Source organism: Spermophilus citellus (genome assembly GCF_964194105.1).
Source record: "Spermophilus citellus genome assembly, chromosome: 10".
NCBI classification, from domain to species: Eukaryota; Metazoa; Chordata; class Mammalia; order Rodentia; family Sciuridae; genus Spermophilus; species Spermophilus citellus.
In genome coordinates this window covers 20,671,027-20,743,115 of record NC_138197.1, presented here as the reverse complement: position 1 = coordinate 20,743,115, position 72,089 = coordinate 20,671,027, and positions in this window count along the sequence as shown.

The following is a 72,089-nucleotide window of genomic DNA, read 5'->3' as shown; positions in this document are numbered from 1 at the left end:
CTGTTACTGCCAACGAACGGTTTAACCTAGAAGAACAAAATTTGGAGAGCCAAGTGGGATTGGGGTAGTGATCATTACCTGAAAGTGTCATCAAGATTGGTTGAAAGAATGTGTTCTGAGATTTCAGGAAACTCGTAGTTCTTTGGAATCTTGGCATCCCCTTTCCATGAAAGTGATTTGTGCCAGTCTGTGCTTAGGGCTACATCAATAGGAAACAAACCATAGAGATAGAACTTGGAACTACTTTATTGTGTCAAGTTTCAAAGAGCTAGCAAAAACCGTGTTTGATTTAGAGTTCCAACTACGTGTATGCCTATAGGAGAAAACAGAGTTAAACCTAAAAATTAAAGCTGTTACTGGCAACGAACGGTTTATCCTAGAAGAACGAAATTTGGTGAGCCAAGTGGGATTGGGGTGCTGATCATTACCTGAAAGTGTCATCAAGATTGGGTGAAAAAATGTGTTCTGAGATTTCAGGAAACTCATAGTTTTTTGGAAGCTTGGCAACCCCTTTCCATGAAAGTGATTTGCGCCAGTCTCTGCTTAGGGCTACATCAATAGGAAACAAACCATAGAGAGAGAACTTGGAACTACTTTATTGTGTCAAGTTTCAAAGAGCTAGCACAAACCGTGTTTGATTTAGAGTTCCAACTACATGTATCCGTATAGGAGAAAACAGAGTGAACCCGAAAATTTAAAACAGTTACTGCCAACGAACGGTTTAACTTAGAAGAAATAAATTTGGTGATCCAAGTGGGATTGGTTACTGATAATTACCTGAAAGTGTCATCAAGATTGGGTAAAAAAATGTGTGTTGAGATTTCAGGAAAATCGTAGTTTTGGAAGCTTGGCAACCCCTTTTTATGAAAATGATTTGTGCCAGAATCTGCTTAGGGCTACATCAATAGGAAACAAACCATAGAGATAGGACTTGGAACTACTTTATTGTGTCAAGTTTCAAAGAGCTAGCACAAACCGTGTTTGATTTAGAGTTCCAACTACATTTATCCCTATAGGAGAAAACAGAGTGTAACCTAAAAATTAAAACTGTTACTGCCAATGAATGGTTTAACCTAGAAGAACGAAATTTGGAGAGCCAAGTGGGATTGGGTACTGATCATTACCTGAAAGTGTCATCAAGATTGGGTGAAAAAATGTGTGCTGAGATTTCAGGAAAATTTTAGTTTTTGGAAGCTTGGCAACCCCTTTCCATGAAAGTGATTTGCGCCAGTCTCTGCTTAGGGCTACATCAATAGGAAACAAACCATAGAGATAGGACTTGGAACTACTTTATTGTGTCAAGTTTCAAAGAGCTAGTGCAAACCATGTTTGATTTAGAGTTCCAACTACATGTATCCATATAGGAGAAAACAGAGTGAAACCTAAAAATTAAAACTGTTACTGCCAACGAACGGTTTAACCTAGAAGAACAAAATTTGGAGAGCCAAGTGTGATTGGGGTACTGATCATTACCTGAAAGTGTCATCAAGATTGGTTGAAAAAATGTGTTCTGAGATTTCAGGAAACTCGTAGTTCTTTGGAATCTTGGCAACCCCTTTCCATGAAAGTGATTTGTGCCAGTCTGTGCTTAGTGCTACATCAATAGGAAACAAACCATAGAGATAGAACTTGGAACTACTTTATTGTGTCAAGTTTCAAAGAGCTAGCACAAACCGTGTTTGATTTAGAGTTCCAAATACATGTATCCATATAGGAGAAAACAGAGTGAAAGCTAAAAATTAAAACAATTACTGCCAATGAACCATTTAACCTACAGGAACGAAATTTGGAGAGACAAGTGGGATTGGGGTACTGATCATTACCTGAAAGTGTTATCATGATTGGGTGAAAAAATGTGTGCTGAGATTTCAGGAAACTCGTAGTTTTTGGAAGCTTGGCAACCCCTTTCCATGAAAGTGATTTGTGCCAGTCTCTGCTTAGGGCTACATAAATAGAAAACAAACCAGAGAGATAGTACTTGGAACTACTGTATTGTGTCCAGTTTCAAAGAGCTAGCACAAACCGTGTTTGATTTAGAGTTCCAACTGCATGTATCCGTATAGGAGAAAACAGATTGAAACCAAAAAATTAAAACTGTTACTGCCAACGAACGGTTTAACCTAGAAGAACGAAATTTGGTGATCCAAGTGGGATTGGGTTACTGATAATTACCTGAAAGTGTCATCAAGATTGGGTGAAAAAATGTGTGCTGAGATTTCAGGAATCTCGTAGTTTTTTGGAAGCTTGGCAACCCCTTTCCATGTAAGTGATTTGCGCCAGTCTCTGCTTACTGCTACATCAATAGGAAACAAACCATAGATATAGAACTTGGAACTACTTTATTGTGTCAAGTTTCAAAGAGCTAGCACAAACCGTGTTTGATTTAGAGTTCCAACTACATGTACCCAAATAGGAGAAAACAGTGTGAAAGCTAAAAATTAAAACTGTTACTGCAAACGAACGGTTTAACCTAGAAGAACGAAATTTGGTGATCCAAGTGGGATTGGGGTACTGATCATTCATTACCTGAAAGTGTCATCAAGATTGGGTGTAAAAATGTGTGCTGAGATTTCAGGAAACTCGTAGTTTTTGGAAGCTTGGCAACCCCTTTCCATGAAAATGATTTGTGCCAGACTCTGCTTAGGGCTACATCAATAGGAAACAAACCATAGAGATAGGACTTGGAACTACTTTATTGTGTCAATTTCAAAGAGCTAGCACAAACCGTGTTTGATTTAGAGTTCCAACTACATTTATCCCTATAGGAGAAAACAGAGTGTAACCTAAAAATTAAAACTGTTACGGCCAAAGAACAGTTTAACCTAGAAGAACGAAATTTGGAGAGCCAAGTGGGATTGGGTACTGATCATTACCTGAAAGTGTCATCAAGATTGGGTGAAAAAATGTGTGCTGAGATTTCAGGAAAATTGTAGATTTTGGAAGCTTGGCAACCCCTTTCCATGAAAGTGATTTGCGACAGCCTCTGCTTAGGGCTACATCAATAGGAAACAAACCATAGATTTAGAACATGGAACTACTTTATTGTGTCAAGTTTCAAAGAGCTAGCGCAAACCGTGTTTGATTTAGAGTTCCAACTACATGTATCCATATAGGAGAAAAGAGAGTGAAACCTAAAAATTAAAACTGTTACTGCCAACGAACGGTTTAACCTAGAAGAACAAAATTTGGAGAGCCAAGTGGGATTGAGGTACTGATCATTATCTTAAATTGTCATCAAGATTGGTTGAAAAAATGTGTTCTGAGATTTCAGGAAAATCGCAGTTCTTTGGAATCTTGGCAACCCATTTCCATGAATGTGATTTGTGCCAGTCTGTGCTTAGGGCTACATCAATAGGAAACAAACCATAGAGATAGAACTTGGAACTATTTTATTGTGTCGAGTTTCAAAGAGCTAGCAGAAACCGTGTTTGATTTAGAGTTCCAAATACATGTATCCATATAGGAGAAAACAGAGTGAAAGCTAAAAATTAAAACAGTTACTGCCAACGAACGGTTTAACATAGAAGAACAAAATTTGGAGAGCCAAGTGTGATTGGGGTACTGATCATTACCTGAAAGTGTCATCAAGATTGGTTGAAAAAATGTGTTCTGAGATTTCAGGAAACTCGTAGTTCTTTGGAATCTTGGCAACCCCTTTCCATGAAAGTGATTTGTGCCAGTCTGTGCTTAGTGCTACATCAATAGGAAACAAACCATAGAGATAGAACTTGGAACTACTTTATTGTGTCAAGTTTCAAAGAGCTAGCACAAACCGTGTTTGATTTAGAGTTCCAAATACATGTATCCATATAGGAGAAAACAGAGTGAAAGCTAAAAATTAAAACAATTACTGCCAATGAACCGTTTAACCTACAGGAACGAAATTTGGAGAGACAAGTGGGATTGGGGTACTGATCATTACCTGAAAGTGTTATCATGATTGGGTGAAAAAATGTGTGCTGAGATTTCAGGAAACTCGTAGTTTTTGGAAGCTTGGCAACCCCTTTCCATGAAAGTGATTTGTGCCAGTCTCTGCTTAGGGCTACATAAATAGAAAACAAACCAGAGAGATAGTACTTGGAACTACTGTATTGTGTCCAGTTTCAAAGAGCTAGCACAAACCCTGTTTGATTTAGAGTTCCAACTGCATGTATCCGTATAGGAGAAAACAGATTGAAACCAAAAAATTAAAACTGTTACTGCCAACGAACGGTTTAACCTAGAAGAACGAAATTTGGTGATCCAAGTGGGATTGGGTTACTGATAATTACCTGAAAGTGTCATCAAGATTGGGTGAAAAAATGTGTGCTGAGATTTCAGGAATCTCGTAGTTTTTTGGAAGCTTGGCAACCCCTTTCCATGTAAGTGATTTGCGCCAGTCTCTGCTTACTGCTACATCAATAGGAAACAAACCATAGATATAGAACTTGGAACTACTTTATTGTGTCAAGTTTCAAAGAGCTAGCACAAACCGTGTTTGATTTAGAGTTCCAACTACATGTATCCAAATAGGAGAAAACAGTGTGAAAGCTAAAAATTAAAACTGTTACTGCAAACGAACGGTTTAACCTAGAAGAACGAAATTTGGTGATCCAAGTGGGATTGGGGTACTGATCATTCATTACCTGAAAGTGTCATCAAGATTGGGTGTAAAAATGTGTGCTGAGATTTCAGGAAACTCGTAGTTTTTGGAAGCTTGGCAACCCCTTTCCATGAAAATGATTTGTGCCAGACTCTGCTTAGGGCTACATCAATAGGAAACAAACCATAGAGATAGGACTTGGGACTACTTTATTGTGTCAATTTCAAAGAGCTAGCACAAACCGTGTTTGATTTAGAGTTCCAAATACATGTATCCATATAGGAGAAAACAGAGTGAAAGCTAAAAATTAAAACAGTTACTGCCAATGAACCGTTTAACCTACAGGAACGAAATTTGGAGAGACAAGTGGGATTGGGGTACTGATCATTACCTGAAAGTGTTATCATGATTGGGTGAAAAAATGTGTGCTGAGATTTCAGGAAACTCGTAGTTTTTGGAAGCTTGGCAACCCCTTTCCATGAAAGTGATTTGTGCCAGTCTCTGCTTCGGGCTACATAAATAGAAAACAAACCAGAGAGATAGTACTTGGAACTACTGTATTGTGTCCAGTTTCAAAGAGCTAGCACAAACCGTGTTTGATTTAGAGTTCCAACTGCATGTATCCGTATAGGAGAAAACAGATTGAAACCAAAAAATTAAAACTGTTACTGCCAACGAACGGTTTAACCTAGAAGAACGAAATTTGGTGATCCAAGTGGGATTGGGTTACTGATAATTACCTGAAAGTGTCATCAAGATTGGGTGAAAAAATGTGTGCTGAGATTTCAGGAATCTCGTAGTTTTTTGGAAGCTTGGCAACCCCTTTCCATGTAAGTGATTTGCGCCAGTCTCTGCTTACTGCTACATCAATAGGAAACAAACCATAGATATAGAACTTGGAACTACTTTATTGTGTCAAGTTTCAAAGAGCTAGCACAAACCGTGTTTGATTTAGAGTTCCAACTACATGTACCCAAATAGGAGAAAACAGTGTGAAAGCTAAAAATTAAAACTGTTACTGCAAACGAACGGTTTAACCTAGAAGAACGAAATTTGGTGATCCAAGTGGGATTGGGGTACTGATCATTCATTACCTGAAAGTGTCATCAAGATTGGGTGTAAAAATGTGTGCTGAGATTTCAGGAAACTCGTAGTTTTTGGAAGCTTGGCAACCCCTTTCCATGAAAATGATTTGTGCCAGACTCTGCTTAGGGCTACATCAATAGGAAACAAACCATAGCGATAGGACTTGGAACTACTTTATTGTGTCAATTTCAAAGAGCTAGCACAAACCGTGTTTGATTTAGAGTTCCAACTACATTTATCCCTATAGGAGAAAACAGAGTGTAACCTAAAAATTAAAACTGTTACGGCCAAAGAACAGTTTAACCTAGAAGAACGAAATTTGGAGAGCCAAGTGGGATTGGGTACTGATCATTACCTGAAAGTGTCATCAAGATTGGGTGAAAAAATGTGTGCTGAGATTTCAGGAAAATTGTAGATTTTGGAAGCTTGGCAACCCCTTTCCATGAAAGTGATTTGCGACAGCCTCTGCTTAGGGCTACATCAATAGGAAACAAACCATAGATTTAGAACATGGAACTACTTTATTGTGTCAAGTTTCAAAGAGCTAGCGCAAACCGTGTTTGATTTAGAGTTCCAACTACATGTATCCATATAGGAGAAAAGAGAGTGAAACCTAAAAATTAAAACTGTTACTGCCAACGAACGGTTTAACCTAGAAGAACAAAATTTGGAGAGCCAAGTGGGATTGGGGTACTGATCATTATCTTAAATTGTCATCAAGATTGGTTGAAAAAATGTGTTCTGAGATTTCAGGAAACTCGCAGTTCTTTGGAATCTTGGCAACCCATTTCCATGAATGTGATTTGTGCCAGTCTGTGCTTAGGGCTACATCAATAGGAAACAAACCATAGAGATAGAACTTGGAACTATTTTATTGTGTCGAGTTTCAAAGAGCTAGCAGAAACCGTGTTTGATTTAGAGTTCCAAATACATGTATCCATATAGGAGAAAACAGAGTGAAAGCTAAAAATTAAAACAATTACTGCCAATGAACCGTTTAACCTACAGGAACGAAATTTGGAGAGACAAGTGGGATTGGGGTACTGATCATTACCTGAAAGTGTTATCATGATTGGGTGAAAAAATGTGTGCTGAGATTTCAGGAAACTCGTAGTTTTTGGAAGCTTGACAACCCCTTTCCATGAAAGTGATTTGTGCCAGTCTCTGCTTAGGGCTACATAAATAGAAAACAAACCAGAGAGATAGTACTTGGAACTACTGTATTGTGTCCAGTTTCAAAGAGCTAGCACAAACCCTGTTTGATTTAGAGTTCCAACTGCATGTATCCGTATAGGAGAAAACAGATTGAAACCAAAAAATTAAAACTGTTACTGCCAACGAACGGTTTAACCTAGAAGAACGAAATTTGGTGATCCAAGTGGGATTGGGTTACTGATAATTACCTGAAAGTGTCATCAAGATTGGGTGAAAAAATGTGTGCTGAGATTTCAGGAATCTCGTAGTTTTTTGGAAGCTTGGCAACCCCTTTCCATGTAAGTGATTTGCGCCAGTCTCTGCTTACTGCTACATCAATAGGAAACAAACCATAGATATAGAACTTGGAACTACTTTATTGTGTCAAGTTTCAAAGAGCTAGCACAAACCGTGTTTGATTTAGAGTTCCAACTACATGTATCCAAATAGGAGAAAACAGTGTGAAAGCTAAAAATTAAAACTGTTACTGCAAACGAACGGTTTAACCTAGAAGAACGAAATTTGGTGATCCAAGTGGGATTGGGGTACTGATCATTCATTACCTGAAAGTGTCATCAAGATTGGGTGTAAAAATGTGTGCTGAGATTTCAGGAAACTCGTAGTTTTTGGAAGCTTGGCAACCCCTTTCCATGAAAATGATTTGTGCCAGACTCTGCTTAGGGCTACATCAATAGGAAACAAACCATAGAGATAGGACTTGGAACTACTTTATTGTGTCAATTTCAAAGAGCTAGCACAAACCGTGTTTGATTTAGAGTTCCAAATACATGTATCCATATAGGAGAAAACAGAGTGAAAGCTAAAAATTAAAACAGTTACTGCCAATGAACCGTTTAACCTACAGGAACGAAATTTGGAGAGACAAGTGGGATTGGGGTACTGATCATTACCTGAAAGTGTTATCATGATTGGGTGAAAAAATGTGTGCTGAGATTTCAGGAAACTCGTAGTTTTTGGAAGCTTGGCAACCCCTTTCCATGAAAGTGATTTGTGCCAGTCTCTGCTTCGGGCTACATAAATAGAAAACAAACCAGAGAGATAGTACTTGGAACTACTGTATTGTGTCCAGTTTCAAAGAGCTAGCACAAACCGTGTTTGATTTAGAGTTCCAACTGCATGTATCCGTATAGGAGAAAACAGATTGAAACCAAAAAATTAAAACTGTTACTGCCAACGAACGGTTTAACCTAGAAGAACGAAATTTGGTGATCCAAGTGGGATTGGGTTACTGATAATTACCTGAAAGTGTCATCAAGATTGGGTGAAAAAATGTGTGCTGAGATTTCAGGAATCTCGTAGTTTTTTGGAAGCTTGGCAACCCCTTTCCATGTAAGTGATTTGCGCCAGTCTCTGCTTACTGCTACATCAATAGGAAACAAACCATAGATATAGAACTTGGAACTACTTTATTGTGTCAAGTTTCAAAGAGCTAGCACAAACCGTGTTTGATTTAGAGTTCCAACTACATGTATCCAAATAGGAGAAAACAGTGTGAAAGCTAAAAATTAAAACTGTTACTGCAAACGAACGGTTTAACCTAGAAGAACGAAATTTGGTGATCCAAGTGGGATTGGGGTACTGATCATTCATTACCTGAAAGTGTCATCAAGATTGGGTGTAAAAATGTGTGCTGAGATTTCAGGAAACTCGTAGTTTTTGGAAGCTTGGCAACCCCTTTCCATGAAAATGATTTGTGCCAGACTCTGCTTAGGGCTACATCAATAGGAAACAAACCATAGAGATAGGACTTGGAACTACTTTATTGTGTCAATTTCAAAGAGCTAGCACAAACCGTGTTTGATTTAGAGTTCCAAATACATGTATCCCTATAGGAGAAAACAGAGTGTAACCTAAAAATTAAAACTGTTACGGCCAAAGAACAGTTTAACCTAGAAGAACGAAATTTGGAGAGCCAAGTGGGATTGGGTACTGATCATTACCTGAAAGTGTCATCAAGATTGGGTGAAAAAATGTGTGCTGAGATTTCAGGAAAATTGTAGATTTTGGAAGCTTGGCAACCCCTTTCCATGAAAGTGATTTGCGACAGTCTCTGCTTAGGGCTACATCAATAGGAAACAAACCATAGATTTAGAACATGGAACTACTTTATTGTGTCAAGTTTCAAAGAGCTAGCGCAAACCGTGTTTGATTTAGAGTTCCAACTACATGTATCCATATAGGAGAAAAGAGAGTGAAACCTAAAAATTAAAACTGTTACTGCCAACGAACGGTTTAACCTAGAAGAACAAAATTTGGAGAGCCAAGTGGGATTGGGGTACTGATCATTATCTTAAATTGTCATCAAGATTGGTTGAAAAAATGTGTTCTGAGATTTCAGGAAACTCGCAGTTCTTTGGAATCTTGGCAACCCATTTCCATGAATGTGATTTGTGCCAGTCTGTGCTTAGGGCTACATCAATAGGAAACAAACCATAGAGATAGAACTTGGAACTATTTTATTGTGTCGAGTTTCAAAGAGCTAGCAGAAACCGTGTTTGATTTAGAGTTCCAAATACATGTATCCATATAGGAGAAAACAGAGTGAAAGCTAAAAATTAAAACAGTTACTGCCAACGAACGGTTTAACCTAGAAGAACGAAATTTGGTGAGCCAAGTGGGATTGAGGTACTGATCATTACCTGAAAGTGTCATCACAATTGGGTGAAAAATGTGTGCTGAGATTTCAGGAAACTCGTAGTTTTCGGAAGCTTGGCAACCCCTTTCCATGAAAGTAATTTGCTCCAGTCTCTGCTTAGGGCTACATCAATAGGAAACAAACCATAGAGATGGAACGTGGAACTACTTTATTGTGTCAAGTTTCAAAGAGCTAGCAAAACCGTGTTTGATTTAGAGTTCAAACTACATGTATCCATATAGGAGAAAACGAGTGAAACCTAAAAATTAAAACTGTTACTGCCAACGAACGGTTTAACCTAGAAGAACGAAATTTGGTGAGCCAAGCGGGATTGGGTTACTGATCATTACCTGAAAGTGTCATCAAGATTTGGTGAAAAAATGTGTGCTGAGATTTCAGAAAACTCGTAGTTTTTTGGAAGCTTGGCAACCCCTTTCCAGGAAAGTGATTTGTGACAGTCTCTGCTTAGGGCTACATCAATAGGAAACAAAGCATAGAGATAGAACTGGGAACTACTTTATTGTGTCAAGTTTCAAAGAGCTAGCACAAACCGTGTTTGATTTAGAGTTCCAACTACATGTATCCATAGGGAGAAAACAGAGTGAAACCTAAAAATTAAAAGTGTTACTGCCAACAACGGTGTAAACTAGAAGAAGGAAATTAGGTGACCCAAGTGGGATTGTGGTACTGATCATTACCTGAATGTGTCATCAATATTGGCTGAAAAAATGTGTGCTGAGATTTCAGGAAACTCGTAGTGTTTTGGAAGCCTGGCAACACCATTCCATGAAAGTGATTTGCGCCAGTCTCTGCTTAGGGCTACAACAATAGGAAACAAACCATAGAGATAGAACTTGGAACTACTTTATTGTGTCAAGTTTCAAAGAGCTAGCACAAACCGTGTTTGATTTAGAGTTCCAACTACGTGTATCCATATAGGCGACAACAGAGGGAAATCTAAAAATTAAAACATTTACTGCCAACGAACGGTTTAACCTAGAAGAACGAACTTTGGTGAGCCAAGTGGGATTGGGGTACTGATCATTACCTGAAAGTGTCATCAAGATTGGGTGAAAAAATATGTGCTGAGAATCAGGAAACTCGTAGTTTTTTGGAAGCTTGGCAACCCCTTTCCATGAAAGTGATTTGCGCCAGTCTCTGCTTAGGGCTACATCAATAGGAATCAAACCATAGAGATAGAACTTGGAACTACTTTATGGTGTCAACTTTCAAAGAGCTAGCACAAACCGTGTTTGATTTAGAGTTCCAACTACATGTATCCATATAGGAGAAAACAGAGTGAAACCTAAAAATTTAAACAGTTACTGCCAATGAATGGTTAAACCTAGAAGAACGAAGTTTGGTGAGCCAAGTGGGATCGGGGTACTGATTCTTATCTGAAAGTGTCATCAAGATTGGGTGATAAAATGTGTGCTGAAATTTCAGGAAACTCGTAGTTTTTTGGAAGCTTGGCAACCCCTTTCCATGAAAGTGATTTGCGCCAGTCTCTGCTTAGGGCTACATCAATAGGAAACAAACAATAGAGATAGAACTTGGAACTACTTTATTGTGTCAAGTTTCAAAGAGCTAGCACAATCCGTGTTTTATTTAGAGTTCCAACTACATGTATCCCTATAGGAGAAAACAGAGTGTAACCTAAAAATTAAAGCTGTACTGCTAACGAACGGTTTAACCTAGAAGAACGAAATTTGGTGAGACAAGTGGGATTGGGGTACTGATCATTATCTGAAAGTGTAAGCAAGATTGGGTGAAAAAATGTGTGCTGAGATTGCAGGAAACTCATAGTTTTTTGGAAGCTTGGCAACCCCTTTCCAGTAAAGTGATTTACGCCAGTCTCTGCTTATGGCTACATCAATAGGAAACACACCATAGATCCAGGACTTGGAACTACTATTGTGTCAAGTTTCAAAGAGCTAGCACAAACCGTGTTTGATTTAGAGTTCCAAATACATATATACCTATAGGAGAAAACAGAGTGAAACCTAAAATTTAAAACACTTACTGCCAACGAACGGTTTAACCTAGAAGAACAAAATTTGTTGAGACAAGTGGGATTGGGGTACTGATCATTATCTGAAAGTGTCATCAATATTGGGTGAAAAAATGTGTGCTGAGATTTCAGGAAACTTGCAGTTTTTTGGATGCTTGGCAACCCCTTTCCATGAAAGTGATTTGCGCCAGTCTTTGTTATGGCTACATCAATAGGAAACAACCATAGAGGTAGAACTTGGAAACACTTTATTGTGTGAAGTTTCAAAGAGCTAGCGCAAACCGTGTTTGATTTCGAGTTCCAAATACATGTATCCCTATAGGAGAAAACAGAGTGAAACCTAAAAATTTAAACTGTTACTTCCAACGAACGGTTTAACCTAGAAGAACGTAATTTGGTGAGCCAAGTGGGTTTGGGGTACTGATCATTACCTGAAAGTGTCATCAAGATTGGGTGAAAAAATGTGTGCTGAGATTTCAGGAAACTCGTAGTTTTTTGGAAGCTTGGCAACCCCTTTCGATTAAAGTGATTTGTGCCAGTCTCTGCTTAGGGCTACATCAATTGGAACAAACCATAGAGACAGAACTTGGAACTATTTTATTGTGTCAAGTTTCAAAGAGCTAGCACAAACCGTGTTTGATTTAGAGTTCCAACTACATGTATCCATATAGGAGAAAACAGAGTGAAACCTAAACATTTAAACAGTTACTGCCAATGAATGGTTAAACCTAGAAGAACGAAGTTTGGTGAGCCAAGTGGGATCGGGGTACTGATTCTTATCTGAAAGTGTCATCAAGATTGGGTGATAAAATGTGTGCGGAAATTTCAGGAAACTCGTAGTTTTTTGGAAGCTTGACAACCCCTTTCCATTAAAGTGATTTGCGCCAGTCTTTGCTTAGGGCTACATCAATAGGAAATAAACCGTAGAGATAGAACTTGGAAGTACTTTATTGTGTCAAGTATCAAAGAGCTAGCACAAACAGTGTTTGATTTCGAGTTCCAACTACATGTATTTCTATAGGAGAAAACAGAGTGAAACCTAAAAATTAAAACTGTTACTTCCAACGAATGGTTTAACCTAGAAGAACGTAATTTGGTGAGCCAAGTGGGATTGGGGTACTGATCATTACCTGAAAGTGTCATCAAGATTGGGTGAAAAAATGTGGGCTGACATTTCAGGAAACTCGTAGTTTTTTGGAAGCTTGGCAACCCCTTTCCATTTAAGTGATTTACGCCAGTCTCTGCTTACGGCTACATCAATAGGAATCACAGCATAGATACAGGACTTGGGAGTACTTTATTGTGTCAAGTTTCAAAGAGCTAGCACAAACCGTGTTTTATTTAGAGTTCCAACTACATGTATCCCTATAGGAGAATACAGAGTGTAACCTAAAAATTAAAGCTGTTACTGCTAACGAACGGATTAACCTAGAAGAACAAAATTTGGTGAGCCAAGTGGGATTGGGGTACTGATCATTATCTGAAAGTGTCATCAAGATTGGGTGAAAAAATGTGTGCTGAGATTTCAGGAAACTCGTAGTTTTTTGGAAGCTTGGCAACCCCTTTCCATTTAAGTGATTTACGCCAGTCTCTGCTTACAGCTACATCAATAGGAAACACACCATAGATACAGGATTTGGAACTACATTATTGTGTCATGTTTCAAAGAGCTAGCACAAACCGTGTTTGATTTAGAGTTCCAACTACATGTATCCATATAGGAGAAAACAGAGTGAAACCTAAAAATTAAAACAGTTACTGCCAACGAACGGTTTAACCTAGAAGAACGAAGTTTGGTGAGCCAAGTGGGATTGGGGTACTGATCATTATCTGAAAGTGTCATCATGATTGGCTGAAAACATGTGTGCTGAGATTTCAGGAAACTCGTAGTTTTTTGGAAGCTTGGCAACCCCTTACAATTAAAGTGATTTGCGCCAGTCTCTGCTTACGGCTACATCAATAGCATCACACCATAGATACAGGACTTTGGACTACTTTATTGTGTCAAGCTTCAAAGAGCTAGCACATACCGTGTTTTATTTAGAGTTCCAACTACATGTATCCATATAGGAGAAAACAGAGTGAAACCTAAAAATTAAAACTGTTAGAGCCAACAAACGTTTAACCTAGAAGAACGAAATTTGGTGAGCCAAGTGGGATTGGGTACTGATCATTACCTGAAAGTGTCATCAAGATTGGGTGAAAAAATGTGTGCTGAGATTTCAGGAAAATTGTAGTTTTTGGAAGCTTGGCAACCCCTTTCCATGAAAGTGATTTGCGCCAGTCTCTGCTTAGGGCTACATCAATAGGAAACAAACCATAGTTTTAGAACTTGGAACTACTTTATTGTGTCAAGTTTCAAAGAGCTAGCACAAACCGTGTTTGATTTAGAGTTCCAACTACATGTATCCAAATAGGAGAAAACAGTGTGAAAGCTAAAAATTAAAACTGTTACTGCAAACGAACGGTTTAACCTAGAAGAACGAAATTTGGTGATCCAAGTGGGATTGGCGTACTGATCATTCATTACCTGAAAGTGTCATCAAGATTGGGTGTAAAAATGTGTGCTGAGATTTCAGGAAACTCCTAGTTTTTGGAAGCTTGGCAACCCCTTTCCATGAAAATGATTTGTGCCAGACTCTGCTTAGGGCTACATCAATAGGAAACAAACCATAGAGATAGGACTTGGAACTACTTTATTGTGTCAATTTCAAAGAGCTAGCACAAACCGTGTTTGATTTAGAGTTCCAACTACATTTATCCCTATAGGAGAAAACAGAGTGTAACCTAAAAATTAAAACTGTTACGGCCAAAGAACGGTTTAACCTAGAAGAACGAAATTTGGAGAGCCAAGTGGAATTGGGTACTGATCATTACCTGAAAGTGTCATCAAGATTGGGTGATAAAATGTGTGCTGAGATTTCAGGAAAATTGTAGGTTTTGGAAGCTTGGCAACCCCTTTCCATGAAAGTGATTTGCGCCAGTCTCTGATTAGGGCTACATCTTAGGAAAAAAACCATAGAGATAAGACTTGGAACTACTTTATTGTGTCAAGTTTCAAGGAGCTAGCACAAACCGCGTTTGATTTAGAGTTCCAACTATATGTTTCCATATAGGAGAAAACAGAGTGAAACCTAAAAATTAAAACTGTTACTGCCAACGAACCGTTTAAACTAGAAGAACAAAATTTGGTGAGCCAGGTGGATTTGGGGTACTGATCATTACCTGAACGTGTCATCAAGATTGGTTGAAAAAATGTGTTCTGAGATTTCAGGAAACTCGCAGTTCTTTGGAATCTTGGCAACCCCTTTCAATGAAAGTGATTTGTGCCAGTCTGTGCTTAGGGCTACATCAATAGGAAACAAACCATAGAGATAGAACTTGGAACTATTTTATTGTGTCAAGTTTCAAAGAGCTAGCACAAACCATGTTTGATTTAGAGTTCCAAATACATGTATCCATATAGGAGAAAACAGAGTGAAAGCTAAAAATTAAAACAGTTACTGCCAACGAACGGTTTAACCTAGAAGAACGAAATTTGGTGAGCCAAGTGGGATTGAGGTACTGATCATTACCTGAAAGTGTCATCACAATTGGGTGAAAAATGTGTGCTGAGATTTCATGAAACTCGTAGTTTTCGGAAGCTTGGCAACCCCTTTCCATGAAAGTAATTTGCTCCAGTCTCTGCTTAGGGCTACATCAATAGGAAACAAATCATAGAGATGGAACGTGGGACTACTTTATTGTGTCAAGTTTCAAAGAGCTAGCAAAACCGTGTTTGATTTAGAGTTCCAACTACATGTATCCATATAGGAGAAAACAGAGTGAAACCTAAAAATTAAAACTGTTACTGCCAACGAACGGTTTAACCTAGAAGAACGAAATTTGGTGAGCCAAGTGGGATTAAGGTACTGATCATTACCAGAAAGTGTCATCAAGATTTGGTGAAAAAATGTTTGCTGAGATTTCAGAAAACTCGTAGTTTTTTGGAAGCTTGGCAACCCCTTTCCAGGAAAGTGATTTGTGACAGTCTCTGCTTAGGGCTACATCAATAGGAAACAAAGCATAGAGATAGAGCTGGGAACTACTTTATTGTGTCAAGTTTCAAAGAGCTAGCACAAACCGTGTTTGATTTAGAGTTCCAACTACATTTATCCCTATAGGAGAAAACAGAGTGTAACCTAAAAATTAAAACTGTTACTGCCAATGAACGGTTTAACCTAGAAGAACGAAATTTGGAGAGCCAAGTGGGATTGGGTACTGATCATTACCTGAAAGTGTCATCAAGATTGGGTGAAAAAATGTGTGCTGAGATTTCAGGAAAATTTTAGTTTTTGGAAGCTTGGCAACCCCTTTCCATGAAAGTGATTTGCGCCAGTCTCTGCTTAGGGCTACATCAATAGGAAACAAACCATAGAGATAGGACTTGGAACTACTTTATTGTGTCAAGTTTCAAAGAGCTAGTGCAAACCATGTTTGATTTAGAGTTCCAACTACATGTATCCATATAGGAGAAAACAGAGTGAAACCTAAAAATTAAAACTGTTACTGCCAACGAACGGTTTAACCTAGAAGAACAAAATTTGGAGAGCCAAGTGTGATTGGGGTACTGATCATTACCTGAAAGTGTCATCAAGATTGGTTGAAAAAATGTGTTCTGAGATTTCAGGAAACTCGTAGTTCTTTGGAATCTTGGCAACCCCTTTCCATGAAAGTGATTTGTGCCAGTCTGTGCTTAGTGCTACATCAATAGGAAACAAACCATAGAGATAGAACTTGGAACTACTTTATTGTGTCAAGTTTCAAAGAGCTAGCACAAACCGTGTTTGATTTAGAGTTCCAAATACATGTATCCATATAGGAGAAAACAGAGTGAAAGCTAAAAATTAAAACAATTACTGCCAATGAACCGTTTAACCTACAGGAACGAAATTTGGAGAGACAAGTGGGATTGGGGTACTGATCATTACCTGAAAGTGTTATCATGATTGGGTGAAAAAATGTGTGCTGAGATTTCAGGAAACTCGTAGTTTTTGGAAGCTTGGCAACCCCTTTCCATGAAAGTGATTTGTGCCAGTCTCTGCTTAGGGCTACATAAATAGAAAACAAACCAGAGAGATAGTACTTGGAACTACTGTATTGTGTCCAGTTTCAAAGAGCTAGCACAAACCGTGTTTGATTTAGAGTTCCAACTGCATGTATCCGTATAGGAGAAAACAGATTGAAACCAAAAAATTAAAACTGTTACTGCCAACGAACGGTTTAACCTAGAAGAACGAAATTTGGTGATCCAAGTGGGATTGGGTTACTGATAATTACCTGAAAGTGTCATCAAGATTGGGTGAAAAAATGTGTGCTGAGATTTCAGGAATCTCGTAGTTTTTTGGAAGCTTGGCAACCCCTTTCCATGTAAGTGATTTGCGCCAGTCTCTGCTTACTGCTACATCAATAGGAAACAAACCATAGATATAGAACTTGGAACTACTTTATTGTGTCAAGTTTCAAAGAGCTAGCACAAACCGTGTTTGATTTAGAGTTCCAACTACATGTATCCAAATAGGAGAAAACAGTGTGAAAGCTAAAAATTAAAACTGTTACTGCAAACGAACGGTTTAACCTAGAAGAACGAAATTTGGTGATCCAAGTGGGATTGGGGTACTGATCATTCATTACCTGAAAGTGTCATCAAGATTGGGTGTAAAAATGTGTGCTGAGATTTCAGGAAACTCGTAGTTTTTGGAAGCTTGGCAACCCCTTTCCATGAAAATGATTTGTGCCAGACTCTGCTTAGGGCTACATCAATAGGAAACAAACCATAGAGATAGGACTTGGAACTACTTTATTGTGTCAATTTCAAAGAGCTAGCACAAACCGTGTTTGATTTAGAGTTCCAACTACATGTATCCAAATAGGAGAAAACAGAGTGTAACCTAAAAATTAAAACTGTTACGGCCAAAGAACAGTTTAACCTAGAAGAACGAAATTTGGAGAGCCAAGTGGGATTGGGTACTGATCATTACCTGAAAGTGTCATCAAGATTGGGTGAAAAAATGTGTGCTGAGATTTCAGGAAAATTGTAGATTTTGGAAGCTTGGCAACCCCTTTCCATGAAAGTGATTTGCGACAGTCTCTGCTTAGGGCTACATCAATAGGAAACAAACCATAGATTTAGAACATGGAACTACTTTATTGTGTCAAGTTTCAAAGAGCTAGCGCAAACCGTGTTTGATTTAGAGTTCCAACTACATGTATCCATATAGGAGAAAAGAGAGTGAAACCTAAAAATTAAAACTGTTACTGCCAACGAACGGTTTAACCTAGAAGAACAAAATTTGGAGAGCCAAGTGGGATTGGGGTACTGATCATTATCTTAAATTGTCATCAAGATTGGTTGAAAAAATGTGTTCTGAGATTTCAGGAAACTCGTAGTTCTTTGGAATCTTGGCAACCCCTTTCCATGAAAGTGATTTGTGCCAGTCTGTGCTTAGTGCTACATCAATAGGAAACAAACCATAGAGATAGAACTTGGAACTACTTTATTGTGTCAAGTTTCAAAGAGCTAGCACAAACCGTGTTTGATTTAGAGTTCCAAATACATGTATCCATATAGGAGAAAACAGAGTGAAAGCTAAAAATTAAAACAATTACTGCCAATGAACCGTTTAACCTACAGGAACGAAATTTGGAGAGACAAGTGGGATTGGGGTACTGATCATTACCTGAAAGTGTTATCATGATTGGGTGAAAAAATGTGTGCTGAGATTTCAGGAAACTCGTAGTTTTTGGAAGCTTGGCAACCCCTTTCCATGAAAGTGATTTGTGCCAGTCTCTGCTTAGGGCTACATAAATAGAAAACAAACCAGAGAGATAGTACTTGGAACTACTGTATTGTGTCCAGTTTCAAAGAGCTAGCACAAACCGTGTTTGATTTAGAGTTCCAACTGCATGTATCCGTATAGGAGAAAACAGATTGAAACCAAAAAATTAAAACTGTTACTGCCAACGAACGGTTTAACCTAGAAGAACGAAATTTGGTGATCCAAGTGGGATTGGGTTACTGATAATTACCTGAAAGTGTCATCAAGATTGGGTGAAAAAATGTGTGCTGACATTTCAGGAATCTCGTAGTTTTTTGGAAGCTTGGCAACCCCTTTCCATGTAAGTGATTTGCGCCAGTCTCTGCTTACTGCTACATCAATAGGAAACAAACCATAGATATAGAACTTGGAACTACTTTATTGTGTCAAGTTTCAAAGAGCTAGCACAAACCGTGTTTGATTTAGAGTTCCAACTACATGTATCCAAATAGGAGAAAACAGTGTGAAAGCTAAAAATTAAAACTGTTACTGCAAACGAACGGTTTAACCTAGAAGAACGAAATTTGGTGATCCAAGTGGGATTGGGGTACTGATCATTCATTACCTGAAAGTGTCATCAAGATTGGGTGTAAAAATGTGTGCTGAGATTTCAGGAAACTCGTAGTTTTTGGAAGCTTGGCAACCCCTTTCCATGAAAATGATTTGTGCCAGACTCTGCTTAGGGCTACATCAATAGGAAACAAACCATAGAGATAGGACTTGGAACTACTTTATTGTGTCAATTTCAAAGAGCTAGCACAAACCGTGTTTGATTTAGAGTTCCAAATACATGTATCCATATAGGAGAAAACAGAGTGAAAGCTAAAAATTAAAACAGTTACTGCCAATGAACCGTTTAACCTACAGGAACGAAATTTGGAGAGACAAGTGGGATTGGGGTACTGATCATTACCTGAAAGTGTTATCATGATTGGGTGAAAAAATGTGTGCTGAGATTTCAGGAAACTCGTAGTTTTTGGAAGCTTGGCAACCCCTTTCCATGAAAGTGATTTGTGCCAGTCTCTGCTTGGGGCTACATAAATAGAAAACAAACCAGAGAGATAGTACTTGGAACTACTGTATTGTGTCCAGTTTCAAAGAGCTAGCACAAACCGTGTTTGATTTAGAGTTCCAACTGCATGTATCCCTATAGGAGAAAACAGATTGAAACCAAAAAATTAAAACTGTTACTGCCAACGAACGGTTTAACCTAGAAGAAAGAAATTTGGTGATCCAAGTGGGATTGGGTTACTGATAATTACCTGAAAGTGTCATCAAGATTGGGTGAAAAAATGTGTGCTGAGATTTCAGGAATCTCGTAGTTTTTTGGAAGCTTGGCAACCCCTTTCCATGTAAGTGATTTGCGCCAGTCTCTGCTTACTGCTACATCAATAGGAAACAAACCATAGATATAGAACTTGGAACTACTTTATTGTGTCAAGTTTCAAAGAGCTAGCACAAACCGTGTTTGATTTAGAGTTCCAACTACATGTATCCAAATAGGAGAAAACAGTGTGAAAGCTAAAAATTAAAACTGTTACTGCAAACGAACGGTTTAACCTAGAAGAACGAAATTTGGTGATCCAAGTGGGATTGGGGTACTGATCATTCATTACCTGAAAGTGTCATCAAGATTGGGTGTAAAAATGTGTGCTGAGATTTCAGGAAACTCGTAGTTTTTGGAAGCTTGGCAACCCCTTTCCATGAAAATGATTTGTGCCAGACTCTGCTTAGGGCTACATCAATAGGAAACAAACCATAGAGATAGGACTTGGAACTACTTTATTGTGTCAATTTCAAAGAGCTAGCACAAACCGTGTTTGATTTAGAGTTCCAACTACATTTATCCCTATAGGAGAAAACAGAGTGTAACCTAAAAATTAAAACTGTTACGGCCAAAGAACAGTTTAACCTAGAAGAACGAAATTTGGAGAGCCAAGTGGGATTGGGTACTGATCATTACCTGAAAGTGTCATCAAGATTGGGTGAAAAAATGTGTGCTGAGATTTCAGGAAAATTGTAGATTTTGGAAGCTTGGCAACCCCTTTCCATGAAAGTGATTTGCGACAGTCTCTGCTTAGGGCTACATCAATAGGAAACAAACCATAGATTTAGAACATGGAACTACTTTATTGTGTCAAGTTTCAAAGAGCTAGCGCAAACCGTGTTTGATTTAGAGTTCCAACTACATGTATCCATATAGGAGAAAAGAGAGTGAAACCTAAAAATTAAAACTGTTACTGCCAACGAACGGTTTAACCTAGAAGAACAAAATTTGGAGAGCCAAGTGGGATTGGGGTACTGATCATTATCTTAAATTGTCATCAAGATTGGTTGAAAAAATGTGTTCTGAGATTTCAGGAAACTCGCAGTTCTTTGGAATCTTGGCAACCCATTTCCATGAATGTGATTTGTGCCAGTCTGTGCTTAGGGCTACATCAATAGGAAACAAACCATAGAGATAGAACTTGGAACTATTTTATTGTGTCGAGTTTCAAAGAGCTAGCAGAAACCGTGTTTGATTTAGAGTTCCAAATACATGTATCCATATAGGAGAAAACAGAGTGAAAGCTAAAAATTAAAACAGTTACTGCCAACGAACGGTTTAACCTAGAAGAACGAAATTTGGTGAGCCAAGTGGGATTGAGGTACTGATCATTACCTGAAAGTGTCATCACAATTGGGTGAAAAATGTGTGCTGAGATTTCAGGAAACTCGTAGTTTTCGGAAGCTTGGCAACCCCTTTCCATGAAAGTAATTTGCTCCAGTCTCTGCTTAGGGCTACATCAATAGGAAACAAACCATAGAGATGGAACGTGGAACTACTTTATTGTGTCAAGTTTCAAAGAGCTAGCAAAACCGTGTTTGATTTAGAGTTCAAACTACATGTATCCATATAGGAGAAAACGAGTGAAACCTAAAAATTAAAACTGTTACTGCCAACGAACGGTTTAACCTAGAAGAACGAAATTTGGTGAGCCAAGCGGGATTGGGGTACTGATCATTACCTGAAAGTGTCATCAAGATTTGGTGAAAAAATGTGTGCTGAGATTTCAGAAAACTCGTAGTTTTTTGGAAGCTTGGCAACCCCTTTCCAGGAAAGTGATTTGTGACAGTCTCTGCTTAGGGCTACATCAATAGGAAACAAAGCATAGAGATAGAACTGGGAACTACTTTATTGTGTCAAGTTTCAAAGAGCTAGCACAAACCGTGTTTGATTTAGAGTTCCAACTACATGTATCCATAGGGAGAAAACAGAGTGAAACCTAAAAATTAAAAGTGTTACTGCCAACAACGGTGTAAACTAGAAGAAGGAAATTAGGTGACCCAAGTGGGATTGTGGTACTGATCATTACCTGAATGTGTCATCAATATTGGCTGAAAAAATGTGTGCTGAGATTTCAGGAAACTCGTAGTGTTTTGGAAGCCTGGCAACACCATTCCATGAAAGTGATTTGCGCCAGTCTCTGCTTAGGGCTACAACAATAGGAAACAAACCATAGAGATAGAACTTGGAACTACTTTATTGTGTCAAGTTTCAAAGAGCTAGCACAAACCGTGTTTGATTTAGAGTTCCAACTACGTGTATCCATATAGGCGACAACAGAGGGAAATCTAAAAATTAAAACATTTACTGCCAACGAACGGTTTAACCTAGAAGAACGAACTTTGGTGAGCCAAGTGGGATTGGGGTACTGATCATTACCTGAAAGTGTCATCAAGATTGGGTGAAAAAATATGTGCTGAGAATCAGGAAACTCGTAGTTTTTTGGAAGCTTGGCAACCCCTTTCCATGAAAGTGATTTGCGCCAGTCTCTGCTTAGGGCTACATCAATAGGAATCAAACCATAGAGATAGAACTTGGAACTACTTTATGGTGTCAACTTTCAAAGAGCTAGCACAAACCGTGTTTGATTTAGAGTTCCAACTACATGTATCCATATAGGAGAAAACAGAGTGAAACCTAAAAATTTAAACAGTTACTGCCAATGAATGGTTAAACCTAGAAGAACGAAGTTTGGTGAGCCAAGTGGGATCGGGGTACTGATTCTTATCTGAAAGTGTCATCAAGATTGGGTGATAAAATGTGTGCTGAAATTTCAGGAAACTCGTAGTTTTTTGGAAGCTTGGCAACCCCTTTCCATGAAAGTGATTTGCGCCAGTCTCTGCTTAGGGCTACATCAATAGGAAACAAACAATAGAGATAGAACTTGGAACTACTTTATTGTGTCAAGTTTCAAAGAGCTAGCACAATCCGTGTTTTATTTAGAGTTCCAACTACATGTATCCCTATAGGAGAAAACAGAGTGTAACCTAAAAATTAAAGCTGTACTGCTAACGAACGGTTTAACCTAGAAGAACGAAATTTGGTGAGACAAGTGGGATTGGGGTACTGATCATTATCTGAAAGTGTCATCAAGATTGGGTGAAAAAATGTGTGCTGAGATTGCAGGAAACTCATAGTTTTTTGGAAGCTTGGCAACCCCTTTCCAGTAAAGTGATTTACGCCAGTCTCTGCTTATGGCTACATCAATAGGAAACACACCATAGATCCAGGACTTGGAACTACTATTGTGTCAAGTTTCAAAGAGCTAGCACAAACCGTGTTTGATTTAGAGTTCCAAATACATATATACCTATAGGAGAAAACAGAGTGAAACCTAAAATTTAAAACACTTACTGCCAACGAACGGTTTAACCTAGAAGAACAAAATTTGTTGAGACAAGTGGGATTGGGGTACTGATCATTATCTGAAAGTGTCATCAATATTGGGTGAAAAAATGTGTGCTGAGATTTCAGGAAACTTGTAGTTTTTTGGAAGCTTGGCAACCCCTTTCCATGAAAGTGATTTGCGCCAGTCTTTGTTATGGCTACATCAATAGGAAACAACCATAGAGGTAGAACTTGGAAACACTTTATTGTGTGAAGTTTCAAAGAGCTAGCGCAAACCGTGTTTGATTTCGAGTTCCAAATACATGTATCCCTATAGGAGAAAACAGAGTGAAACCTAAAAATTTAAACTGTTACTTCCAACGAACGGTTTAACCTAGAAGAACGTAATTTGGTGAGCCAAGTGGGTTAGGGGTACTGATCATTACCTGAAAGTGTCATCAAGATTGGGTGAAAAAATGTGTGCTGAGATTTCAGGAAACTCGTAGTTTTTTGGAAGCTTGGCAACCCCTTTCGATGAAAGTGATTTTGCCAGTCTCTGCTTAGGGCTACATCAATTGGAACAAACCATAGAGACAGAACTTGGAACTATTTTATTGTGTCAAGTTTCAAAGAGCTAGCACAAACCGTGTTTGATTTAGAGTTCCAACTACATGTATCCATACAGGAGAAAACAGAGTGAAACCTAAACATTTAAACAGTTACTGCCAATGAATGGTTAAACCTAGAAGAACGAAGTTTGGTGAGCCAAGTGGGATCTGGGTACTGATTCTTATCTGAATGTGTCATCAAGATTGGGTGATAAAATGTGTGCTGAAATTTCAGGAAACTCGTAGTTTTTTGGAAGCTTGGCAACCCCTTTCCATTAAAGTGATTTGCGCCAGTCTTTGCTTAGGGCTACATCAATAGGAAATAAACCGTAGAGATAGAACTTGGAAGTACTTTATTGTGTCAAGTATCAAAGAGCTAGCACAAACAGTGTTTGATTTCGAGTTCCAACTACATGTATTTCTATAGGAGAAAACAGAGTGAAACCTAAAAATTAAAACTGTTACTTCCAACGAATGGTTTAACCTAGAAGAACGTAATTTGGTGAGCCAAGTGGGATTGGGGTACTGATCATTACCTGAAAGTGTCATCAAGATTGGGTGAAAAAAATGTGTGCTTAAATTTCAGGAAAATCGTAGTTTTTGGAAGCTTGGCAACCCCTTTCCATGAAAGTGATTTGCGCCAGTCTCTGCTTAGGGCTACATCAATAGGAAACAAACCATAGATATAGAACATGGAACTACTTTATCTGTCCAGTTTCAAAGAGCTAGCACAAACCGTGTTTGATTTAGAGTTCCAACTACATGTATCCATATAGGAGAAAACACAGTGAAATCTAAAAATTAAAACTGTTACTGCAAACGAACGGTTTAACCTAGAAGAAGGAAATTTGGTGAGCCAAGTGGGAATGGGTTACTGATCATTGCCTGAAAGTGTCATCAAGATTGGGTGAAAAAATATGTGCTTAAATTTCAGGAAAATCGTAGTTTTTGGAAGCTTGGCAACCCCTTTCCATGAAAGTGATTTGCGCCAGTCTCTGCTTAGGGCTACATCAATAGGAAACAAACCATAGATATAGAACATGGAACTACTTTATTCTGTCCAGTTTCAAAGAGCTAGCACAAACCGTGTTTGATTTAGAGTTCCAACTACATGTATCCATATAGGAGAAAACACAGTGAAAGCTAAAAATTAAAACTGTTACTGCAAACGAACGGTTTAACCTAGAAGAAGGAAATTTGGTGAGCCAAGTGGGAATGGGTTACTGATCATTGCCTGAAAGTGTCATCAAGATTGGGTGAAAAAATATGTGCTGAGATTTCAGGAAACTCGTAGTTTTTGGAAGCTTTGCAAACTCTTTCCATGAAAGTGATTTGGGTAAGTCTCTGCTTAGGGCTATATCAATAGGAAACAAACTATAGAGATATAACTTGGAACTACATTATTCTGTCAAGTTTCAAAGAGCTAGCACAAACCGTGTTTGATTTAGAGTTCCAACTACATGTATCCATATAGGAGAAAACAGAGTGAAACCTAAAAATTAAAACTGTTACTGCCAACGAACGGTTTAACCTAGAAGAAGGAAATTTGGTGAGCCAAGTGGGATTGGGGTACTGATCATTACCTGAAGGTGTCATCAAGAATGGGTGAAAAAATGTGTTCTGAGATTTCAGGAAACTTGTAGTTTTTGGAATCTTGGCAACCCCTTTCCATGAAAGTGATTTGCACCAGTCTGTGCTTAGGGCTACATCAATAGGAAACAAACCATTGAGATAGAACTCGGAAGTACTTTATTCTGTAAAGTTTCAAAGAGCTAACACAAACCGTGTTTGATTTAGAGTTCCAACTTCATGTATCCATAGGGAGAAAACAGAGTGAAACCTAAAAATTAAAAGTGTTACTGCCAACAACGGTGTAAACTAGAAGAAGGAAATTAGGTGACCCAAGTGGGATTGTGGTACTGATCATTACCTGAATGTGTCATCAATATTGGCTGAAAAAATGTGTGCTGAGATTTCAGGAAACTCGTAGTGTTTTGGAAGCCTGGCAACACCATTCCATGAAAGTGATTTGCGACCCTGTCTGCTTAGGGCTACATCAATAGGAAACAAACCATACAGATAGAACTTGGAACTACTTTATTATGTCAAGTTTCAAAGAGCTAGCACAAACCGTGTTTGATTTAGAGTTCCAACTACATGTATCCCTATAGGAGAAAACAGAGTGAAAACTAAAAATTAAAACAGTTACTGCCAATGAATGGTTTAACCTAGAAGAACGAAATTAGGTGAGCCAAGTGGGATTGGGGTACTGATCATTATCTGAAAGTGTCATCAAGATTGGGTGAAAAAATGTGTGCTGAGATTTCAGGAAACTTGTAGTTTTTGGAAGCTTGGCAACCTCTTTCCATGAAAGTGATTTGCGCCAGTCTCTGCTTAGGGCTACATGAATAGGAATCAAAGCATAGAGATAGAACTGGGAACTACTTTACTGTGTCAAGTTTTAAAGAGCGAGCACAAACCGTGTATGATTTAAAGTTCCATCTACATGTATCCATATAGGAGAAATAAGAGTGAAACCTAAAAATTAAAACAGTTACTGCCAACGAACGGTTTAACCTATAAGAACGAAATTTGGTGAGCCAAGTGGGAATGGGGTACTGATCATTACCTGAAAGAGTCATCAAGATTTGGTGAAAAAAATGTGTTCTGAGATTTCAGGAAACTCGCAGTTTTTTGGAAGCTTGGCAAACCCTTTCCATGAAAGTGATTTGTTCCAGTCTTTGCTTAGGGCTACATCAATAGGAAACAAACCATAGAGATAGAACATGGAACTACTTTATTCTGTCAAGTTTCAAAGATCTAGCACAAACCGTGTTTGATTTAGAGTTCCAAATACATGTATCCATATAGGAGAAAACAGAGTGAAAGCTAAAAATTAAAACTGTTACTGGAAAAGAACGGTTTAACCTAGAAGAACGAAATTTGGTGAGCCAAGTGGGATTTGGGTACTGATCATTACCTGAAAGTGTCATCAAGATTGGGTGAAAAAATGTGTGCTGAGATTTCAGGAAACTCGTAGTTTTTGGAAGCTTGGCAACCCCTTTCCATGAAAGTGATTTGCGCCAGTCTCTGCTTAGGGCTACATCAATAGGAAACAACCATATAGATAGAAGTTGGAAATACTTTATTGTGTCAATTTTCAAAGAGCTAGCACAAACTGTGTTTGATTTAGAGTTCAAACTACATGTATCCCTATAGGAGAAAACACACTGAAACCTAAATATTAAAACAGTTACTGCCAATGAACGGTTTAACTTAGAAAAAGGAATTTTGGTGAGCCAAGTGGAATTGGGGTATTGATCATTACCTGAAAGTGTCATCAAGATTGGGTGAAAAAATGTGTGCTGAGATTTCAGGAAACTTGTAGTTTTTGGAAGCTTGGCAACCCCTTTCTATGAAAGTGATTGCGCCAGTCTTTGTTACGGCTACATCAATAGGAAACAAGCATAGAGGTAGAACTTGGAAACACTTTATTGTGTGAAGTTTCAAAGAGCTAGCGCAAACCGTGTTTGATTTCGAGTTCCAAATACATGTATCCCTATAGGAGGAAACAGAGTGAAACCTAAAAATTTAAACTGTTACTTCCAACGAACGGTTTAACCTAGAAGAACGTAATTTGGTGAGCCAAGTGGGATTGGGGTACTGATCATTACCTGAAAGTGTCATCAAGATAGGGTGAAAAAATGTGTGCTGAGATTTCAGGATACTCTTAGTTTTTCGGAAGCTTGGCAACCCCTTTCGATGAAAGTGATATGCGCCAGTCTCTGCTTAGGGCTACATCAATAGGAAACAAACCATAGAGATAGAACTTGGAACGATTATATTGTGTCAAGTTTCAAGGAGCTAGCACAAACCGTGTTTTATTTAGAGTTCCAACTACATGTATCCCTATAGGAGAAAACAGAGTGTAACCTAAAAATTAAAGGTGTTACTGCTAACGAACGGTTTAACCTAGAAGAACGAAATTTGGTGAGACAAGTGGCATTGGGGTACTGATCATTATCTGAAAGTGTCATCAAGATTGGGTGAAAAATGTGTGCTGAGTTTGCAGGAAACTCATAGTTTTTTGGAAGCTTGTCAACCCCTTTCCATTAAAGTGATTTACGCCAGTCTCTGCTTACGGCTACATCAATAGGAAACACACCATAGATCCAGGACATGGAACTACTTTATTGTGTCAAGTTTCAAAGAGCTAGCACAAACCGTGTTTGATTTAGAGTTCCAACTACATGTATCCCTATAGGAGAAAACAGAGTGAAACCTAAAAATTAAAACAGTTACTGCCAACGAACGGTTTAACCTAGAAAACGAAGTTTGGTGAGCCAAGTGGGATTGGGGTACTGATCATTATCTGAAAGTGTCATCAAGATTGGGTGAAAAAATGTGTGCTGAGATTTCAGGAAAATCGTAGTTTTATTGGAAGCTTGGCAACCCCTTTCCATGAAAGTGATTTGCGCCAGTCTTTGTTAGGGCTACATCAATAGGAAACAAACCATAGAGGTAGAACTTGGAACTACTTTATTGTGTCAAGTTTCAAAGAGCTAGCACAAACCGTGTTTGATTTCGAGTTCCAAATACATGTATCCCTATAGGAGAAAACAGAAGGAAACCTAAAAATTAAAACTGTTACTTCCAACGAATGGTTTAAACTAGAAGAACGTAATTTGGTGAGCCAAGTGGGATTGGGGTACTGATCATTACCTGAAAGTGTCATCAAGTTTGGGTGAAAAAATGTGTGCTGAGATTTCAGGAAACTCTTAGTTTTTTGGAAGCTTGGCAACCCCTTTCGATGAAAGTGATTTGCGCCAGTCTCTGCTTAGGGCTACATCAATAGGAAACAAACCATAGAGATAGAACTTGGAACTAATTTATTGTGTCAAGTTTCAAAGAGCTAGCGCAAACCGTGTTTTATTTAGAGTTCCAAATACATGTATCCCTATAGGAGAAAAGAGAGTGTAACCTAAAAATTAAAGCTGTTACTGCTAACGAACAGTTTAACCTAGAATAACGAAATTTGGTTAGCGAAGTGGGATTGTGGTACTGATCTTTATCTGAAATTGTCATCAAGATTGGGTGAAAAAAATGTTTGCTGAGATTGGAGGAAACTCGTAGTTTTTTGGAAGCTTGGCAACCCCTTTCCATTAAAGTGATTTACGCCAGTCTCTGCTTACGGCTACATCAATTGGAATCACACCATAGATCCAGGACTTGGAACTACTTTATTGTGTCAAGTTTCAAAGAGCTAGCACAAACCGTGTTTGATTTAAAGTTCCAACTACATGTATCCCTATAGGAGAAAACAGAGTGAAACCTAAAAATTAAAACTGTTACTGCCAACAAATGTTTAACCTAGAAGAACGAAATTTGGTGAGCCAAGTGGGATTGGGGACTGATCATTATCTGAATGTGTCATCAAGATTTGGTGAAAAAATGTGTGCTGAGATTTCAGGAAACTCGCAGTTTTTTAGAAGCTTGGCAACCCCTTTCCATGAAAGTGATTTGCTCCAATCGCTGCTTAGGGTATACTTCAATAGGAAACAAACCATAGAGATAGAACATGGAAATACATTATTGTGTCAAGTTTCAAAGAGCTAGCACAAACCATGTTTGATTTAGAGTTCCAACTACATGTATCCCTATAGGAGAAAACAGTGTGTAACCTAAAAATTAAAACTGTAACTGCCAACGAACGGTTTAACCTAGAAGAATGAAATTTGGTGACCCAAGTGGGATTGGGGTACTGATCATTACCTGAAAGTGTCATCAAGATTGGGTGAAAAAATGTGTGCTGAGATTTGAGGAAACTCGTAGTTTTTTGGAAGCTTGGCAACCCCTTTCCATGAAAGTGATTTGCGCCAGTCTTTGTTAAGGCTACTTCAATAGGAAACAAACCATAGAGATAGAACTTGGAACTACTTTATTGTGTCAAGTTTCAAAGAGCTAGCAAACACCGTGTTTGATTTCGAGTTCCAAATACATGTATCGCTATAGGAGAAAACAGAGTGAAAAATAAAAATTAAAACTGTTACTTCCAACGAATGGTTTAACCTAGAAGAAGGAAATTTGGTGAGCCAAGTGGGATTGGGGTACTGATCATTACCTGAAAGTGTCATCAATATTGGGTGAAAAAATGTGTGCTGAGATTTCAGGAAACTCGTAGTTTTTTGGAAGCTTGTCAACCCCTTTCCATTTAAGTGATTTAAGCCAGTCTCTGTTTACGGCTACATCAATAGGAAACACACCATAGTTACAGGACTTGGAACTACTTTATTGTGTCAAGTTTGAAAGAGCTAGCACAAACCGTGTTTGATTTAGAGTTCCAACTACATGTATCCCTATAGGAGAAAACAGAGTGAAACCTAAAAATTAAAACTGTTACTGCCAACAAACGTTTAACTTAGAAGAACGAAATTTGGTGAGCCAAGTGGGTTGGGGTACTGATCATTACCTGAAAGTGTCATCAAGATTGGGTGAAAAAATGTGTGCTGAGATTTCATGAAACTCGTAGTTTTTTGGAAGCTTGGCAACCCCTTTCAATTAAAGTGATTTGCGCCAGTCTCTGCTTACGGCTACATCAATAGGAATCACACCATAGATACAGGACTTGGAACTACTTTATTGTGTAAGGTTTCAAAGAGCTAGCGCAAACCGTGTTTGATTTAGATTTCCAACTACATGTATCCCTATAGGAGAAAACAGACTGAAACCTAAAAATTAAAACTGTTACTGCCAACAAACGTTTAACCTAGAAGAATGAAATTTGGAGAGCCAAGTGGGATTGGGGACTGATCATTATCTGAAAGTGTCATCAAGATTGGGTGAAAAAATGTGTGCTGAAATTTCAGGAAAATCGTAGTTTTTTGGAAGCTTGGCAACCCCTTTCCATGAAAGTGATTTGCGCTTGTCGCTGCTTAGGGCTACTTCAATTGGAAACAAACCATAGAGATAGAAGTTGGAACTACTTTATTGTGTCAAGTTTCAAAGAGCTAGCACAAACCGTGTTTGATTTAGAGTTCCAACTACATGTATTTCTATAGGGAAAACACAGTGAAACCTAAAAATTAAAACAGTTACTGCCAACGAATGGTTTAACCTAGAAGAACGAAATTTGGTGAGGCAAGTGAAATTGGGGTACTGATCATTATCTCAAGGTGTCATCAGGATAGGGTTAAAAAATATGTGCTGAGATTTCAGGAAACTCGTAGTTTTTTGGAAGCCTGGCAACCCCTTTCCATGAAAGTGATTTGCGCCAGTCTCTGCTTAGGGCTACACCAATAGGAAAGAAACCATAGTGATAGGACTTGCAATTACTTTACTGTGTCAAGTTTCAAAGAGCTAGCACAAACCGTGTTTGATTTAGAGTTCCAAATACGTGTATCTCTATAGGAGAAAACAGAGTGTAATCTAAAAATTAAAACTGTTACGGACAACGAAAGGTTCAAACTAGAAGAATGAAATTTGGTGAGCCAAGTGGGACTGGGATACTGATCATTACCTGAAAGTGTCATCAAGATTGGGTGAAAAAATGTGTGCTGAGATTTCAGGAAACTCGTTGTTTTTTGGAAGCTTGGCAACCCCTTTCCATGAAAGTGATTTGCGCCAGTCTTTGTTAGGGCTACTTCAATAGGAAACAAACCATAGAGATAGAACTTGGAACTACTTTATTGTGTCAAGTTTCAAAGAGCTAGCAAACACCGTGTTTGATTTCGAGTTCCAAATACATGTATCGCTATAGGAGAAAACAGAGTGAAAAATAAAAATTAAAACTGTTACTTCCAACGAATGGTTTAACCTAGAAGAAGGAAATTTGGTGAGCCAAGTGGGATTGGGGTACTGATCATTACCTGAAAGTGTCATCAATATTGGGTGAAAAAATGTGTGCTGAGATTTCAGGAAACTCGTAGTTTTTTGGAAGCTTGTCAACCCCTTTCCATTTAAGTGATTTAAGCCAGTCTCTGTTTACGGCTACATCAATAGGAAACACACCATAGTTACAGGACTTGGAACTACTTTATTGTGTCAAGTTTGAAAGAGCTAGCACAAACCGTGTTTGATTTAGAGTTCCAACTACATGTATCCCTATAGGAGAAAACAGAGTGAAACCTAAAAATTAAAACTGTTACTGCCAACAAACGTTTAACTTAGAAGAACGAAATTTGGTGAGCCAAGTGGGACTGGGGTACTGATCATTTCCTGAAAGTGTCATCAAGATTGGGTGAAAAAATGTGTGCTGAGATTGCAGGAAACTCAGTTTTTTGGAAGCTTGGGAACCCCTTTCAATTAAAGTGATTAGCGCCAGTCTCTGCTTATGGCTACATCAATAGGAAACACACCATAGATCCAGGACTTGGAACTAATATTGTGTCAAGTTTCAAATAGCTAGCACAAACCGTGTTTGATTTAGAGTTCCAAATACATATATCCCTATAGGAGAAAACAGAGTGAAACCTAAAATTTAAAACACTTACTGCCAACGAACGGTTTAACCTAGAAGAACAAAATTTGTTGAGACAAGTGGGATTGGGGTACTGATCATTATCTGAAAGTGTCATCAATATTGGGTGAAAAAATGTGTGCTGAGATTTCAGGAAATTGTAGTTTTTTGGAAGCTTGGCAGCCCCTTTCCATGAAAGTGATTTGCGCCAGTCTTTGTTATGGCTACATCAATAGGAAACAACCATAGAGGTAGAACTTGGAAACACTTTATTGTGTGAAGTTTCAAAGAGCTAGCGCAAACCGTGTTTGATTTCGAGTTCCAAATACATGTATCCCTATAGGAGAAAACAGAGTGAAACCTAAAAATTTAAACTGTTACTTCCAACGAACGGTTTAACCTAGAAGAACGTAATTTGGTGAGCCAAGTGGGTTTGGGGTACTGATCATTACCTGAAAGTGTCATCAAGATTGGGTGAAACAATGTGTGCTGAGATTTCAGGAAACTCGTAGTTTTTGGAAGCTTGGCAACCCCTTTCCATGAAAGTGATTTGCGCCAGTCTCTGCTTAGGGCTACATCAATAGGAACAAACCATAGAGATAGAACTTGGAACTATTTTATTGTGTCAAGTTTCAAAGAGCTAGCACAAACCGTGTTTGATTTAGAGTTCCAACTACATGTATCCATATAGGAGAAAACAGAGTGAAACCTAAAAATTTAAACAGTTACTGCCAATGAATGGTTAAACCTAGATGAACGAAGTTTGGTGAGCCAAGTGGGATCGGGGTACTGATTCTTATCTGAAAGTGTCATCAAGATTGGGTGATAAAATGTGTGCTGAAATTTCAGGAAACTCGTAGTTTTTTGGAAGCTTGGCAACCCCTTTCCATGAAAGTGATTTACGCCAGTCACTACTTAGGGCTACATCAATAGGAAACAAACAATAGAGATAGAACTTGGAACTACTTTATTGTGTCAAGTTTCAAAGAGCTAGCACAAACCGTGTTTGATTTAGAGTTCCAACTACATGTATCCCTATAGGAGAAAACAGAGTGAAACCTAAAAATTAAAACTGTTACTGCCAACAAACGTTTAACTTAGAAGAACGAACTTTGGTGAGCCAAGTGGGATTGGGTACTGATCATTACCTGAAATTGTCATCAAGATTGGGTGAAAAAATGTGTGCTGAGATTTCAGGAAACTTGTAGTTTTTGGAAGCTTGGCAACCCCTTTCCATGAAAGTGATATGCGCCAGTATCTGCTTAGGGCTACATCAATAGTAAACAAACCATAGAGATAGAACTGGGAACTACTTTACTCTGTCAAGTTTTAAAGAGCTAGCACAAACCGTGTATGATTTAAAGTTCCAACTACATGTATCCATATAGGAGAAATAAGAGTGAAACCTAAAAATTAAAACTGTTACTGCCAACGAACGGTTTAACCTAGAAGAAGGAAATTTGGTGATCCAAGTGGGAATGGGGTACTGATCATTACCTGAAAGAGTCATCAAGATTGGGTGAAAAAATATATGCTGAGATTTCAGGAAACTCGTAGTTTTTTGGAAGCTTGGCAACCCCTTTCCATGAAAGTGATTTGCGCCAGTCTCTGCTTAGGGCTATATCAATAGGAAACAAACCATACAGATAGAACTTGGAACTAATTTATTGTGTCAAGTTCCACAGACCTAGCACAAACCGTGTTTGATTTAGAGTTCCAATTACATATATCCATATAAGAGAAAACAGAGTGAAAGCTAAAAATTAAAACTGTTACTGCAAACGAACGGTTTAACCTAGAAGTACGAAATTTGGTGAGCCAAGTGGGAATGCGGTACTGATCATTACCTGAAAGTGTCATCAAGATTGGGTGAAAAAATGTGTGCTGATATATCAGGAAACTTGTAGTTTTTGGAAGCTTGGCAACCCCTTACCATGAAAGTGATTTGAGCCAGTCTCTGCTTAGGGTTACATCAATAGGAAAAAACCATAGAGATAAAACTTGGAACTACTTTATTGTGTCAAGTTTCAAAGAGCTAGCACAAACCGTGTATGATTTAGAGTTCCAACTTCATGTATCTATAGGGAAAACACAGTGAAACCTAAAAATTAAAACAGTTACTGCCAACGAATGGTTTAAACTAGAAGAACGAAATTTGGTGAGGCAAGTGGGATTGGGGTACAGATCAGTATCTCAAGGTGTCATCAGGATTGGGTTAAAAAATATGTGCTGAGATTTCTGGAAACTCGTAGTTTTTTGGAAGCCTGGCAACCCCTTTCCATGAAAGTGATTTGTGCCAGTCTCTGCTTAGGGCTACATCAATAGGAAAGAAACCATAGAGATAGGACTTGGAATTACTTTACTGTGTCAAGTTTCAAAGAGGTAGCACAAACCGAGTTTGATTTAGAGTTCCAACTACATGTATCCCTATAGGAGAAAACAGAGTGTAATCTAAAAATAAAACTGTTACTGCCAACGAACGGTTCAACCTAGAAGAACAAAATTTGGTGTGAAAAGTGGGACTGGGGTACTGATCATTACCTGAAAGTGTCATCAAGATTGGGTGAAAAAATGTGTGCTGAGATTTCAGGAAACTCGTAGTTTTTTGGAAGCTTGGCAACCCCTTTCCATGAAAGTGATTTGCGCCAGTCTCCGCTTAGGGCTACATCACTAGGAAACAAACCATAGAGATAGAACTTGGAACTACTTTATTGTGTCAAGTTTCAACGACCTAGCACAAACCGTGTTTGATTTAGAGTTCCAAATACATGTATCCATATAGGAGAAAACAGAGTGAAACCTAAAAATTAAAACAGTTGGGGATGGGGATGTGGCTCAAGCGGTAGCGCGCTCGCCTGGCATGCGTGTGGCCCGGGTTCGATTCTCAGCACCACATACCAACAAAGATGTTGTGTCCGCCGAGAACTAAAAAATAAATATTAAAAAAAATTCTCTCTCTCTCGCTCTCCCCTCTCTTACTCTCTCTTAAAAAAAAAAAAAAATTAAAACAGTTACTGCCAATGAACGGTTTAACCCAGAAGAACGAAATTTGGTGAGGCAAGTGGGTTTGGGGTTCTGATTTTTATCTCAAGGTGTCATCAAGATTGGGTGAAAAAATATGTGCTGAGATTTCAAGAAACTCGTAGTTTTTTGGAAGCCTGGCAACCCCTTTCCATGAAAGTGATTAGCGCCAGTCTCTGCTTAGGGCTACATTAGTAGGAAAGAAACCATAAAGATAGGACTTGGAACTACTTTACTGTGTCAAGTTTCAAAGAGCTAGCACCAACCGTGTTTGATTTAGAGTTCCAAATATATGTATCCATATAGGAGAAAACAGAGTGTAACCTAAAAATTAAAACTGTTACTGCCAACGAACTGTTTAACCTAGAAGAATGAAATTTGGAGAGCCAAGTGGGATTTGGTACTGATCATTACCTGAAATTGTCATCAAGATTGGGTGAAAAAATGTGTGCTGAGATTTCAGGAAACTCGTAGTTTTTGGAAGCTTGGCAACCCCTTTCCATGAAAGTGATTTGCGCCAGTCTCTGCTTAGGGCTACATCAATAGGAAACAAACCATAGATATAGAACATGGAACTACTTTATTCTGTGAAGTTTCAAAGAGCTAGCACAAACCGTGTTTGATTTAGAGTTCCAACTACATGTATCCATATAGGAGAAAACACAGTGAAATCTAAAAATTAAAACTGTTATTGCAAACGAACGGTTTAACCTAGAAGAAGGAAATTTGGTGAGCCAAGTGGGAATGGGGTACTGATCATTGCCTGAAAGTGTCATCAAGATTGGGTGAAAAAATATGTGCTGAGATTTCAGGAAACTCGTAGTTTTTGGAAGCTTTGCAAACTCTTTCCATGAAAGTGATTTGGGCAAGTCTCTGCTTAGTGCTACATCAATAGGAAACAAACCATAGAGATAGACCTTGGAACTACTTTATTGTGTCAAGTTTCAAAGAGCTACAACAAACCGTGTTTGATTTAGAGTTCCAACTACATGTATCCCTATAGGAGAAAAGAGAGTGAAATCTAAAAATTAAAACACTTACTGCCAACAAACGGTTTAACCTAGAAGAAGGAACTTTGTTGAGCCAAGGGGGATTGGGGTACTGATCATTACCTGAAAGTGTCATCAAGATTGGGTGAAAAAATATGTGCTGAGATTGCAGAAAACTTGTAGTTTTTGGAAGCTTGGCAACCCTTTTCCATTAAAGTGATTTGCACCAGTCTCTGCTTAGCCCTACATCAATAGGAAACAAATCATAGAGATAGAACTTGGAACTACATTATTGTGTCAAGTTTCAAAAAGCTAGCACAAACCGTGTTTGATTTAGAGTTCCAATTACATGTATCCATATAGAAGAAAACAGAGTGAAAGCTAAAAATTTAAACAGTTACTGCCAACCAACGGTTTAACCGAGAAGAACGAAATTTGGTGAGCCAAGTGGGATTGGGGTACTGATCATTACCGGACAGTGTCATCAAGATTGGGTGAAAAAATGTGTGCTGAGATTTCAGGAAACTCGTAGTTTTTTGGAAGCTTGGCAACCCCTTTCCATGAAAGTGATTTGCTCCAGTCTCTGCTTAGGGCTACATCAATAGGAAACAAACCATAGTGATAGAACTTGGAACTACTTTATTGTGTCAAGTTTCAAAGAGCTAGCACAAACCGTGTTTGATTTAGAGTTCCATCTACATGTATCCCTATAGGAGAAAACAGAGTGAAACCTAAAAATTAAAACTGTTACTTCCAATGAACGGTTGAACCTAGAAGAAGGAAATTTGGTGAGCCATGTGGGATTGGGGTACTGATCATTACCTGAAAGTGTCATCAAGATTGGGTGAAAAAATGTGTGCTGAGATTTCAGGAAACTCGTAGTTTTTTGGAAGCTTGGCAACCCCTTTCCATGAAAGTGATTAGCGCCAGTCTCTGCTTGGGCTACATCAATAGGAAACAAACCATAGAGATAGGACTTGGAACTACTTTATTGTGTCAAGTTTCAAAGAGCTAGCACAAACGGTGTTTGATTTAGAGTTCCAACTACATGTATCCATATAGGAGAAAACAGAGTGAAACCTAAAAATTAAAACAGTTACTGCCAACGCACGGTTTAACTTCGAAGAACGAAATTTGGTGATCCAAGTGGGATTGGGTTACTGATCATTACCTGAAAGTGTCTTCAAGATTGGGTGAAAAAGTATGTGCTGAGATTTCAGGAAACTCGTAGTTTTTGGAAGCTTGGCAACCCCTTTCCATGAAAGTGATTTGTGCCAGTCTCTGCTTAGGGCTACATAATTAGGAAGCAAACCATAGAGATAGAACTTGGAACTGCATTATTGTGTCAAGTTTCAAAGAGCGAGTACAAACCGTGTTTGATTTGGAGTTCCAACTACATGTATCCGTATAGGAGAAAAGAGTGTGAAACCTAAAAATTTAAACAGTTACTGCCAACGAACGGTTTAACCTAGAAGAAGGAAATTTGGTGAGCCAAGTGGGATTGGGGTACTGATCATTAACTGAAAGTGTCTTAAATATTGGGTGAAAAAATGTGTGCTGAGATCAGGAAACTCGTAGTTTTTTGGAAGCTTGGCAACCCCTTTCCATGAAAGTGATTTGCGCCAGTCTCTGCTTAGGCCTATATCAATAGGAAACAAACCATAGAGATAGAACTTGGAAGTACTTTATTGTGTCAAGTTTCAAAGAGCTAGCACAAACCGTGTTTGATTTAGAGTTCCAACTACATGTATCCTTATAGGAGAAAACAGAGGGAAACCTAAAAATTAAAACTGTTATTGCCAACGAACGGTTTGACCTAGAAGAAGGAAATTTGGTGAGCCAAGTGGGATTGGGGTACTGATCATTACCTGAAAGTGTCATCAAGATTGGGTGAAAAAATGTGTGATGATATTTCAGGAAACTCATAGTTTTTTGGAAGATTGGCAACCCCTTTCCATGTAAGTGATTTGCGCCAGTCTCTGCTTAGGGCTACATCAATAGGAAACAAATCATAGAGATAGAAATTGGAACTACATTATTGTTTCAAGTTTCAAAGTGCTAGTACAAACCGTGTTTGATTTAGAGTTCCAACTACATGTATACCTATAGGAGAAAACAGAGTGAAACCTAAAAATTAAAACTGTTACTTCCAACGAACGGTTTAACCTAGAAGAAGGAAATTTGGTGAGCCAAGTGGGATTGGGGTACTGATCATTACCTGAAATTGTCATCAAAATTGGGTGAAAAAATGTGTGCTGATATTTCAGGAAACTCATAGTTTTTTGGAAGATTGGCAACCCCTTTCCATGTAAGTGATTTGCGCCAGTCTCCGCTTAGGGCTACATCAATACGAAACAAATCATAGAGATAGAACTTGGAACTACATTATTGTGTCAAGTTTCAAAGAGCTAGCAAAAACCGTGTTTGATTTAGAGTTCCAACTACATGTATCCCTATAGGAGAAAAGAAAGTGAAACCTAAAAATTAAAACAGTTACTGCCAATGAATGGTTTAACCTAGAAGAAAGTAATTTGGTGAGCCATTTGGGATTGGCGTACTGATCATTATCTGAAAGTGTCATCAAGTTTGGGTGAAAAAATGTGTGCTGAGATTTCAGTAAACTCGTAGTTTTTTGGAAGCTTGGCAACCCCTTTCCATGAAAGTGATTTGCGCCAGTCTCTGCTTAGGGCTACATCAATAGGAAACAAACCATAGAGATAGAACTTGGAATTACTTTATTGTGTCAAGTTTCAAATAGCTACCACATACCGTGTTTGATTTAGAGTTCAAACAACATGTATCCATATAAAAGAAAACAGAGTGAAACCTAAAAATTAAAACTGTAGGAAATTTGGTGAGCCAAGTGGGATTGGAGTACTGATCATTACCTGAAAGTGTCATCAAGATTGGGTGAAAAAATGTGTGCTGAGATTTCAAAAAACTCGCAGTTTTTTGGAAGCTTGGCAACCCCTTTCCATGAACGAGGTTTGTGCCAGTCTCTCCTTAGGGCTACATTAATAGGAAACAAACCATAGAGATAGAACTTGGAACGACTTTATTGTGTCAAGTTTCAAAGAGCTACCACAAACCGTGTTTGATTTAGAGTTCCAACAACATGAATCCATATAGGAGAAAACCGAGTGAAACCTAAAAATTAAAACTGTTACTGCCAACGAACGGTTTAACCTAGAAGAACGAAATTTGGTCAGCCAAGTGGGATTGGGGTACTGATCATTACCTGAAAGTGTCATCAAGATTGGGTGAAAAAATGTGTGCTGAGATTTCAGAAAACTTGTAGTTTTTGGAAGCTTGGCATCCCTTTTCCATGAAAGTGATTTGCGCCAGATTCTGCTTAGGGCTACATCAATAGGAAACAAACCATAGAGATAGAACTTGGAACTACTTTATAGTGTCAAGTTTCAAAGAGCAACTACAAACCGCGTTTGATTTAGAGTTCCAACAACATGTATTCATATAGGAGAAAACACAGTGAAACCTAAAAATTAAAACTGTTAGTTCCAATGAACGATTTAACCTAGAAGAACGAAATTTGGTAAGCCAAGAGGGATTGGGGTACTGATCATTACCTGAAAGTGTCATCAAGATTGGGTGAAAAAATGTGTGCTGTGATTTCAGGAAACTCGTAGTTTTTTGTAAGCTTGGCAACCCCTTTTCATGAAAGTGATTTGTGCCAGTCTCTGCTTAGGGCTACATCAATAGGAAACAAATCATAGAGAAAGAACTTGGAACTACATTATTGTGTCAAGTTTCAAAGAGCTAGCACAAACCGTGTTTGATTTAGAGTTCCAACTACATGTATCCCTATAGGAGAAAAGAGAGTGAAACCTGAAAATTAAAACAGTTACTGCCAACGAACGGTTTAAGCTAGAAGATGGAAATTTGGTGAGCCAAGTGGGATTGGGGTACTGATCATTACCTGAAAGTGTCATCAAGTTTGGGTGAAAAAATGTGTGCTGAGATTTCAGGAAACTCGTAGTTTTTTGGAAGCTTGGCAACCCCTTTTCATGAAAGTGATTTGTGCCAGTCTCTGCTTAGGGCTACATCAATAGGAAACAAACATTAAAAATAGAACATGGAACTACTTTATTGTATCAAGTTTCAAAGAGCTAGCACAAACCGTGTTTGATTTAGAGTTCCAACAACATGAATCCATATAGCAGAATACAGAGTGAAACCTAAAAATTACAACTGTTACTGCCAACGAATGGTTTAACCTAGAAGAACGAAATTTGGTGAGCCAAGTGGGATTGGGGTACTGATCATTACCTGAAAGTGTCATCAAGATTGGGTGAAAAAATGTGTCCTGAGATTTCAGGAAACTCGTAGTTTTCTGGAAGGTGGCAACCCCTTTTCATGAAAGTGATTTGTGCCAGTCTCTGCTTAGGGCTACATCAATAGGAAACAAATCATAGAGATAGAACTTGGAACTACATTATTGTGTCAAGTTTCAAAGAGCTAGCACAAACCGTGTTTGATTTAGAGTTCCAAATACATGTATCCCTATAGGAGAAAAGAGAGTGAAACCTAAAAATTAAAACAGTTACTGCCAACGAACGGTTTAAGCTAGAAGATGGAAATTTGGTGAGCCAAGTGGGATTGGGGTACTGATCATTACCTGAAAGTGTCATCAAGTTTTCGTGAAAAAATGTGTGCTGAGATTTCAGGAAACTCGTAGTTTTCTGGAAGCTTGGCAACTCCTTTTCATGAAAGTGATTTGTGCCAGTCTCTGCTTAGGGCTACATCAATAGGAAAAAAACAATAAAGGTTGAACTTGGAACTACATTATTGTGTCAAGTTTCAAAGAGCTAGCACAAACCGTGTTTGATTTAGAGTTCAAACTACATATATATATTGGAGAGAAAAGAGTGAAGGCTTAAAGTTCAATCTCTTACTGCAAACAAACGGGTTAACCTAGAAGAACGAAATTTGGTGAGCCTAGTGGGATTGGGGTACTGATCATTACCTGAAAATGTCATCAAGATTGGGTAAAAAAATGTGTGCTGAGATTTCAGGAAACTCGTAGTTTTCTGGAAGCTTGGCAACCCTTTTCATGAAAGTGATTTGCACCAGTCTCTGCTTAGGGCTACATCAATAGGAAAGAAATCATAGAGACAGAACGTAGAACTACATTATTGTGTCAAGTTTCAAAGAGCTAGCACAAACCGTGTTTGATTTAGAGTTCCAATTACATTTTTCCATATAGAAGAAAACAAAGTGAAAGCTAAAAATTTAAACTGTTACTGAAAACGAACGGTTTACCCGAGAAGAACGAAATGTGGTGAGCCAAGTGGGATTGGGGTACTGATCATTACCTGAAAGTGTCATCAAGATTGGGTGAAAAAATGTGTGCTGAGATTTCAGGAAACTTGTAGTTTTTGGAAGCTTGGCAACCCCTTTCCATGAAAGTCATTTGCGCCAGTCCCTGCTTAGGGCTACATCAATAGGAAACAAACCATAGAGATAGAACTTGGAAATACATTGTTGTGTCAAGTTTCAAAGAGCTAGCACAAACCGTGTTTGATTTAGAGTTCCAAGTACATGTATCCCTATAGGAGAAAAGAGAGTGAAACCTAAAAATTAAAACAGTTAGTGCCAACGAATGGTTTAACCTAGAAGAAGGAAATTTGGTGAGCCAAGTGGGATTGGGGTACTGATCATTACCTGAAAGTGTCATCAAGTTTGGGTGAAAAAATGTGTGCTGAGATTTCAGGAAACTTGTAGTTTTCTGGAAGCTTGGCAACCCCTTTTCATGAAAATGATTTGTGCCAGTCTCTGCTTAGGGCTACATCAATAGGAAAAAACAATAAAGATTGAACTTGGAACTTCATTATTGTGTCAAGTTTCAAAGAGCTAGCACAAACCGTGTTTGATTTAGAGTTCGAATTACATATATACATATAGGAGAAAAAAGAGTGAAAGCTAAAAATTCAAACTCTTACTGCAAACGAACGGTTTAACCTAGAAGAACGAAATTTGGTGAGCCAAGTGGGATTGGGGTACTGATCATTACCTGAAAGTGTCATCAAAATTGGGTGAAAAAATGTCTGCTGAGATTTCAGAAAACTTGTAGTTTTTGGAAACTTGGCAACCCCTTTCCATAAAAGTGATTTGCGCCAGTCACTGCTTAGGGCTACATCATTAGGAAACAAACCATAGTGATAGAACTTGGAACTACTTTATTGTGTCAAGTTTCAAAGAGCTAGCACAAACCGTGTTTGATTTAGAGTTCCAACTACATGTATCCGTATAGGAGAAAACAGAGTGAAACCTAAAAATTAAAACTGTTACTTCCAACGAACGGTTTAACCTAGAAGAACGAAATTTGGTCATCCAAGTGTGACTGGGGTACTGATCATTACGTGAAAGTGTCATCAAGTTTGGGTGAAAAAATATGTGCTGGGATTTCAGGAGACTCGTAGTTTTTTGGAAGCTTGGCAACCCCTTTCCATGAAAGCGATTTGCACCAGTCTCTGCTTAGGGCTACGTCAATAGGAAACAAATCATAGAGATAGAACTTGGAACTACATTATTGTGTCAAGTTTCAAAGAGCTAGCACAAACCGTGTTTGATTTAGAGTTCCAATTACATGTATCCATATAGAAGAAAACAGAGTGAAAGCTAAAAATTTAAACAGTTACTGCCAACCAACGGTTTAACCGAGAAGAACGAAATTTGGTGAGCCAAGTGGGATTGGGGTACTGATCATTACCTGAAAGTGTCATCAAGATTGGGTGAAAAAATGTTTGCTGAGATTTCAGGAAACTAGTAGTTTTTGGAAGCTTGGCAACCCCTTTCCATGAAAGTGATTTGCGCCAGTCTCTGCTTAGGGCTACATCAATAGGAAACAAACATTAAAAATAGAACATGGAACTACTTTATTGTATCAAATTTCAAAGAGCTAGCACAAACCGTGTTTGATTTAGAGTTCCAACAACATGAATCCATATAGGAGAAAACAGAGTGAAACCTAAAAATTACAACTGTTACTGCCAACGAATTGTTTAACCTAGAAGAACGAAATTTGGTGAGCCAAGTGGGATTGGGGTACTGATCATTACCTGAAAGTGTCATCAAGTTTGCGTGAAAAAACGTGTGCTGAGATTTCAGGAAACTCGTAGTTTTCTGGAAGCTTGGCAACTCCTTTTCATGAAAATGATTTGCGCCAGTCTCTGCTTAGGGCTACATCAATAGGAAAAAACAATAAAGATTGAACTTGGAACTACATTATTGTGTCAAGTTTCAAAGAGCTAGCACAAACCGTGTTTGATTTAGAGTTCAAACTACATATATATATAGGAGAGAAAAGAGTGAAGGCTTAAAGTTCAATCTCTTACTGCAAACGAACGGGTTAACCTAGAAGAACGAAATTTGGTGAGCCTAGTGGGATTGGGGTACTGATCATTACCTGAAAATGTCATCAAGATTGGGTAAAAAAATGTGTGCTGAGATTTCAGGAAACTCGTAGTTTTCTGGAAGCTTGGCAACCCTTTTCATGAAAGTGATTTGCACCAGTCTCTGCTTAGGGCTACATCAATAGGAAACAAATCATAGAGACAGAACGTGGAACTACATTATTGTGTCAAGTTTCAAAGAGCTAGCACAAACCCTGTTTGATTTAGAGTTCCAATTACATGTATCCATATAGAAGAAAACAGAGTGAAAGCTAAAAATTTAAACAGTTACTGCCAACCAACGGTTTAACCGAGAAGAACGAAATTTGGTGAGCCAAGTGGGATTGGGGTACTGATCATTACCTGAAAGTGTCATCAAGATTGGGTGAAAAAATGTTTGCTGAGATTTCAGGAAACTAGTAGTTTTTGGAAGCTTGGCAACCCCTTTCCATGAAAGTCATTTGCGCCAGTCCCTGCTTAGGGCTACATCAATAGGAAACAAACCATAGAGATAGAACTTGGAACTACATTATTGTGTCAAGTTTCAAAGAGCTAGCACAAACCGTGTTTGATTTAGAGGTCCAACTACATGTGTCCCTATAGGAGAAAAGAGAGTGAAACCTAAAAATTAAAACAGTTAATGCCAACGAACGGTTTAACCAAGAAGAAGGAAATTCGGTGAGCCAAGTGGGACTGGGGTACTGATCTTTACCTGAAAGTGTCATCAAGATTGGTTGAAAAAATATGTGCTGAGATTTCAGGAAACTCGTAGTTTTTGGAAGCTTGGCAACCCCTTTCCATGAAAGTGATTTGCGCCAGTCTCTGCTTAGGGCTACATCAATAGGAAACAAATCATAGAGATAGAACTTGGAACTACATTATTGTGTCAAGTTTGAAAGAGCTAGCACAAACCGTGTTTGATTTAGAGTTCCAACTACATGTATCCCTATAGGAGAAAAGAGAGTGAAACCTAAAAATTAAAACAGTTACTGCCAACGAACGGTTTAAGCTAGAAGATGGAAATTTGGTGAGCCAAGTGGGATTGGGGTACTGATCATTACCTGAAAGTGTCATCAAGATTGGGTGAAAAAATGTGTGCTGAGATTTCAGGAAACTCGTAGTTTTTTGGAAGCTTGGCAACCCCTTTCCATGAAAGTGATTTGTGCCAGTCTCTGCTTAGGGCTACATCAATAGGAAACAAACATTAAAAATAGAACATGGAACTACTTTATTGTATCAAATTTCAAAGAGCTAGCACAAACCGTGTTTGATTTAGAGTTCCAACAACATGAATCCATATAGGAGAAAACAGAGTGAAACCTAAAAATTACAACTGTTACTGCCAACGAATTGTTTAACCTAGAAGAACGAAATTTGGTGAGCCAAGTGGGATTGGGGTACTGATCATTACCTGAAAGTGTCATCAAGTTTTCGTGAAAAAATGTGTGCTGAGATTTCAGGAAACTCGTAGTTTTCTGGAAGCTTGGCAACTCCTTTTCATGAAAGTGATTTGTGCCAGTCTCTGCTTAGGGCTACATCAATAGGAAAAAAACAATAAAGGTTGAACTTGGAACTACATTATTGTGTCAAGTTTCAAAGAGCTAGCACAAACCGTGTTTGATTTAGAGTTCCAATTACATGTATCCATATAGAAGAAAACAGAGTGAAAGCTAAAAATTTAAACAGTTACTGCCAACCAACGGTTTAACCGAGAAGAACGAAATTTGGTGAGCCAAGTGGGATTGGGGTACTGATCATTACCTGAAAGTGTCATCAAGATTGGGTGAAAAAATGTTTGCTGAGATTTCAGGAAACTAGTAGTTTTTGGAAGCTTGGCAACCCCTTTCCATGAAAGTGATTTGCGCCAGTCTCTGCTTAGGGCTACATCAATAGGAAACAAACATTAAAAATAGAACATGGAACTACTTTATTGTATCAAATTTCAAAGAGCTAGCACAAACCGTGTTTGATTTAGAGTTCCAACAACATGAATCCATATAGGAGAAAACAGAGTGAAACCTAAAAATTACAACTGTTACTGCCAACGAATTGTTTAACCTAGAAGAACGAAATTTGGTGAGCCAAGTGGGATTGGGGTACTGATCATTACCTGAAAGTGTCATCAAGTTTGCGTGAAAAAACGTGTGCTGAGATTTCAGGAAACTCGTAGTTTTCTGGAAGCTTGGCAACTCCTTTTCATGAAAATGATTTGCGCCAGTCTCTGCTTAGGGCTACATCAATAGGAAAAAACAATAAAGATTGAACTTGGAACTACATTATTGTGTCAAGTTTCAAAGAGCTAGCACAAACCGTGTTTGATTTAGAGTTCAAACTACATATATATATAGGAGAGAAAAGAGTGAAGGCTTAAAGTTCAATCTCTTACTGCAAACGAACGGGTTAACCTAGAAGAACGAAATTTGGTGAGCCTAGTGGGATTGGGGTACTGATCATTACCTGAAAATGTCATCAAGGTTGGGTAAAAAAATGTGTGCTGAGATTTCAGGAAACTCGTAGTTTTCTGGAAGCTTGGCAACCCTTTTCATGAAAGTGATTTGCACCAGTCTCTGCTTAGGGCTACATCAATAGGAAAGAAATCATAGAGACAGAACGTAGAACTACATTATTGTGTCAAGTTTCAAAGAGCTAGCACAAACCGTGTTTGATTTAGAGTTCCAATTACATTTTTCCATATAGAAGAAAACAAAGTGAAAGCTAAAAATTTAAACTGTTACTGAAAACGAACGGTTTACCCGAGAAGAACGAAATGTGGTGAGCCAAGTGGGATTGGGGTACTGATCATTACCTGAAAGTGTCATCAAGATTGGGTGAAAAAATGTGTGCTGAGATTTCAGGAAACTTGTAGTTTTTGGAAGCTTGGCAACCCCTTTCCATGAAAGTCATTTGCGCCAGTCCCTGCTTAGGGCTACATCAATAGGAAACAAACCATAGAGATAGAACTTGGAAATACATTGTTGTGTCAAGTTTCAAAGAGCTAGCACAAACCGTGTTTGATTTAGAGTTCCAAGTACATGTATCCCTATAGGAGAAAAGAGAGTGAAACCTAAAAATTAAAACAGTTAGTGCCAACGAATGGTTTCACCTAGAAGAAGGAAATTTGGTGAGCCAAGTGGGATTGGGGTACTGATCATTACCTGAAAGTGTCATCAAGTTTGGGTGAAAAAATGTGTGCTGAGATTTCAGGAAACTTGTAGTTTTCTGGAAGCTTGGCAACCCCTTTTCATGAAAATGATTTGTGCCAGTCTCTGCTTAGGGCTACATCAATAGGAAAAAACAATAAAGATTGAACTTGGAACTTCATTATTGTGTCAAGTTTCAAAGAGCTAGCACAAACCGTGTTTGATTTAGAGTTCGAATTACATATATACATATAGGAGAAAAAAGAGTGAAAGCTAAAAATTCAAACTCTTACTGCAAACGAACGGTTTAACCTAGAAGAACGAAATTTGGTGAGCCAAGTGGGATTGGGGTACTGATCATTACCTGAAAGTGTCATCAAAATTGGGTGAAAAAATGTCTGCTGAGATTTCAGAAAACTTGTAGTTTTTGGAAACTTGGCAACCCCTTTCCATAAAAGTGATTTGCGCCAGTCACTGCTTAGGGCTACATCATTAGGAAACAAACCATAGTGATAGAACTTGGAACTACTTTATTGTGTCAAGTTTCAAAGAGCTAGCACAAACCGTGTTTGATTTAGAGTTCCAACTACATGTATCCGTATAGGAGAAAACAGAGTGAAACCTAAAAATTAAAACTGTTACTTCCAACGAACGGTTTAACCTAGAAGAACGAAATTTGGTCATCCAAGTGTGACTGGGGTACTGATCATTACGTGAAAGTGTCATCAAGTTTGGGTGAAAAAATATGTGCTGGGATTTCAGGAGACTCGTAGTTTTTTGGAAGCTTGGCAACCCCTTTCCATGAAAGCGATTTGCACCAGTCTCTGCTTAGGGCTACGTCAATAGGAAACAAATCATAGAGATAGAACTTGGAACTACATTATTGTGTCAAGTTTCAAAGAGCTAGCACAAACCGTGTTTGATTTAGAGTTCCAATTACATGTATCCATATAGAAGAAAACAGAGTGAAAGCTAAAAATTTAAACAGTTACTGCCAACCAACGGTTTAACCGAGAAGAACGAAATTTGGTGAGCCAAGTGGGATTGGGGTACTGATCATTACCTGAAAGTGTCATCAAGATTGGGTGAAAAAATGTTTGCTGAGATTTCAGGAAACTAGTAGTTTTTGGAAGCTTGGCAACCCCTTTCCATGAAAGTGATTTGCGCCAGTCTCTGCTTAGGGCTACATCAATAGGAAACAAACATTAAAAATAGAACATGGAACTACTTTATTGTATCAAATTTCAAAGAGCTAGCACAAACCGTGTTTGATTTAGAGTTCCAACAACATGAATCCATATAGGAGAAAACAGAGTGAAACCTAAAAATTACAACTGTTACTGCCAACGAATTGTTTAACCTAGAAGAACGAAATTTGGTGAGCCAAGTGGGATTGGGGTACTGATCATTACCTGAAAGTGTCATCAAGTTTGCGTGAAAAAACGTGTGCTGAGATTTCAGGAAACTCGTAGTTTTCTGGAAGCTTGGCAACTCCTTTTCATGAAAATGATTTGCGCCAGTCTCTGCTTAGGGCTACATCAATAGGAAAAAACAATAAAGATTGAACTTGGAACTACATTATTGTGTCAAGTTTCAAAGAGCTAGCACAAACCGTGTTTGATTTAGAGTTCAAACTACATATATATATAGGAGAGAAAAGAGTGAAGGCTTAAAGTTCAATCTCTTACTGCAAACGAACGGGTTAACCTAGAAGAACGAAATTTGGTGAGCCTAGTGGGATTGGGGTACTGATCATTACCTGAAAATGTCATCAAGATTGGGTAAAAAAATGTGTGCTGAGATTTCAGGAAACTCGTAGTTTTCTGGAAGCTTGGCAACCCTTTTCATGAAAGTGATTTGCACCAGTCTCTGCTTAGGGCTACATCAATAGGAAACAAATCATAGAGACAGAACGTGGAACTACATTATTGTGTCAAGTTTCAAAGAGCTAGCACAAACCCTGTTTGATTTAGAGTTCCAATTACATGTATCCATATAGAAGAAAACAGAGTGAAAGCTAAAAATTTAAACAGTTACTGCCAACCAACGGTTTAACCGAGAAGAACGAAATTTGGTGAGCCAAGTGGGATTGGGGTACTGATCATTACCTGAAAGTGTCATCAAGATTGGGTGAAAAAATGTTTGCTGAGATTTCAGGAAACTAGTAGTTTTTGGAAACTTGGCAACCCCTTTACATGAAAGTCATTTGCGCCAGTCCCTGCTTAGGGCTACATCAATAGGAAACAAACCATAGAGATAGAACTTGGAACTACATTATTGTGTCAAGTTTCAAAGAGCTAGCACAAACCGTGTTTGATTTAGAGGTCCAACTACATGTGTCCCTATAGGAGAAAAGAGAGTGAAACCTAAAAATTAAAACAGTTAATGCCAACGAACGGTTTAACCAAGAAGAAGGAAATTCGGTGAGCCAAGTGGGACTGGGGTACTGATCTTTACCTGAAAGTGTCATCAAGATTGGTTGAAAAAATATGTGCTGAGATTTCAGGAAACTCGTAGTTTTTGGAAGCTTGGCAACCCCTTTCCATGAAATTGATTTGCGCCAGTCTCTGCTTAGGGCTACATCAATAGGAAACAAATCATAGAGATAGTACTTGGAACTACATTATTGTGTCAAGTTTGAAAGAGCTAGCACAAACCGTGTTTGATTTAGAGTTCCAACTACATGTATCACTATAGGAGAAAAGAGAGTGAAACCTAAAAATTAAAACAGTTACTGCCAACGAACGGTTTAAGCTAGAAGATGGAAATTTGGTGAGCCAAGTGGGATTGGGGTACTGATCATTACCTGAAAGTGTCATCAAGATTGGGTGAAAAAATGTGTGCTGAGATTTCAGGAAACTCGTAGTTTTTTGGAAGCTTGGCAACCCCTTTCCATGAAAGTGATTTGCGCCAGTCTCTGCTTAGGGCTACATCAATAGGAAACAAACATTAAAAATAGAACATGGAACTACTTTATTGTATCAAATTTCAAAGAGCTAGCACAAACCGTGTTTGATTTAGAGTTCCAACAACATGAATCCATATAGGAGAAAACAGAGTGAAACCTAAAAATTACAACTGTTACTGCCAACGAATTGTTTAACCTAGAAGAACGAAATTTGGTGAGCCAAGTGGGATTGGGGTACTGATCATTACCTGAAAGTGTCATCAAGTTTGCGTGAAAAAATGTGTGCTGAGATTTCAGGAAACTCGTAGTTTTCTGGAAGCGTGGCAACTCCTTTTCATGAAAATGATTTGTGCCAGTCTCTGCTTAGGGCTACATCAATAGGAAAAAACAATAAACATTGAACTTGGAACTACATTATTGTGTCAAGTTTCAAAGAGCTAGCACAAACCGTGTTTGATTTAGAGTTCAAAATACACATATATATAGGAGAGAAAAGAGTGAAGGCTTAAAGTTCAACCTCTTACTGCAAACGAACGGGTTAACCTAGAAGAACGAAATTTGGTGAGCCTAGTGGGATTGGGGTACTGATCATTACCTGAAAATGTCATCAAGATTGGGTAAAAAATGTGTGCTGAGATTTCAGGAAACTCGTAGTTTTCTGGAAGCTTGGCAACCCTTTTCATGAAAGTGATTTGCACCAGTCTCTGCTTAGGGCTACATCAATAGGAAACAAACCATAGAGATAGAACTTGGAACTACTTTATTGTGTCAAGTTTCAAAGAGCTAGCACAAACCGTGTTTTATTTACAGTTCCAACTACATGTAATCCTATAGGAGAAAACAGAGTGTAACCTAAAAATTAAAGCTGTTACTGGTAACGAACGGTTTATCCTAGAAGAACGAAATTTGGTGAGCCAAGTGGGATTGGGGTACTGATCAATATCTGAAAGTGTCATCAAGATTGGGTGAAAAAATGTGTGCTGATATTTCAGGAAACTCTTAGTTTTTTGGAAGCTTGGCAACCCCTTTCCATTAAAGTGATTTGCGCCAGTCTCTGCTTAGGGCTACATCAATAGGAAACAAACCATAGATATAGGACTTAGAACTACTTTAATGTGTCAAGTTTCAAAGAGCTAGCACAACCCGTGTTTGATTTAGAGTTCCAACTACATGTATTTCTATAGGGAAAACACAGTGAAACCTAAAAATTAAAACAGTTACTGCCAACGAATGGTTTAACCTAGAAGAACGAAATTTGGTGAGGCAAGTGGGATTGGTGTACTGATCATTATCTCAAGGTGTCATCAGGATTGGGTTAAAAAATATGTGCTGAGATTTCAGGAAACTCATAGTTTTTTGGAAGCCTGGCAACCCCTTTCCATGAAAGTGATTTGCGCCAGTCTCTGCTTAGGGCTACACCAATAGGAAAGAAACCATAGAGATCGGACTTGGAATTACTTTACTGTGTCAAGATTCAAAAAGCTAGCACAAACCGTGTTTGATTTCGAGTTCCAACTACATGTATCTCTATAGGAGAAAACAGAGTGTAATCTAAAAATTAAAACTGTTATGGCCAACGAATGGTTCAAACTAGAAGAACGAAATTTGGTGAGCCAAGTGGGACTGGGGTACTGATCATTACCTGAAAGTGTCATCAAGATTGGGTGAAAAAATGTGTGCTGAGATTTCAGGAAACTCGTAGTTTTTTGGAAGCCTGGCAACCCCTTTCCATGAAAGTGATTTGCGCCAGTCTCTGCTTAGGGCTACATCACTAGGAAACAAACCATAGAGATAGAACTTGGAACTACTTTATTGTGTCAAGTTTTAATGAGCTAGCACAAACCGTGTTTGATTTAGAGTTCCAAATACGTGTATCCATATAGGAGAAAACAGAGTGAAACCTAAAAAGTAAAACATTTACTGCCAACGAACGGTTTAACCTAGAAGAACAAAATTTGCTGAGCCAAGTGGGATTGGGGTACTGATCATTACCTGAAAGTGTCATCAAGATTGTGTGAAAAAATGTGTGCTGAAATTTCAGAAAACTCGTAGTTTTTTGGAAGCTTGGCAACCCCTTTCCATGAAAGAGATTTGCTCCAGTCTCTGCTTAGGTTTACATCAATAGGAAACAAACCATAGAGATATAACTTGGGACTAATTTATTGGGTCAAGTTTCAAAGAGCTAGCACAAACCGTGTTTGACTCAGATTTCCAACTATATGTATACATATAGGAGAAAACAGAGTGAAACCTAAAAATTAAAAGTATTACTGCCAACAAACGGTTTAACCTAGAAGAAGGAAATTTGGTGAGCCAAGTGGGATTGGGGTACTGATCACTACCTGAAAGTGTCATCAAGATTGGGTGAAAAAATGTCTGCTGAGAATTCAGGAAACTCGTAGTTTTTTGGAAGCCTGGCAACACCTTTCCATGAAAGTGATTTGCGCCAGTCTCTGCTTAGGGCTACATCAATAGGAAACAAACCATAGAGATAGAACTCGGAACTACTTTATTGTGTCAAGTTTCAAAGAGCTAGCACAAACCGTGTATTTTTTAGAGATCCAACTACATGTATCCCTATTGGAGAAAACAGAGTGAAACCTAAAAATTGAAACAATTACTGCCAACGAACGGTTTAACCTAGAAGAACGAAATTTGGTGAGCCAAGTGGAATTGGGGTACTGATCATTACCTGAAAGTGTCATCAAGATTGGGTGAAAAAATGTGTGCTGAGAATCAGGAAACTCGTAGTTTTTTGGAAGCTTGGCAAACCCTTTTCATTAAAGTGATTTGCGCCAGTCTCTGCTTAGGGCTACATCATTAGGAATCAAACCATAGAGATAGAACTTGGAACTACTTTATTGTGTCAAGTTTCAAAGAGCTAACACAAACCGAATTTGATTTAGAGTTCCAACTACATGTATCCCTTTGGAGAAAACAGAGTGAAACCTAAAAATTATAACTATTACTGCCAACGAACGGTTTAACCTAGAAGAACAAAATTTGGTGAGCCAAGTGGGATTCGGGTACTGATCATTACCTGAAAGTGTCATCGAGATTGGGTGAAAAAATGTGTGCTGAGATTTCAGGAAACTCGTAGTTTTTGGAAGCTTGGCAACCCAGTTCCATGAAAGTGATTTGCGCCAGTCTCTGCTTAGGGCTACATCAATAGGAAACAAACCGTAGAGATAGAACTTGGAACTACTTTATTGTGTCAAGTTTCACAGAGCTAGCACAAACCGTGTTTGATTTAGAGTTCCAACTACATGTATCCCTTTAGGAGAAAACAGAGTGAAACCTAAAAATTAAAACAGTTACTGCCAACGAACGGTTTAACCTAGAAGAACAAAATTTGGTGAGCCAAGTTGGATTGGGGTCCTGATCATTACCTGAAATTGTCATCAAGATTGGGTGAAAAAATGTGTGCTGAGATTTCAGGAAACTCGTAGTTTTTTTGAAGCTTGGCAACCCCTTTCCATGAAAGTGATTTGTGCCAGTCTCTGCTTAGTGCTACATCAATAGGAAACAAACCATAGTGATAGAACTTGGAACTACTTTATTGTGTCAATTTTCACAGAGCTAGCACAAACCGTGTTTGATTTAGAGTTCAAACTACATGTATCCATATAGGAGAAAACAGAGTGAAAGCTAAAAATTAAAACTGTTACTGCAAAAGAACGGTTTAACCTAGAAGAAGGAAATTTGGTTAGCCAAGTGGGATTGGGGTACTGATCAATACCTGAAAGTGTCATCAAGATTGGGTGAAAAAATGTGTGCTGAGATTTCAGGAAACACGTAGTTTTTGGAAGCTTGGCAACCCCTTTCCATGAAAGTGATTTGCGCCAGTCTCTGCTTAGGGCTATATCAATAGGAAACAAACCGTAGAGATAGAACTTGGAACTTCTTTACTGAGTCTAGTTTCAAAGAGCTAGCACAAACCGTGTTTGATTTAGAGTTAAAACTACATGTATCGATATAGGAGAAAATAGAGTGAAACCTAAAAATTAAAACATTTACTGCCAACGAACGGTTTAAATAAGAAGAAAGAATTTGGTGATCCAAGTGGGATTGGGTTACTGATCATTACCTGAAAGTGTCATCAAGATTGGGTGAAAAAATGTGTGCAGAGATTTCAGGAAACTCGTAGTTTATTTGGAAGCTTGGCAACCCGTTTCCATGAAAGTGATTTGTGCCAGTCTCTGCTTAGGGCTACATCAATAGGAAACAAACCATAAAGATAGACCTTGGAACTACTTTATTGTGTCAAGTTTCACAGAACTAGCACAAACCGTGTTTGATTTAGAGTTCCAAATACGTGTATCCATATAGGAGAAAACAGAGTGAAAGCTAAAAATTAAAACTGTTACTGCCAAAGAATGGTTTAACCTAGAAGAAGGAAATTTAGTGAGCCAAGTGGAATTGGGGTACTGATCATTACCTGAAAGTGTCATCGAGATTGGGTGAAAAAATGTGTGCTGAGATTTCAGGAAACTCGTAGTTTTTGGAAGCTTGGCAACCCAGTTCCATGAAAGTGATTTGCGCCAGTCTCTGCTTAGGGCTACATCAATAGGAAACAAACCATAGAGATAGAACTTGGAACTACTTTATTGTGTCAAGTTTCACAGAGCTAGCACAAACCGTGTTTGATTTAGAGTTACAACTACATATATCCATATAGGAAAAAACAGAGTGAAAGCTAAAATTAAAACTGTTACTGCAAATGAACGGTTTAACCTACAAGAATGAAATTTGGTGAGCCAAGTGGGATTGGAGTACTGATCATTACCTGAAAGTGTCATCAAGATTGGGTGAAAAAATGTGTGCTTAAATTTCAGGAAACTCGTATTTTTTTGGAAACTTGGCAACCCCTTTCCATGAAAGTGATTTGCGCCATTCTCTGCTTATGGCTACATCAATAGGAAACACACCACAGATACAGGACTTGGAACTAATTTATTGTGTCAAGTTTCAAAGAGCTAGCACAAACCTTGTTTGATTTTGTGTTCCAACTACATGTATCCGTATAGGGGAAAACAGAGTGAAACCTAAAAATTTAAACTGTTACTGCCAAAGAACGGTTTAACCTAGAAGAACGAAATTTGGTGAGCCAAGTGGGATTGGGGTACTGATCATTATCTGAAAGTGTCATCAAGATTGGGTGAAAAAATGTGTGCTGTGATTTCAGGAAACTCGTAGTTTTTTCGAAGCTTTGCAACCCCTTTCCATGAAAGTGATTTGTGCCAGCCTCTGCTTAGGGCTACATCAATAGGAAAGAAACCATAGAGATAGAACTTGGAACTACTTTATTGCGTCTAGTTTCAAAGAGCTAGCACAAACAGTGTTTGATTTAGTGTTCCAACTACATGTATCCATATAGGAGAAAACAGAGTGAAACCTAAAAATTAATACTGTTACTGCAAACGAACGGTTTAACCTAGAAGAAGGAAATTTGGTGAGCCAAGTGGGATTGGGGTACTGATCATTACCTGAAAGTGTCATCAAGATTGCGTGAAAAAATGTGTGCTGTGATTTCAGGAAACTCGTAGTTTTTTGGAAGCTTGGCAACCCCTTTCCATGAAAGTGATTTGCGCAAGTCTCTGCTTAGGGATACATCAATAGGAAACAAACAATAGAGATAGAACTTGGAACTATTTATTGTGTCAAGTTTCAAAGAGCTAGCACAAACCGAGTTTGATTTAGAGTTCCAACTACATGTATCCATATAGGAGAAAACAGGTTGAAACCTAAAATTTAAAACAGTTACTGCCAACGAACGGTTTAACTTAGAAGAACGAAATTTGGTGAGCCAAGTGGGATTGGGGTACTGATCATTATCTGAAAGTGTCATCAAGATTGGGTGAAAAAATGTGTGCTGAGATTTCCGGAAACTCGTAGTTTTTTGGAAGCTTGGCAACCCCTTTCCATGAAAGTGATTTGCGCCAGTCTCTGCTTCGGGCTACATCAATAGGAAACAAACCATAGAGATAGAACTTGGAACTACTTTATTGTGTCAAGTTTCACAGAGGTAGCACACACCGTGTTTGATTTAGAGTTCCAACTACATGTATCCCTATAGGAGAAAACAGAGTGAAACCTAAAAATTAAAACTGTTACTGCCAACGAACGGTTTAACCTAGAAGAAGGAAATTTGGTGAGCCAAGTGGGATTGGGGTAGTGATCATTACCTGAAAGTGTCATCAAGATTGGGTGAAAAAATGTGTGCTGAGATGTCAGGAAACTCGTAGTTTTTTGAGAGCTTGGCAACCCATTTCCATGAAAGTGATTTGTGCCAGTCTCTGCTTAGGGCTACATCAATAGGAAACAAATCATAGAGATAGAACTTGGAACTACTTTATTGCGTCTAGTTTCAAAGAGCTAGCACAAACCGAGATTGATTTAGAGTTCCAACTACATGTATCCGTATAGGAGAAAACAGGGTGAAACCTAAAAATTAAAACAGTTACTGCCAACGAACGGTTTAACTTACAAGAATGAAATTTGGTAATTTAATAGGATTGGGTTACTGATCATTTCCTGAAAGTGTCATCAAGATTGGGTGAAAAAATGTGTGCTGAGATCTCAGGAAAATGTACTTTTTTGGAAGCTTGGCATCCCCTTTCCATGAAAGTGATTTGTGCCAGTCTATGCTTAGGGCTACATCAATAGGAAAAAAGCCATAGAGATAGAACTTGGAACTACTTTATTGTGTCTAGTTTCAAAGAGCTAGCACAAACCTTGTATCATTTAGAGTTCCAAATGCATGTATCCCTATAGGAGAAAACAGAGTGTAACCTAAAAATTTAAACTGTTACTGCCAACGAACGGTTTAACCTAGAAGAACGAAATTTGGTGCACCAAGTGGGAATGGGGTACTGATCATTACCTGAAAGTGTCATAAAGATTGGGTGAAAAAATGTGTGCTTAGATTTCAGGAAACTCGTAGTTTTTTGGAAGCTTGGCAACCCCTTTCCATGAAAGTGATTTGCGCCAGTCTCTGCTTATGGCTACATCAACAGGAAACACACCATAGATACAGGACTTGGAACTTCTTTTTGTGTCAAGTTTCAAAAAGCTAGCACAAACCGTGTTTTATTTAGAGTTCCAACTACATGTATCCCTATAGGAGAAAACAGAGTGAAACCTAAAAATTAAAACAGGTAATGCCAACGAACGGTTTTACCTAGAAGAACGAAATTAGGTGAGCCAAGTGGGATTGGGGTACTGATACTTATCTGAAAGTGTCATTAGATTGGGTGAAAAAATGTGTGCTGAGATTTCAGGAAACTCGTAGTTTTTTGGAATCTTGGCAACCCCTTTCCATGAAAGTGATTTGGCCAGTCTCTGCTTAGGGCTACATCAATAGGAAACAAACCATAGAGATAGAACTTGGAACTACTTTATTGTGTCAAGATTCAAAGAGCTAGCACAAACCGTGTTTGATTCAGAGATCCAAATACATGTATCCCTATAGGAGAAAACAGAGTGTAACCTAAAAATTAAAACTTTTACTGCCAACGAACGGTTTAACCTAGAAGAACAAAATTTGGTGAGCCAAGTGGTATTGGGGTACTGATCCTTATCTGAAAGTGTCATCAAGATTGGGTGAAAAAATTTTAGCTAAGATTTCAGGAAACTCGTAATTTTTTGGAAGCTTGGCAAAACCTTTCCATTAAAGTGATTTGCACCAGTCTCTGCATACAGCTACATCAATAGGAAACACACCATAGATAAAGGAATTGGAACTAATTTATTGTGTCAAGTTTCAAAAAGCTAGCACAAACCGTGTTTGATTTAGAGTTCCAACTACATGTATCCACATAGGAGAAAACAGAGTGAAACATAAAAATTAAAACAGTTACTGTGAACGAACGGTTTAACCTAGAAGAACAAATTTTGGTGAGCCAAGTGGGATTGGGGTACTGATCATTACCTGAAAGTGTCATCAAGTTTGGGTGAAAAAATGTGTGCAGAGATTTCAGGAAACTCTTAATTTTTTGGAAGCTTGGAAACCCCTTTCCATGAAAGTGATTTGCGCCAGTCTCTGATTAGGGCTATATCTATAGGAAAAAAACATAGAGATAGGACTTGGAACTACTTTATTGTGTCAAGTTTCAAAGAGCTAGCACAAACCGCGTTTGATTTAGAGTTCCAACTATATGTTTCCATATAGGAGAAAACAGAGTGAAACCTAAAAATTAAAACTCTTACTGCCAACGAACTGTTTAACTTAGAAAAACGAAATATGGTGAGCCAAGTGGGATTGGGGTACTGATCATTAACTGAAAGTGTCTTAAAGATTGGGTGAAAAAATGTGTGCTGAGATCAGGAAACTCGTAGTTTTTTGGAAGCTTGGCAACCCCTTTCCATGAAAGTGATTTGCGCCAGTCTCTGCTTAGGGCTATATCAACAGGAAACAAACCATAGTGATAGAACTTGGAACTACTTTATTTTGTCAAGTTTCAAAGAGCTACCACAAACCGTGTTTGATTTAGAGTTCCAACAACATGAATCCATATAGGAGAAAACAGAGTGAAACCTAAAAATTAAAACTGTTACTGCCAACGAACGTTTTAACCTAGAAGAAGGAAATTTGGTGAGCCAAGTGGGATTGGGGTACTGATCATTACCTGAAAGTGTCTTCAAGATTGGGTGAAAAAGTATGTGCTGAGATTTCAGGAAACTCTTAATTTTTTGGAAGCTTGGCAACCCCTTTCCATGAAAGTGATTTGCGCCAGTCTCTGCTTAGGGCTACATCATTAGGAAGCAAACCATAGAGATAGAACTTGGAACTGCATTATTGTGTCAAGTTTCAAAGAGCGAGTACAAACTGTGTTTGATTTAGAGTTCCAACTACATGTATCCCTATAGGAGAAAACAGAGTGAAACCTAAAAATTAAAACAGTTACTGCCAACGCACGGTTTAACTTCGAAGAATGAAATTTGGTGATCCAAGTGGGATTGGGTTACTGATCATTACCAGAAAGTGTCATCAAGATTGGGTGAAAAAATGTGTGCTGAGTTTTCAGGAAACTCGTAGTTTTTTTGAAGCTTGGCAAACCGTTTCCATGAAAGTGATTTGCGCCAGTCTCTGCTTAGGGCTACAGCAATAGGAAACAAACCATAGAGATAGAACTTGGAATTACTTTATTGTGTCTAGTTTCACAGAGCTAGCACACACCGTGTTTGATTTTGTTTTCCAACTACATGTATCCCTATAGGAGATAACAGAGTGAAACCTAAAAATTAAAACTGTAGGAAATTTGGTGAGCCAAGTGGGATTGGAGTACTGATCATTACCTGAAAGTGTCATCAAGTTTGGGTGAAAAAATGTGTGCTGAGATTTCAGGAAACTCGTAGTTTTTTGGAAGCTTGGCAACCCCTTTCCATGAAAGTGATTTGCGCCAGTCTCTGCTTAGGGCTACATCAATAGGAAACAAACCATGGAGATAGAACTTGGAACTACTTTATTGTGTCAAGTTTCAAAGAGCTAGCACAAACCGTGTTTGATTTAGAGTTCCAACTACATATATACATATAGGAGAAAACAGAGTGAAAGCTAAAAATTAAAACTGTTACTGCCAACCAACGGTTTAACCTAGAAGAACGAAATTTGGTGAGAAAAGTGGGATTGGGGTACAGATCATTATCTGAAAGTGTCATCAAGATTCGCTGAAAAAATGTGTGCTGAGATTTCAGGAAACTCGTAGTTTTTTGGAAGCTTGTCAACCCCTTTCCATGAAAGAGATTTGCGCCAGTCACTGCTTAGGGCTACATCATTAGGAAATAAACCATAGAGATAGAACTTGGAACTACTTTATTGTGTCAAGTTTCAAAGAGCTAGCACAAACCGTGTTTGATTTAGAGTTCCAACTACATGTATCCGTATTGGAGAAAACAGAGTGAAACCTAAAAATTAAAACTGTTACTGCCAACGAACGGTTTAACCTAGAAGAACAAAATTTGGTGAGCCAAGTGGGATTGGGGTACTGATCATTTCCTGAAAGTGTCATCAAAATTGGGTGAAGAAATATGTGCTGAGATTTCAGGAAACTCGTAGTTTTTTGGAAGCTTGGCAACCCCTTTCCATGAAAGTGATTTGCGCGAGTCTCTGCTTAGGGCTACATCAATAGGAAACCAATCATAGAGATAGAACTTGGAACTACATTATTATGTCAAGTTTCAAAGAGCTAGCACAAACCGTGTTTGATTTAGAGTTCCAACTACATGTATCCCTATAGGAGAAAAGAGAGTGAAATCTAAAAATTAAAACACTTACTGCCAACAAACGGTTTAACCTAGAAGAAGGAACTTTGTTGAGCCAAGGGGGATTGGGGTACTGATCATTACCTGAAAGTGTCATCAAGATTGGGTGAAAAAATGTGTGCTGAGATTGCAGAAAACTTGTAGTTTTTGGAAGCTTGGCAACCCTTTTCCATTAAAGTGATTTGCACCAGTCTCTGCTTAGCCCTACATCAATAGGAAACAAATCATAGAGATAGAACTTGGAACTACATTATTGTGTCAAGTTTCAAAAAGCTAGCACAAACCGTGTTTGATTTAGAGTTCCAATTACATGTATCCATATAGAAGAAAACAGAGTGAAAGCTAAAAATTTAAACAGTTACTGCCAACCAACGGTTTAACCGAGAAGAACGAAATTTGGTGAGCCAAGTGGGATTGGGGTACTGATCATTACCGGACAGTGTCATCAAGATTGGGTGAAAAAATGTGTGCTGAGATTTCAGGAAACTCGTAGTTTTTTGGAAGCTTGGCAACCCCTTTCCATGAAAGTGATTTGCTCCAGTCTCTGCTTAGGGCTACATCAATAGGAAACAAACCATAGTGATAGAACTTGGAACTACTTTATTGTGTCAAGTTTCAAAGAGCTAGCACAAACCGTGTTTGATTTAGAGTTCCATCTACATGTATCCCTATAGGAGAAAACAGAGTGAAACCTAAAAATTAAAACTGTTACTTCCAATGAACGGTTGAACCTAGAAGAAGGAAATTTGGTGAGCCATGTGGGATTGGGGTACTGATCATTACCTGAAAGTGTCATCAAGATTGGGTGAAAAAATGTGTGCTGAGATTTCAGGAAACTCGTAGTTTTTTGGAAGCTTGGCAACCCCTTTCCATGAAAGTGATTAGCGCCAGTCACTGCTTGGGCTACATCAATAGGAAACAAACCATAGAGATAGGACTTGGAACTACTTTATTGTGTCAAGTTTCAAAGAGCTAGCACAAACCGTGTTTGATTTAGAGTTCCAACTACATGTATCCATATAGGAGAAAACAGAGTGAAACCTAAAAATTAAAACAGTTACTGCCAACGCACGGTTTAACTTCGAAGAACGAAATTTGGTGATCCAAGTGGGATTGGGTTACTGATCATTACCTGAAAGTGTCTTCAAGATTGGGTGAAAAAGTATGTGCTGAGATTTCAGGAAACTCGTAGTTTTTGGAAGCTTGGCAACCCCTTTCCATGAAAGTGATTTGCGCCAGTCTCTGCTTAGGGCTACATCATTAGGAAGCAAACCATAGAGATAGAACTTGGAACTGCATTATTGTGTCAAGTTTCAAAGAGCGAGTACAAACCGTGTTTGATTTGGAGTTCCAACTACATGTATACCTATAGGAGAAAACAGAGTGAAACCTAAAAATTAAAAATGTTACTTTGAACGAACGGTTTAACCTAGAAGAACGAAATTTGGTGAGCCAAGTGGGATTGGGGTACTGATCATTAACTGAAAGTGTCTTAAAGATTGGGTGAAAAAATGTGTGCTGAGATCAGGAAACTCGTAGTTTTTTGGAAGCTTGGCAACCCCTTTCCATGAAAGTGATTTGCGCCAGTCTCTGCTTAGGCCTATATCAATAGGAAACAAACCATAGAGATAGAACTTGGAAGTACTTTATTGTGTCAAGTTTCAAAGAGCTAGCACAAACCGTGTTTGATTTAGAGTTCCAACTACATGTATCCTTATAGGAGAAAACAGAGGGAACCCTAAAAATTAAAACTGTTATTGCCAACGAACAGTTTGACCTAGAAGAAGGAAATTTGGTGAGCCAAGTGGGATTGGGGTACTGATCATTACCTGAAAGTGTCATCAAGATTGGGTGAAAAAATGTGTGATGATATTTCAGGAAACTCATAGTTTTTTGGAAGATTGGCAACCCCTTTCCATGTAAGTGATTTGCGCCAGTCTCTGCTTAGGGCTACATCAATAGGAAACAAATCATAGAGATACAAATTGGAACTACATTATTGTTTCAAGTTTCAAAGAGCTAGTACAAACCGTGGTTGATTTAGAGTTCCAACTACATGTATACCTATAGGAGAAAACAGAGTGAAACCTAAAAATTAAAAATGTTACTTTGAACGAACGGTTTAACCTAGAAGAACGAAATTTGGTGAGCCAAGTGGGATTGGGGTACTGATCATTACCTGAAATTGTCATCAAAATTGGGTGAAAAAATGTGTGCTGATATTTCAGGAAACTCATAGTTTTTTGGAAGATTGGCAACCCCTTTCCATGTAAGTGATTTGCGCCAGTCTCTGCTTAGGGCTACATCAATACGAAACAAATCATAGAGATAGAACTTGGAACTACATTATTGTGTCAAGTTTCAAAGAGCTAGCAAAAACCGTGTTTGATTTAGAGTTCCAACTACATGTATCCCTATAGGAGAAAAGAGAGTGAAACCTAAAAATTAAAACAGTTACTGCCAATGAATGGTTTAACCTAGAAGAAAGAAATTTGGTGAGCCATTTGGGATTGGCGTACTGATCATTATCTGAAAGTGTCATCAAGTTTGGGTGAAAAAATGTGTGCTGAGATTTCAGTAAACTCGTAGTTTTTTGGAAGCTTGGCAACCCCTTTCCATGAAAGTGATTTGCGCCAGTCTCTGCTTAGGGCTACATCAATAGGAAACAAACCATAGAGATAGAACTTGGAATTACTTTATTGTGTCAAGTTTCAAAGAGCTAGCACAAACCGTGTTTGATTTAGAGTTCCAACTACATGTATCCCTATAGGAGAAAACAGAGTGTAACCTAAAATTTTAAACTGTTACTGATAACGAACGGTTTAACCTAGAAGAATGAAATTTGGTGAGCCATGTGGGATTGGGGTACTGATCATTACCTGAAAGTGTCATCAAGATTGGGTGAAAAAATATATGCTGAGATTTCAGGAAATCGTAGTTTTTGGGGGCTTGGCAACCCCTTTCAATTAAAGTCATTTGCGCCAGTCTCTGCTTAGGGCTACATCAATAGGAAACAAACAATAAAAATAGAACATGGAACTACTTTATTGTGTCAAGTTTCAAAGAGCTAGCACAAACCGTATTTGATTTAGAGTTCCAACTACATGTATCCCTATAGGAGAAAACAGAGTGAAACCTAAAAATTAAAACTGTTACTGCCAACAAACGGTTTGACCTAGAAGAACAAAATTTGGTGAGCCAAGTGGAATTGGGGTACTGATCATTACCTGAAAGTGTCATCAAGATTGGGTGAAAAAATGTGTACTGAGATTTCAGGAAACTCGTAGTTTTTTGGAAGCTTGGCAACCCCTTTCCATGAAAGTGATTTGCGCCAGTCTCTGCTTAGGGCTACATCAATAGGAAACAAACCATGGAGATAGAACTTGGAACTACTTTATTGTGTCAAGTTTCAAAGAGCTAGCACAAACCGTGTTTTATTTAGAGTTCCAACTACATATATACATATAGGAGAAAACAGAGTGAAAGCAAAAATTAAAACTGTTACTGCCAACCAACTGTTTAACCTAGAAGAACGAAATTTGGTGAGAAAAGTGGGATTTGGGTACAGATCATTATCTGAAAGTGTCATCAAGATTCGCTGAAAAAATGTGTGCTGAGATTTCAGGAAACTCGTAGTTTTTTGGAAGCTTGGCAACCCCTTTCCATGAAAGAGATTTGCGCCAGTCACTGCTTAGGGCTACATCATTAGGAAATAAACCATAGAGATAGAACTTGGAACTACTTTATTGTGTCAAGTTTCAAAGAGCTACCACAAACCGTGTTTGATTTAGAGTTCCAACAACATGTATCCATATAAAAGAAAACAGAGTGAAACCTAAAAATTAAAACTGTAGGAAATTTGGTGAGCCAAGTGGGATTGGGGTACTGATCATTACCTGAAAGTGTCATCACGATTGGTTGAAAAAGTGTGTGCTGAGATTTCAGGAAACTCGATATTTGGAAGCTTAGCAACCCCTTTCCATGAAAGTGATTTGCGCCAGTCTCTGCTTAGGGCTACATCATTAGGAAGCAATCCATAGAGATAGAACTTGGAACTACATTATTGTGTCAAGTTTCAAAGAGCTGGAACAAACCGTGTTTGATTTAGAGTTCCAACTACATGTATCCGTATAGGAGAAAAGAGAGTGAAACCTAAAAATTAAAAGAGTTACTGCCAACGAACGGTTTAACCTAGAAGAAGGAAATTTGGTGAGCCAAGTGGGATTGGGGTACTGATCATTAACTGAAAATGTCTTCAAGATTGGGTGAAAAAATGTGTGCTGAGTTCAGGAAACTCGTAGTTTTTTGGAAGCATGGCAACCCCTTTCCATGAAAGTGATTTGCGCCAGTCTCTGCTTAGGGCTACATCAATAGGAAACAAACCATAGAGATAGAACTTGGAACTACTTTATTGTGTCAAGATTCAAAGAGCTAGCACAAACCGTGTTTGATTTAGAGTTCCAACTACATATATACATATAGGAGAAAACAGAGTGAAAGCTAAAAATTCAAACTGTTAATGCAAAAGAACGGTTTAACCTAGAAGAACGAAATTTGGTGAGCCAAGTGGGATTGGGGTACTGATCATTACCTGAAAGTGTCATAAAGTTTGGATGAAAAAATGTGTGCTGAGATTTCAGAAAACTTTTAGTTTTTGGAAGCTTGGCAACCCCTTTCCATGAAAGTGATTTGCGCCAGTCTCTGCTTATGGCTACATTAATAGGAAACAAACCATAGATATAGTACTTGGAACTACTTTATTGTGTCAAGTTTCAAAGAGCTAGCAGGAACCGTGTTTGATTTACAGTTCCAACTACATGTATCCCTATAGGAGAAAACAGAGTGAAACCTAAAATTTAAAACTGTTACTGCCAACCAACGGTTTAACCTAGAAGAACTAAATTTTGTGAGACAAGTGGGATTGGGGTACTGATCATTATCTGAAAGTGTCATCAAGATTGGGTGAAAAAATGTTTGCTGAGATTTCAGGAAACTCGTAGTCTTTTGGAAGATTGGCAACCCCTTTCCATGAAAGTGATTTGCGCCAGTCTCTGCTTAGGGCTACATCAATAGGAAACAAATCATAGAGATAGAAATTGTAACTACATTATAGTGTGAAGTTTCAAACAGCTAGTACAAACAGTGTTTGATTTAGAGTTCCAACTACATATATCCCTATAAAAGAAAAGACAGTGAAACCTAAACATTAAAACAGTTACTGCCAACGAATTGTTTAACCTAGAAGAAGGAAATTTGGTGAGCCAAGTGGGATTGGGGTACTGAACATTACCTGAAAGTGTCATCAAGATTGGGTGAAAAAATATGTTCTGAGATTTCAGGAAACTCGTAGTTTATTGGAAGGTTGGCAACCCATTTCAATTAAGGTGATTTGCTCCAGTCTCTGCTTAGGGCTACATCAATAGGAAACAAACCATAGAGACAGAACTGGGAACTACTTTATTGTGTCAAGTTTCAAAGAGCTATAACAAACCATGTTTGATTTAGAATTCCAACTACATGTATCCCTATAGGAGAAAACAGAGTGTAACCTAAAATTTTAAACTGTTACTGCCAACGAACGGTTTAAACTAGAAGAACGAAATTTGGTGAGCCATGTGGGATTGGGGTACTGATCATTACCTGAAAGTGTCATCAAGATTTGGTGAAAAAATGTGTGCTGAGATTTCTGGAAACTCGTAGTTTTTTGGAAGCTTGGCAACCCCTTTCCATGAAAGTGATTTGTGCCAGTCGCTGCTTAGGGCTACATCAATAGGAAACAAATCATAGAGATAGAAATTGGAACTACATTACTGTGTCAAGTTTCAAAGAGCTAGTACAAACCGTGTTTGATTTAGAGTTCCAACTACATGTATCTTTATAGGAGAAAACAAAGTGAAACCTAAAAATTAAAAATGTTACTTCGAACGAACGGTTTAACCTAGAAGAAAGAAATTTGGTGAGCCAAGTGGGATTGGAGTACTGATCATTACCTGAAAGTGTCATCAAGATTGGGTGAAAAAATGTGTGCTGAGATTTCAGGAAATCGTAGTTTTTAGAAGCTTGGCCACCCCTTTCCATGAAAGTGATTTGCGCCAGTCTCTGCTTAGGGCTACATCAATAGGAAACAAATCATAGAGATAGAACTTGGAACTACATTATTCTATCAAGTTTCAAAGAGCTACCACACACCGTGTTTGATTTAGAGTTCCAACAACATGTATCCCTATAGGAGAAAACAGAGTGTAACCTAAAATTTTAAACTGTTACTGCCAACGAACGGTTTAACCTAGAAGAACGAAATTTGGTGAGCCATGTGGGATTGGGGTACTGATCATTACCTGAAAGTGTCATAAAGATTGGGTGAAAAAATATGTGCTGAGATTTCAGGAAATCGTAGTTTTTAGGGGCTTGGCAACCCCTTTCCATGAAAGTCATTTGCGCCAGTCTCTGCTTATGGCTACATCAATTGGAAACAAACTATAGATATAGGACTTGGAACCACTTTTTGTGTCAAGTTTCAAAGAGCTAGCGCAAACCGTGTTTGATTTAGAGTTCCAACTACATGTATCCCTATAGGAGAAAACAGAGTGAAACCTAAAAATTTAAACTGTTACTGCCAACCAAGGGTTTAACATAGAAGAAGGAAATTTGGTGATCCAAGTGGGATTGGGGTACTGATCATTACCTGAAAGTGTCATCAAGTTTGGGTGAAAAAATGTGTGCTGAGATTTCAGGAAACTCGTAGTTTTTTGGAAGCTGGGCAACCCCTTTCCATGAAAGTGATTTGTGCCAGTCTCTGCTTAGGGCTACATCAATAGGAAACAAACCATAGAGATAGAACTTGGAACTACTTTATTGTGTCAAGTTTCAAAGAGCTAGCACAAACCATGTTTGATTTAGAGTTCCAACTACATGTATCCCTATAGGAGAAAACAGAGTGTAACCTAAAAATTTAAACTGTTACTGCCAACGTACGGTTTAATCTAGAAGAACGAAATTTGGTGAGCCAAGTGGGATTGGGGTACTGATCATTACCTGAAAGTGTTATCAAGATTGGGTGAAAAAATGTGTGCTGAGACTTCAGGAAACTCGTAGTTTTGGAAGCTTGGAAACCCCTTTCCATGAACGTCATTTGCGCCAGTCTCTGCTTAAGGCTACGTCAATAGGCAACACAACGTAGATACAGGACATGGAACTACTTTATTGTGTCAAGTTTCAAAGAGCTAGCACAAACCGTGTTTGATTTAGAGTTCCAACTACATCTATCCCTATAGGAGAAAACAGAGTGAAACCTAAAAATTAAAACAGTTACTGCCAACGAACGGTTTAACCTAGAAGAACGAAATTTGGTGAGCCAAGTGGGATTGGGGTACTGATCATTACCTGAAAGTGTCATCAAGATTGGGTGAAAAAATGTTTGCTGAGATTTCAGGAAACTCGTAGTTTTTTGGAAGCTTGGCAACCCCTTTCAATGAAAGTGATTTGCGCCAGTCTATTCTTAGGGCTACATCAATAGGAAACAAACCATAGAGATAGAACTTGGAATTACTTTATTGTGTCTAGTTTCACAGAGCTAGCACACACCGTGTTTGATTTTGTTTTCCAACTACATGTATCCCTATAGGAGATAACAGAGTGAAACCTAAAAATTAAAACTGTAGGAAATTTGGTGAGCCAAGTGGGATTGGAGTACTGATCATTACCTGAAAGTGTCATCAAGTTTGGGTGAAAAAATGTGTGCTGAGATTTCAGGAAACTCGTAGTTTTTTGGAAGCTTGGCAACCCCTTTCCATGAAAGTGATTTGCGCCAGTCTATTCTTAGGGCTACATCAATAGGAAACAAACCATAGAGATAGAACTTGGAATTACTTTATTGTGTCTAGTTTCACAGAGCTAGCACACACCGTGTTTGATTTTGTTTTCCAACTACATGTATCCCTATAGGAGATAACATAGTGAAACCTAAAAATTAAAACTGTAGGAAATTTGGTGAGCCAAGTGGGATTGGAGTACTGATCATTACCTGAAAGTGTCATCAAGTTTGGGTGAAAAAATGTGTGCTGAGATTTCAGGAAACTCGTAGTTTTTTGGAAGCTTGGCAACCCCTTTCCATGAAAGTGATTTGCGCCAGTCTCTGCTTAGGGCTACATCAATAGGAAACAAACCATGGAGATAGAACTTGGAACTACTTTATTGTGTCAAGTTTCAAAGAGCTAGCACAAACCGTGTTTGATTTAGAGTTCCAACTACATATATACATATAGGAGAAAACAGAGTGAAAGCTAAAAATTAAAACTGTTACTGCCAACCAACGGTTTAAACTAGAAGAACGAAATTTGGTGAGAAAAGTGGGATTGGGGTACAGATCATTATCTGAAAGTGTCATCAAGATTCGCTGAAAAAATGTGTGCTGAGATTTCAGGAAACTCGTAGTTTTTTGGAAGCTTGTCAACCCCTTTCCATGAAAGAGATTTGCGCCAGTCACTGCTTAGGGCTACATCATTAGGAAATAAACCATAGAGATAGAACTTGGAACTACTTTATTGTGTCAAGTTTCAAAGAGCTAGCACAAACCGTGTTTGATTTAGAGTTCCAACTACATGTATCCCTATAGGAGAAAACAGAGTGAAACCTGAAAATTAAAACAGTTACTGCCAACGAACGGTTTAAGCTAGAAGATGGAAACTTGGTGAGCCAAGTGGGATTGGGGTACTGATCATTACCTGAAAGTGTCATCAAGTTTGGGTGAAAAAATGTGTGCTGAGATTTCAGGAAACTCGTAGTTTTTTGGAAGCTTGGCAACCCCTTTTCATGAAAGTGATTTGTGCCAGTCTCTGCTTAGGGCTACATCAATAGGAAACAAACATTAAAAATAGAACATGGAACTACTTTATTGTATCAAGTTTCAAAGAGCTAGCACAAACCGTGTTTGATTTAGAGTTCCAACAACATGAATCCATATAGCAGAATACAGAGTGAAACCTAAAAATTACAACTGTTACTGCCAACGAATGGTTTAACCTAGAAGAACGAAATTTGGTGAGCCAAGTGGGATTGGGGTACTGATCATTACCTGAAAGTGTCATCAAGATTGGGTGAAAAAATGTGTCCTGAGATTTCAGGAAACTCGTAGTTTTCTGGAAGGTGGCAACCCCTTTTCATGAAAGTGATTTGTGCCAGTCTCTGCTTAGGGCTACATCAATAGGAAAAAACAATAAAGATTGAACTTGGAACTTCATTATTGTGTCAAGTTTCAAAGAGCTAGCACAAACCGTGTTTGATTTAGAGTTCGAATTACATATATACATATAGGAGAAAAAAGAGTGAAAGCTAAAAATTCAAACTCTTACTGCAAACGAACGGTTTAACCTAGAAGAACGAAATTTGGTGAGCCAAGTGGGATTCGGGTACTGATCATTACCTGAAAGTGTCATCAAAATTGGGTGAAAAAATGTCTGCTGAGATTTCAGAAAACTTGTAGTTTTTGGAAACTTGGCAACCCCTTTCCATAAAAGTGATTAGCGCCAGTCACTGCTTAGGGCTACATCATTAGGAAACAAACCATAGTGATAGAACTTGGAACTACTTTATTGTGTCAAGTTTCAAAGAGCTAGCACAAACCGTGTTTGATTTAGAGTTCCAACTACATGTATCCGTATAGGAGAAAACAGAGTGAAACCTAAAAATTAAAACTGTTACTTCCAACGAACGGTTTAACCTAGAAGAACGAAATTTGGTCATCCAAGTGTGACTGGGGTACTGATCATGACGTGAAAGTGTCATCAAGTTTGGGTGAAAAAATATGTGCTGGGATTTCAGGAGACTCGTAGTTTTTTGGAAGCTTGGCAACCCCTTTCCATGAAAGCGATTTGCACCAGTCTCTGCTTAGGGCTACATCAATAGGAAACAAATCATAGAGATAGAACTTGGAACTACATTATTGTGTCAAGTTTCAAAGAGCTAGCACAAATCGTGTTTGATTTAGAGTTCCAATTACATGTATCCATATAGAAGAAAACAGAGTGAAAGCTAAAAATTTAAACAGTTACTGCCAACCAACGGTTTAACCGAGAAGAACGAAATTTGGTGAGCCAAGTGGGATTGGGGTACTGATCATTACCTGAAAGTGTCATCAAGATTGGGTGAAAAAATGTTTGCTGAGATTTCAGGAAACTAGTAGTTTTTGGAAGCTTGGCAACCCCTTTCCATGAAAGTCATTTGCGCCAGTCCCTGCTTAGGGCTACATCAATAGGAAACAAACCATAGAGATAGAACTTGGAACTACATTATTGTGTCAAGTTTCAAAGAGCTAGCACAAACCGTGTTTGATTTAGAGTTCCAACTACATGTGTCCCTATAGGAGAAAAGAGAGTGAAACCTAAAAATTAAAACAGTTAATGCCAACGAACGGTTTAACCAAGAAGAAGGAAATTCGGTGAGCCAAGTGGGACTGGGGTACTGATCTTTACCTGAAAGTGTCATCAAGATTGGTTGAAAAAATATGTGCTGAGATTTCAGGAAACTCGTAGTTTTTGGAAGCTTGGCAACCCCTTTCCATGAAAGTGATATGCGCCAGTCTCTGCTTAGGGCTACATCAATAGGAAACAAATCATAGAGATAGAACTTGGAACTACATTATTGTGTCAAGTTTCAAAGAGCTAGCACAAACCGTGTTTAATTTAGAGTTCCAACTACATGTATCCCTATAGGAGAAAAGAGAGTGAAACCTAAAAATTAAAACAGTTACTGCCAACGAACGGTTTAAGCTAGAAGATGGAAATTTGGTGAGCCAAGTGGGATTGGGGTACTGATCATTACCTGAAAGTGTCATCAAGATTGGGTGAAAAAATGTGTGCTGAGATTTCAGGAAACTCGTAGTTTTTTGGAAGCTTGGCAACCCCTTTCCATGAAAGTGATTTGCGCCAGTCTCTGCTTAGGGCTACATCAATAGGAAACAAACATTAAAAATAGAACATGGAACTACTTTATTGTATCAAATTTCAAAGAGCTAGCACAAACCGTGTTTGATTTAGAGTTCCAACAACATGAATCCATATAGGAGAAAACAGAGTGAAACCTAAAAATTACAACTGTTACTGCCAACGAATTGTTTAACCTAGAAGAACGAAATTTGGTGAGCCAAGTGGGATTGGGGTACTGATCATTACCTGAAAGTGTCATCAAGTTTGCGTGAAAAAACGTGTGCTGAGATTTCAGGAAACTCGTAGTTTTCTGGAAGCTTGGCAACTCCTTTTCATGAAAATGATTTGCGCCAGTCTCTGCTTAGGGCTACATCAATAGGAAAAAACAATAAAGATTGAACTTGGAACTACATTATTGTGTCAAGTTTCAAAGAGCTAGCACAAACCGTGTTTGATTTAGAGTTCAAACTACATATATATATAGGAGAGAAAAGAGTGAAGGCTTAAAGTTCAATCTCTTACTGCAAACGAACGGGTTAACCTAGAAGAACGAAATTTGGTGAGCCTAGTGGGATTGGGGTACTGATCATTACCTGAAAATGTCATCAAGATTGGGTAAAAAAATGTGTGCTGAGATTTCAGGAAACTCGTAGTTTTCTGGAAGCTTGGCAACCCTTTTCATGAAAGTGATTTGCACCAGTCTCTGCTTAGGGCTACATCAATAGGAAACAAATCATAGAGACAGAACGTGGAACTACATTATTGTGTCAAGTTTCAAAGAGCTAGCACAAACCCTGTTTGATTTAGAGTTCCAATTACATGTATCCATATAGAAGAAAACAGAGTGAAAGCTAAAAATTTAAACAGTTACTGCCAACCAACGGTTTAACCGAGAAGAACGAAATTTGGTGAGCCAAGTGGGATTGGGGTACTGATCATTACCTGAAAGTGTCATCAAGATTGGGTGAAAAAATGTTTGCTGAGATTTCAGGAAACTAGTAGTTTTTGGAAGCTTGGCAACCCCTTTCCATGAAAGTCATTTGCGCCAGTCCCTGCTTAGGGCTACATCAATAGGAAACAAACCATAGAGATAGAACTTGGAACTACATTATTGTGTCAAGTTTCAAAGAGCTAGCACAAACCGTGTTTGATTTAGAGGTCCAACTACATGTGTCCCTATAGGAGAAAAGAGAGTGAAACCTAAAAATTAAAACAGTTAATGCCAACGAACGGTTTAACCAAGAAGAAGGAAATTCGGTGAGCCAAGTGGGACTGGGGTACTGATCTTTACCTGAAAGTGTCATCAAGATTGGTTGAAAAAATATGTGCTG